The sequence below is a fragment of the Protobothrops mucrosquamatus genome, unplaced genomic scaffold, assembly GCF_001527695.2.
Source record: "Protobothrops mucrosquamatus isolate PMUCROS unplaced genomic scaffold, P.Mucros_1.0 scaffold1394, whole genome shotgun sequence".
In the NCBI taxonomy this organism is placed as follows: domain Eukaryota; kingdom Metazoa; phylum Chordata; class Lepidosauria; order Squamata; family Viperidae; genus Protobothrops; species Protobothrops mucrosquamatus.
Window position 1 is genome coordinate 327,672 of NW_015387580.1, and position 71,227 is coordinate 398,898.

At 37.6% G+C, this 71,227-nt stretch overlaps 1 protein-coding gene across 1 annotated transcript; it reads right to left on the minus strand.

The window, feature by feature from the left end:
- Positions 1-24,573: 24,573 nt before the first annotated feature.
- On the minus strand, positions 24,574-60,430 carry MEI4 (meiotic double-stranded break formation protein 4). The gene is made up of 5 exons (XM_029285184.1): positions 60,376-60,430; positions 59,282-59,527; positions 57,776-58,311; positions 47,201-47,332; positions 24,574-24,834 (listed from the first exon to the last, which is right to left on the minus strand). Exons 1-5 carry the CDS (start codon positions 60,428-60,430, stop codon positions 24,574-24,576), a joined length of 1,230 nt encoding a protein of 409 aa, XP_029141017.1.
- Positions 60,431-71,227: the final 10,797 nt, after the last annotated feature.

Sequence of the window (71,227 nt, forward strand, 5' to 3'; positions counted from 1 at the left end):
ATCACTTGTTCCATATGCCATACTCAATAAATTCATAGTTCTTCAAGCAGTGATTGTAGGGGCATGGAGCTAAGCCCATAGGATGAAAAGTTGGAGGTCTTCACCTGCCTTCTCAGATGTCTTCTGAAAACTGTCTACCATTCCACCCTGCCTTCCTGTTGTGTTGCATCTAGTTGGTAGTTAAGGATAAGACAGGGAAATAATAATGATAACAATGGTGATAGTAATGGTGATAATTCTAAGTTCTGGCACTTAGGAAGATAAGGCCTCTCCCTCCCTCCCTCCCCCCCCCTCTCTCTCCCCCTCCCCCCCTCCCCGTCCCTCTCTTTCTCTCTTGGAATAAAATCAATCATACAAAGGATAAACAAACTGTTCTGAGGAATCAAAAAGAGATATAAGGCATAGAATTATAGAGGTGTTTAAGTATAATCAACAGAGAATCTAGTCCCCATTCCAGAAAAACAGACAGGGGAGATTAAATTAAGAATAAAGAGCAAAATATGAGATATTAAGGAAAGCTCTGTCAAGGACAGAAAATTCCTCTAAGCACTGGATTTGCACAGGTAGCAAAAATATCACAGGGCAATGAAAGTATCCAAGTTGATAAAGCAGACCGAGCATTCACAGCTATATCAATGCACAACACTGAACATAGATGTCTAGCCAAAATGTTTACCTAGTCTTTAGAGGCAAGAGAGTTCTTAAAGCAAATGACCCACTTTTCTTCTGTGGAACTTCCAGAGGGTTTCTAACCTTTTTCTTCAGATGCTTCTGTTCTTTGTTTTAATCTTACAGCTTTCAGGGGCCTGGATTAAAACAGAACACTCTTTTGTACTCCAGAAAAAGTAGAGATTGAAGATATCTCCATGGCCTACCTGCACATAAGCATTAACTCTCCAGCTTTTGATCAAGGATGCCACTTCTGTGCTTGGAGAAAGTTGACTGACGTCATGAAAAAGATTCAAAGGTGCATAATTCAAAATCCACGTATGCCTTTGAACCATATAACATTTCCTAAAACCATGTTAATAAGCCTAGAGGCATTGATGTTTCATGGTTAAGCTCATGTCCAAGCTATGACATTCACTAGAAAAGAGACTGGATATTCCCACAAACCTTTACATACTTATTTATTCTACCTGTACAATTAAATGTTATTTTCTGTCCATTCTTGTCTAAGATAATTTAAAGGATTTCAGAGAGAAATTAAAGAAATAACAATATACTATATTATAATTTGTTCTTAGCTAGTTATGCTGGTGTCATTGAGCCAAGTTTGAATTCGATGATTGTGAAGACAAATGCTTATCACCTTGACTTTCATTTCATAATAACATATAGTTATTTTTGTATTATTTTACTGTTGTAATATTAAAAGGGGAATAGCTTGCACATTATTATTGTTTATATTCCAAATTAATAAATCTATGATTAGGGGTCTTAACAACCGTTAATTATGTTTCTTAAGATGTTAACATTTGATTAATTCAGCATTTTTTCATGTGTATTTAAGACTTCGAGGAAGATTTTAGAAGGTTAGGATGTCAACATCTGTATGCTGGAAATGTAAAATGAAAGAGGGAACACAATATTGTTTCATGTCAACTTCTACAGCCTTCTCTGCTCTGGTGCTACATATAACCAGGGTTTGTAATAAAGTTGGATAAAAGAACCAATCGGGGGAAAAAGAGATTTAGAAGCAAGGAAATAACTTGGATGTTAGGAATCTGAGACCCCAGAGTTTAGCAGGAGATAGGAAAGTAGACCAAAGTAAATAGGAGGAAATAAGGGTAAGAGATCATGGAATGCAATAAAGACATTCTTATCAAATAGAATGGATCTAACAAGGAAATCAGATTTGGGGAGAGGAAGGCCAAAGAACTGAGAGGAAGAAATGAAGTTAGGGTTTGGGAAAAAGCTACAAAGCCTGTGGGAACAATGGGAGAAAAATTTAAAATGAGAGAAAGAATACTCATGAGTCAGGCAGGTTAAGAAGACACAAAAGAAACAAGAGATTCCAATTAGGAGGGCAGCAGAAACAGAATAATTACTTTGTGGTGTGAAGAGACAACCTGGCAAGCCCCACCCTGCCCCCTGCCAGCATTGGGCCACTCCTGGATGCTTGCCCGCAACTTGGGTGCAAGGGAGTTGGATTGGTGGGACAGTTCAACCTGTGAACAGAATCATGGCTCAACCAGAGTGAGGACAACGAGCACCCCATCAGATTCAGTTGGGAATAGATTGGGACTCGCAGAGTCAAGGAACCTACAAGCAGTCAATCTGGATTTGGACAGTGGGCAGAAGGAAGAACTGCAAAGAACCCAGGCAGAGCAAAAAAAAAAAAAAAAAGGAGTGGAAATAACTCCATGAGATTTTTGTAAGGCAACTGTTAGTGCTAATGAAATAGGCAGAGTCCTTGAAGCTGTAAGTTCAGCTCCTTTCTTTTAAATCTATGTTCTCCTGGTTAGTCGAGGCCTCCTGGGAGATGGCTCGTGGTTAACACTTCTTTGCAGGAGGGATGGTTTTGTTTGGTTTGAAAGAGATACTTGTTCACTGATTTGGTGATTTCAACTGAGATAGACAAGTTTTAGGCCACAGGCAAATTTACTTCAATCTTCCCCTTTTTCTTACAGCTTTTTCAATCATGTTCTGGAGTGGGACTAGGATGAGCGTGGTGCATCCATTCTGGCCCTCCTTGATCTCTCGGTAGCTTTCAATACCTTTAATTATGATATTCTTCTCCACCAGCTTAGTGGGTTAGGAATGGGAGGCATATTTTATGGTGTTTCTTGTCCCTTTTCAGGGCTGGGGGTGTGGTTGGGGATGGACAAGATTCAGCCCAGGTTTAAGGACTCTGCTCCGAAGAGTGCCTCAGTGCTTTACTCTATCCCCTGCCCCTACGTAATCTCTATATGAAGCCATTAGTGAGGTATCATCACTGGTAACATCTTTCTGTCTGTCTATCTCAGTGGTGGCGAACCTATGGCACGAGTGCCAGAGGTGGCACTCGGAGCCCTCTATGTGGGCATATGTGCCGTTGCCCCAGCCGTGACTCTGCCCACGACCCCCTCACCAGCAGCCTCCCTGGAGGAGAGTTGCCCCTGAGCATGGCCCACATGGAGCAGCGCAGCCAAGGACATGGCAGCCAGGCAGCATAGATAAGACTCTGCCCTCACGCCCCAACGCGCACAGTTGATGCTGTGGGGTACGGGCAGAGGGCATGGCTGCCATGGCGCCTCTGGGCTGCCTGGGCGATCTGCAGCGGGCCTTGGAGGCGGTGAGTGGCCCTGCAGGCAGGCAGGGTGGGGTGGAGTGGGGGCAGGGCAGGGGGTGGAGCAGGGGCGGGGCCAGTTTTTGGGCACTTGGTCTCTAAAAGGTTCGCCATCACTGGTCTATCTGTCTGTCTGCCTGCCTGCCTGTCTTGGCAAGACTGAACGGCTATGGGTTTTGAGATCTCCTGGATCGGATTTCTGTCCTTAACTCTGAATCAGGTTGCAACTTGATGAGCAATTTTGAGCTTCTCATAGACTCATGGCTCCTGCTCCAGGAACAGCTGGCAGCTGTGGCTAGGAGGGATTAATCTTTTGCCCCAATTGCATCCGTTTCTGGATTGAGAGAATCATAGTAGCTCTTGCTTGTCATGTATACTGTCTGTGGCTGTCCTTGGAGAACATTTGGAAGGGTAACTGGTCCAGAATGTGGCTGTGTGGGCAGTTCTCTACTTTTCATAATGATTGATTATATTCTGTGAACTATACTGGCTTCTGGGTGCAATTCAAGATGCTAATTGATAATAATGCTGCACATGGCACAGAATCAAGTTATTTGTAGGACCACCTGCTTCCTATTGTTTCTGTTGACTCCCACCAAATGACAGGATGAACATGCCCTGCATTTTTTACGTTAAGCAAAACCATTTTGTAGAAGCCAGGAGATGTGCCTTTTTGCTTGTGATGCCTCTGTTGTGATGTTAAAGGGCATCTCCCTGGAGATTTGGCTGGCCCAACTGAGTTGGTCTTTCATAGGGCCCTAAAGAACTGCTTGTTCACTCAAGCATTAATGCTAGGGTCTTCGGTGTGCCCTGTTTGTTTTTTTGTTTATTAAATTTACATGCCGCCCATCTCCCTGATAGGGTGACTCTGGGCAGTTCCGTGGCTTGATTTTTTTGTTATATTGATTGTAAGATAGAATGATCTGTTTGGACCTGTTGGCATATGGTACATTGACGATTGTTGTAATTTCTTTTTTTAATTTGAGTTTTGTTTTCTGAGCTCTCCAGAGAGATGGGCAGCCGTATGAATGTATATATAAACAGTTAAACAAATGTATAAACAGAATGTATAAATAGACAAACAATACCGAATCTTTTAAAAAGCCCTCCTGGCTGTTGTAAGAGACAGACAGAGAAAGAGGTGATGAGGGAGGGGGAGAGAGAGAATGAGAGAGAGAGAGATAGGCAGGGGAGAGAGATTACATTCTACAAGCAAGTGGTGATTCATTTTCATCGGGTTCAGTAGCTACTGAATTTGTCGCGCTAGTCTAAGTGGTGTTGTGTGTAGATCCGTTATTGGAAGCAATAAAAAGGGAGAGAAATGAAAGAAAACAACCAAGCTACTTGGAAATATTTGTCAAGAAAGGTCATAAAGGCTGATCTCAGTTGAGCAGAGGAAATCTTCCCCATCATAAAAAAGTAGAGAGAATAAAACAAATCCCTAAGACTGCCCCACCCAGACAGGCAAGACACCAGAATATAAACCGACAGCAAACAGCACTCCTTACTAGCACTGATGATGTTACCTAGTTAGGGTAATGAAACATCTGCAAGAAAACAAGCAAGCTCAGAGAGCACCAAGGACCCCTCATTTCAACCCTGAGCTACAAATATTCTCCTTCATTGATAAAACAAACAACCACAACTAGTTAGCAATAGCAATAGCCCTTAGAGTTATATACTGCTCCACAGTGCTTTACAACAGTGGTTTAGTAATGTCAGCATATTGCCCCAAACATTCTCGTTCCTCATTTTACCGACTTCAGAAAGATGGAAGGCTGAGTCAACCTTGAGCCGGTCAGAATCGAACTCCTGGCTTGGAATGCAGAGTTAGCCTGCAGTACTAAATTCTAACCAATGCACCACCACAGTTGCTAGTTAGGAATCTGAAACTTTAGAGCAGGGGTAGGCAACCCTGGCTCTTTTATGACTTGTGGACTTCAACTCCCAGCATTCCTGAGCTATCATGGCTGGCTCAGGAATTCTGGGAGTTGAAGTCCACGAGTCATAAAAGAGCCAGGGTTGCCTACCCCTGCTTTAGAGGAATACACCACATATCCAGGACTTTTAGTTCATACCTCTGGAGCAGGCCAGTCTTCTCACTGGAACCAGCTCCTTCAATGGGCTGCAGAATATCTTTGAATGTGTTATTTTTTCTGTCACATTGCAGACCCATCAAAAAAATCCTGAGTTTCAGCAGCCAGAAAAACAACTGCTAACACAAGTGCCTGTAGAGAATTGCTACAGTACTACAGTTCAAAACATGGCACTTAAAACAAAATATGTAGGAAAACAATGTAGTGCTCTACTGAGGTGCCATGTCAAGTTTGAACAGATACATGTACAAAAGAGGCAAAGCAAAGAAAAACAAACAAAAAACAAAAAAACAAAATAAAATTCCCCAGTCCCCACAAAAAAAGATATATGGATAATCAATCACTAACCTAGAGGGCTGGCTTCTTTTGTTGACAAAGCAGTCAGCTCCAGGAACATTCTTGTTTTAACACAATTCTTCTAACAATGGGTTGGCTCCAAAGCAGTGATTAACAGAAATTCATTTGCATTGGCAAAAGAAGCTAGGAAGTCATTTTGTGATTATTTTTTTTTGCTCCTGCGTGACTTTTCAGTTTTTAAATTTAGAGAAAAGATGTCTCTGCACCTGCCACTGTCATAGTTAAGGCCACTAAAAGCTAGCACTCAACTTCCGTGGGACTTGAAGCAGAGCATGATTTTCTATCATAACGAAGTTCTGCTACTTTACTTAGTATCCAATTTCATTAACAATCTGAATGAGAACAAGTGCGCAGGAATTGCGTCTGACAAGTCAATATCACATTTCTTAACTAGCTGCATACTGCTCCTCATTTGTTGCGGGATTGATGGCTGCAGGCATAAAATATAGAAATTACTTTATTCAGCCTGCAAATGTACGTTTTATCTGAGAAACTATTATGTCTTATGTTGTAAAAACATGTTCACTTTGAGTTGGACCTCTGGAGTTGGTACGTGAGCTCACAAAAGTCAGTATATTTCTATAATGGCACATGTCAGTTTTGAAATTCCTGAGATATATCCCACATGCAAATACCTTGCATGTTGTTGTCCTCGTCCATATTCCCCAAGAGAATCATCTCTGCACCTCAGGATATCTGTGAAGTGGAAACAGATGGGTTTGAGAGCCTCGTGGCATGCTGACCATCCTTTTACAGGCCACTTGCAGCATAATTTTGAAAGCGTACACTGCCTACGCAAGAAGAGTAAATTCTATTGATACTATGTGCAAAGAATGGTAATGATGTTCTAACAACTCTGATGAAGTTTGACGTGTTCAGTCCATGAAACACAACTCTGAATTAATGTGCAGTAAATCACCTGGGTGAGCTCATCTTTCAATATTGGGCACTGCGTTCATAATCACAGAGGAAAATGGAAAGTTCTTTCTTTTTTGATATCCTTCCTTCAAGAGTTAGACGCTGGGACTCAGGAGCTATATTGTTTCATCCTTATTCTTAACAACTTTATCAGCATAAGATCATATTTTGCAAGAAGGTTGAAAATCAAGAAGAAATCTCCACAGGTTCACCTGTGCACATCCTAGACTCCCTGTGATCTCAAAAAAAGTAGGTTAGAGAGAGTCAAGGCCAAGGCACCCTTGATAAGTCAGTCTGGCACTTGCCTCCAAAAGCTTGCTTGTCTCTGGACAACCTCTTCTAAATTCTCGGTCAGTGTGTTCTGTGAGCACCATTGCTCAAGAGTAGAAGGTCCTGGAGGTGGCCATCTGAAGCTTTGCTTCTTAAATGAGGTCATCTACAAGTATCGGTCACTCAACCACTCCTTCTGTACCTGGCAATAGATGTGGTCTAAAATTGGAGGGTAGCAGAGCAAGCCTTGTTGTTTCCAAGGCGCCTGAAGGCAGGACAAGAAGCAACGGATGGAAACTAATCAAGGAGAGAAGCAACCTAGAACTAAGGAGAAACTTCCTGACAGTTAGAAAAATTAACCAGTGGAACAACCTGCCTGCAGAAGCGGTGAATGCTCCAACACTGGAAGTTTTTAAGAAAAGACTGGACAGCCATCTGTCTGAAATGGTGTAGGATTTCCTGCCTGAGCAGGGGGTTGGACTAGATGACCTCCAAGGTCCCTACCAACTTTTTATTATTATTATTATTATTATTATTATTATTATTATTATTATTATTATTATTATTATTATTATTATTATTATTATTATTATTATTAATTTATTTGTTTGTTAAGATTCTTGGAAAGCAGTTGGTACCACTGTTCTTTGGAAATGGATTTGGCGCTAGACCCAGCCCACTGAAAACAATGGAACACTTTGTATAACATGCAGGGATTCACTAAAGTGAATTTAGTCTATAGGAAATGCCTGTCAAGTCAAGGTAATATGAGAAATACTGTGACTTGCTCACCTGGCCCCATCAGAGAGGCAAGTGCACCCCATGGCCAAAGGGAAAGTTGCTGTCTTTTGGCGCAAACTTACTTTTGCTCCTGGAAGGGGATGCTGGATCCATTTGCACAGAAGCAGATTTCCTCAACTCTTTCCATCATGAGTGAAGGCTTAAAGCAGTGGTTCTCAATCTTTTTAATGCCGCGACCCGAACCGGTCGTAAGTCGAGGACTAAACCGGTTGTAAGTCGAGGACTACCCAACCGGTCGTAAGTCGAGGACTTTCCCTGCCTGGGAGCGCCGCGCATGCGTGGTTCCGCCCCCTGCGCCGGCCGAGGCGTAGCTGGCAAGCGGCAGAGACGGAGCAGGCCGACCACCAGCTGGTCCAGCTCAAGGGAGATAAGGCACCTGCCAGAAAAGGGGAAAAATGGTGGACAGCCTTGCTTGGCGACCCCTGTGAAATGGTCGATTGACCCCAAATGGAGTCCCGACCCACAGGTTGAGAACCACTGGCTTAAAGCTTTTCCTACTGTACTTCACCATATGGGATACTTCCATAGCTCCCCCCTGATATCCTGCTGTGTAGTGAATCAAGAATTCAGAAAGTCTCCATGTTCCCACCAAGTAATATTGCTTTTCCTTGACAATGGCTTTATTTGAAGCTTGTTTAACTGGCGCTTAGAGTGAACCATGGGATTTCTCTCAAAGCTATTGCTAACAATGTGATTCTGTACTCAGGTTATTATTTTTTCTTCAGCGTTTCAACTACTTGTTAGTATAATTATCTAAGTGGATAATAATAGCTAGTACAAGTAACATATATTAAACCCACAGTTATTCACTAAAATAGACTAATATTCATATCAGTTATAGCTGGGTCTACATTTTGACTACTGTATTTAGAGAATTTTGGGAAGTTTCAAGTAGCCTTTGGAAAAAATAAACCTAATTAAATCCATAATGATCATTTTTAGTAGGGTTGTACAAAGCATTCAAGAAAGGCACTTTATAATGTGCATTGATAAAAATGTAGCACCTCTCTTCTCAAAGTATTGAGGCAGCCACTTCTGGAAAATTCAACAAAAAGACCTGTGTTCAAATTTGTTTTTTCTTTAGCTATGAAAATTACTATGTATTAATCTTCTCAGTAAACCAACTATTCTTTGTTTGTTCTAAATAGCAATTTTCAGTGTTATGCATTTCATTAACTTTAATGATTATGATTAATAATAATACATGAACACTGTACAATTTATAAAGCACATCATTATATTAATACTGCAAAAGCAGGAACCGTAGAGAATGCTTGCAGCTTTAAAAATATTTTTGTAATATTTACAATATCTCTTTCAAAGTAAGATCTTCTGACTTCAATTAAATTTATAACACAAGTAATATACACAACTGTAGTCTAGAAAAAAGAAACCTTTCCTTTGTTTACTCAGTTTTAATAAAGGATACTTTTAATAAAGAAGGTAACGCCTACTGGTGTTCTTACTGGAGGAAGGAATGAAAGGACTTGAGGTAAGAGTTTCTATACTGCAATATACCAGAGAAAGTGAGAACCTCTTAGATAAGATAGGTGATGCTCCTTAAGAAGGGTAGAGAAGGGGAGTGAATACAAATGAACAGAAAGAATAGGAATGTAAAGAATATGACGTAGAGAGGCAAGCAAGATGTTTAGGAGGTAAGCTGTCCAGATGAACTTATCAAACAGTATCAAACATAGATGATTCACAGCCATCTGAGCAAATCTCTCCAATCCCAGCCTCACAACTCAGAGTGGACAACACGCACACCTCCATGGGTTGAAAAAGCTCATGAACCATATTGAGATAGAAGAGCCTTGATGCTAGAGGTAAGTTATTCCATGTTGAGAGGAACCTCGGCCATGATATACAAATCTGATATGAAGTCAAGGGAAGTGACTTCAGATTATGGTGAGAAGCTACCAAGACTACTTCAAACATATTGACAATTCCCTTTTCCTATGGATTCTTATGGGGACAAATGATACTTCCATAGGTTGGCTTGTCTCCCCTATCCTCATATATCCCATTTGGGCATGTCCCAAGTTTAAGAATATAAAATAAAAATTGGGACTAACAATATAACCCCAGAGACAAAAGACTTGTGATTGGCAGGAGACCAAAAAAATAAATTATTCACATAAAGTAGGATTATTGAAATTGATTAGCTCCTAGACAACTACCTCAGTGGAAAAGAATGGCTGAAAGGAAACATAAATAAGCAAAAAAAAAAAGCCACCTTGACATCCTTTTTTATTTTCTAGATCCAGTGAGGAAAAGTGGTACTATTTTAGAATACAGTGAAAGCAACGCACATTAGTGCAAAGGAAAAAAGAAAAAAAGAAGAGGCAGCAGCCCATTTTCTTCCCCAGATAGATAGTGGAGATTTCAGGATACTATTAAGTCCTCTTCTCCAACTCTTCTTCTCCACCAAGACAAAGCTTTGCTTTTTGGAAGCTCGCATTGAACTGGTGTCAACTATCAGAAACTAGGAGGTGATGGCCCTGAAAAGGCACTTGGGAAAGAAAATGCCCATAGAAAGGATAAATACTGGAAGATAAATTGCTGCCTCAGAGACTAGCAAAGTGATCATTGGGCAAGTTGTGCCAATCCTCAAACTCACCTCTACTCACACTCACAACAGGTTATCTGACATCTACTCAAAGATTAGAGCAAGAAAGCATTATAGATTTTTCATGCCATGAAACTTTGATGGGACAGTGTTGGCCTAAGGGACAAAATGTTATTTTAAAATTGGTTGCACCAAATAGCCATTCTACTTGTTAGGGACAAAATGAGTTCCAAGGAGAAGGATTGGTATTGTTCTGGTATAATTATTGATGTTGACAATTACATATATTTTACCCTTAAAGAACAAGGTACATACGCCAGAAGAGTGCAAGTCCATATACCTTGACAAAATTCACACTGTCCTCAAATCTTGCTGTTAACTTCCTCATGTTTCTTCCTATAAAAGTTTTATGTTGAAAATTAATCACTGCAGATGATGGGAATGAAAGAGAAAGTCTAAGCACATGGACAGATCTGTCTTTCAATATTAAAGTTATAAACCACAAATAAATCTCAGGAACGGTTGATGTTAAGTTTGAACATTTTAATATGATCTGGTAGACAAAATCTGTCTGAAAACTTAAAATGGGAATTCACTACCAGTTGTTTTCATAAAAGTGAGCTGTTTGGAATTTTTTTAATACCTTTGCCATCTCACTTTTCAGTTCCAATATCCAGAAATTCCCACTGATCAGTTTTTTAAGTATTGCAAGTTTCAGAATCTGCACTAGCACCATTTATTAACTTGAGAAAAAGACTTTTTACCACCACAGAATATTTCAAATTCTTGTGTTAAGTGATGAAGGGCAATAATAATAATAATAATAATAATAATAATTTAATTTATATACCGCCCTTCTCCCATAGGACTCGTGAGCCCACTGCAAAGCAAAGCATTCGGATCAATCTGGATTTAGCAACCTTGTGTAAAAGTGCTGGCAATCCCACTGATGCCTCAATCCCACTGGTGCCTCTCTAACGTGTTACTGCTGCCCAATTTCTGATCCATTGCTGGTTGGTTGATTTGCGATTTGGAGGAACTTTATGCAGCAAAACAAATAGTTTATTTTTTACTCCCTTACTTTAAAAGTCCCTGCCTTCTTCCCTCTCGTCAATGAAGGCTTTCCAAAATGAGAAACCAGGTCTCTTGTCTGCCTGGGCAATACCACCCAGGCAGCAAAAAAGAAAAAGAAAAAAAGGGGTGGGTGGGTGACTTTGTTCAGGCCTGATAAGGCAAAATCAGCAGGTGTTTTCTCTGCAGGCTTTTGTCTTCCTCTAATATCCACCATCTCCTTCAACCTGCCACACCTGCCTTTTTTCAGAACAGCCTTTATGCTGAGCAGACATTGCAGGCACTTATCACGGTCTGGAACTAAGGCTCACTCATAAAGAGGTTGGTGGTTTTTCCTTTACCCACACTCTCATTTTTGATGATATGAATTTACCTTATCAGGATGATGTGTTTCATATTTCCTACTGACACTGACTGCCAAGCAACTCATTCCTTTTCAAGCTTTTCTCCTAATAATATGGCAAATTACCTCGTCCATTCATTTAGATACATTCATAGAAAGTCCTATTCATATGATAAGGTCATAGAAATAATTGTATGGTGTCCATTAGGCAGCAAACAGAAATGTAGAATTGTGACTTCAATGATACGAAAGGGCAGCTGAATGAGTACTGGAAACCCCTCAGTCATTTCATCAGACCATTTTCACACTATCCTAGGAATTCTTTAGTATCCTAAAAGAAAACTCGGAAAAGATTTTGAATGCCACTGATAGGTTATTAGCGGCCTACCAAAGTTGCATCTGCCATCTCTTCTCTTTCTCTACGTCCAGCCCTCTGTTAACTCTCATTTATGGTCTTGACATGATGAATATTTTCCTAACTGGAGTTGATTATGCACCCGTGAATTTGCTGCTGAAGTATCAGTTTATATTTGAGGCATTCTCCTTGTGTTGAACATGTTGTAATGTTATGAAATTCTTGTTGACATAGTCAAGGCCATCTGTAGGTAGGAGGATGACTGATGCACAATGAAGAGTTACAGCACTAGTCTTCAAGATGTGCATGTTTTATAACAATATGGTTTTATTTATTTTATTAGAGGCATAGGTAAAGTAGAACAACACAAAGAAAAATCTTGGACATATAACTCAAACATTTGTATAGGCTATGGGGCTATCTAGGAGCTGGAGGTTAAACCCTTTTATCTCAGGTGTCTGAAAAATAATAACACAGTAAGCCCTTGAATTTATTTTTTAAAAAAAGAGAGAGGAAAAACTAGCTACTCAAGAAAATAATGTAATTGAAAGAAACACAAAATATTTTTGCGAGGATTCAGACTGGCAATCTTCTCCATGCCCTATGAAGATCTCAACCACTGTGCTATTTCACCAAGTCTGATAAAGGAAAGTATAAAAACTCTTAGAATGCATCATAAGCATTGACTGAGGTGGAGAAGCCATTCTTCCTCTGCAGAGTAGCTAGTGAGTTACCTGTAACCAACCTGAAGTGCTATAACCCAAATGAGTAGGAAAATTTGAGCTTCCATAACAGAGAAAAGTGTGTTGTAGTTCAGATAGAGCAAACAAACACACCCTCAAATCAGGTAAATGGAGAATTAATAGAGGGAGGAGACATCATACCTTTTTGTATTTTAGAAATTGTTACCTGCTTCTGTTGGTAATGTAACAACAGGGCAGTTTAGATAAGCCCTAAGGATTTTCCCTAAGATTACCTCAGCTCATTTATTTGGCTCATATTCTCCTAGTAGGTGTTATGCACCATTTCAAAAGGAGCCTTATTCCAAATAATCAACCTCTCTGGAGAATTAAAATCAATTTTTTTTTAACCTAATAGTGCCATATGTGTCTAAGTGCCTTAAGTGCTGGAAATATCACCAAGTTCCTACTATAGTCTGAATCAAGTGTTTGCCAAGATTTGAAAGATACCCGATAGTATAATTGAGTATTGCATTTTAATAAATACTAAAATCAATATAATTTTCAATATTTTATAATTTACACTAAATTGCTGATATTTGAAATTTGGGAGATTAAATTTTCCCTCTTCATACGAAAGGCATAGCTTTAAAACAGCAATCCTTACTGTATTTGACTATTCATTAGGACTTTTGCTTTGGAAATCTCTCTTTCCCAGTTAAAGGTGCAGCCAAATCCCTAATATGGGCTTCTGAAAGCTTTGGTAGATTTATCCTGTGTAAAAATCCATCCATCTGCTTGGTAGTGTCACTTCATTTATGGAAAGCAAATCTGAATAAAACTCCACCAACTGAGAATTTGCTTTGTAATTTCTATGAATTACTCTTGTGGAATCTTTTATCATAGATATTATTTTTTTGTTTTGGATGTTTCAAACATGAAGCCAACAGTTTTTCTCCTTGTTCCCAATAGAACTGCTCAATACACTTTAATGAATATTCAATACTCAGAGCAGATAATTGGTCTAACTCCAGTTTTACAGCTCAGAAGGCACAGTTATGATTCCAATGTGTGATTTCTACCATAAATATTCAAAGCTTTCTTTACATGCTTTTCTAACTTTTTAAGATACAGTTCATGTTTTTCTATTAATATGACTGTGTGTGTCTGTGTATGTGTTATTGGTTAACAAAATGAGGCTTATCTGATAATAAAGCATTAGTATATCTGTTCTCTATAATTTGATTTTTTTCTATCTAAAATGTCTGATATTTTTATCAAAGCATTATCCAAAATTATAACTGAAAAGCTCTGGTTTTGAACTAGATTAATCATTGATTGATTTATTAGAAACTCCAATCCAGCCCTATTAAAGCAAGTTCCTCCTTCATGGTGTCAACTATAGATGATCTTCTAATTCTTTATTGTATGCAATAAGCCTTTTAGCATCTTTTAAAATTCTGCACCACCATAATTAAAAGACTATCTGAATCATATTCTAAAACTTCAGGTATCTATTAATCTCACAATAATCTAGAGTTTGATATATTAAAATGAGAATACGTATTTTACGTAAAGCAGACTTTGTGCTAGAAATTTTATGAAGACTATTGCAATTTATTTGCATTGTATTTTTTTTTAAAAGAAAATATTTGGATATGCCCGTCCCACCTCATTGACCAGTTCCTTCTTTCTTTTCTTTTTCCATACGCCTTTCTCCAAACGAAACGAAATACAAATGCTACCTTTAGGTTTGGTTCCTTGATAAAGGTAAGGGGCATCAAAGCCTGATAAACTATGAAGGCTGTACACTTATGGATAAAATTAGTGAAATGCCATTTATATTCACAGAGCAAAGGATGAAATAAATACCAGAATATTAAATAGTCTGAAGAGTTCTGGGTTCACATAGTGTGCACAGTTCACTGCTCCAGGGAGGACTTTAGATGCGGCAAAAGAGCCTGGTTAAAATGCATTCAGGCAGCAGCACACAAATCAATTTTGCTAGAGTTGATTGCAAAATAGGACAAAAAAAAGAGAGAAGTATACAACAACCCTGAATTAGCTGGATGATGGAATGACCTCTTAGAATGGATTGCATGGAATTTCTGTAGAATTGTTTTATGCCAGATATTGCTGAGGCATAACTCTATAATTTCACTTTTGGTCTCCCCAAAGCATATTCTAGTTGTGCTTTAGTTGAAGGACAGAATAAGTGCATATAAAATGGCCCAGGCTTTATCCAGTAAACCATTTCAGGAACTTTTCTTCTCTGATCAAGACTGATCCTGGAAATGTATGAACTCCTACCAAATCTTTCCTAGTCTATTTTTTTTTAAAAATCAATGTACTGACTTTAGTCTCAGCAACAGGGTCAATACAAGTAATGAAAGTTCAAAACAGCAATTCTAAAATTAGCCATCCCATGAGATACACATACTGTACGATTGAAAGACCAAATATAGAAGAATACAAAGAACTTAACCAAAGCTGAAAAAATGTTCTTCATGCCAGAACGATCCATTTATTTGCAAACAGGACCAATGAAAGAAATCACGCCAGAACGAACAGGAACATAAGCTATTCCATTCCATACCAATGACTGTTCATCAAAAGTGGACATGGAATGGCTGGGAAAACATTAGAAATGACAGTGATCCATGGCCAAATTGATCATGGGGTTTTTTTAATATAAAAATGTAGCAGAAAAAGAAATAAAACAGTGGTTGCAGAGATTTAGCAAGATTCTTGCTTTGGAAAAGCTTTTTTTCTTGTGTGAACCTTCTTTAGTAAAACTTGGGTAGATTGATGTTTTCTTTTTCTTAGGAAACGCCACTGAGATCTCCCCTGTCTAGATGCATGCAAAGTATTTTATAGTAACATGTAGGAATTGAACAATAGCATTATTTAAGCCAATCTCAATAACAACCTTCACATAATGAGCATTTTGTTCACATGTTCAGTTTCATTTAAGAATCAGTGGACAGAGAATTCCCCCCCCCCTAAATTCTATTAAAATGAGTTTGATTAGGAATATTCACAATGCCAATCAGTTTTATTCTGTGTAGTTGAGATTCCAAAAGAATAATTTAATTATTGAAAATACTGTGATTAGCATTCATTGTTGTCTTCTAAGCTTTCATTTGATCCTCCAGGTTAGAGACTTTCTTTTAGATCCATTTAAGAGAAATATTAGTCTCTGTAGTGACTGGGTAAGGAAGATACTGTTAGATTTCCTTCCAATTAATTGGCAAAGAATCTCTTTGTTGCTATGTAAATTACTAGTGGGATCATTTATGAGGCTTGACCTTGACCTATAACTGAGTTTGCTTTTTAATGATTCCAACCCTCCATTCAGCTGTCACAATTTTAAGCCATCTATCACTACTACTTGCACCTGCTGTCAAATACTTCTCTCTCCCTTATTCCAAAAGTCTAGTATTGTTATTGATAATGATATTGCTTTTCAGGAAATTCAGACTGCTCAGCATTGCCTTAAAACAGGGGTAGTCAACCTTGGCTCTTTTATGACTCGCGGACTTCAACTCCCAGAATTCCTGAGCCAGCCAAGCTGGCTCAGGAATTCTGGGAATTGAAGTCCACAAGTCATAAAAGAGCCAAGGTTGACTACCCCTGCCTTAAAAGATCAACTAAAATTCTCCGAGTCCTAACATTCTGCAGACCATCTTAATACTGCTACATTCTATTCGGAACACACCTACCAAGGCACTTCCGTGTTGAAAGGATTAGCCGGTGACATCACCATTGCCCAGGGAATGCCCAAGGGGCTTCCTTTCAATCCTTGTTATTTTTCCCCCACTGAAGTGGTACCTATTTGTCTACCATACTTGCATCTGCATGCTTTCAAATTGTTAGGTGGGCAGGAGCTGGGACAAATTGATGGGGGCTCATTCCATTATGCAGCTCACAGTCTCAGGTTTTGAACTGCCGAGCTATCGACCTCTCAATGGTCTTCAGACTTAGCATCCTAGCCACATGAGCTACTGCGGCCCACTGATCCTTAATCACTGATGGAGGTGTAGCTTTCTATCCCATAGGTATCTATGAAGTTGGAAGTCAAGTTTATTAAATTATTAGACCTATGTTAACCCAGGTCAGTCCTGTGATTTTTTTCATGTATACATTCCACACATGCTGAAAATATCTCAATTTTCCACCCTACTTTCTTAGCCTATGAGGCCCCTCTCATGCACTTCTGCCTCACACCCACATCTCAATGGAGGGGAAAAAAATCAACGTTCTATTATCGATTCTTGGTGCAGGAAGGGTAGACCAAATTATTGATTCAATGGAGAGGATATGTGGTGGTGGGATGTGTAGGATAGTTGGAAAGGAGGAAAGAGAGAGGTGTGGGTAGGAGGGGAAGGAAGAAAGAGGGAAGTAGGTAGGAAGGTTGAGGGAGAGAGGGTGGATGCAGGGGGGGGGACTGCCGATCATCTCTGAAAATATGATATTTAACAGGTTTTTTTTTCTAATGAAGTACACCATATTTGTATTATTTGTTTAGTTGAAAATTAATAAAAATTTGTAAAATCAATGGAGAGGATATGTGGATGGTGAGTAATCTTGAAAGGTGGCAAATGAGATACAAGTACCTCCACAGTTTAGGTTGTCATACTTGCCCAATTGCTGGCACAAAAGCAATTCTGGCAGATGCAAGGCACTTTTTTTCTATTTTTGTTGATAATTACACATACTTCACAGGGCAGAGGACTGAGGTAAACAGACTGAGCTTGCAAAATTTTTCCCATCCCTCCTATTGGCACGGATATATCTGCAATACTTATAATGTGTATTTAGTAAGCAAAAATTTCCCTCTTGCCTGCAGGTTTTGTAATAACGCTTTTAAAATATAACTCCAATATTAAACTGTTTAGCAATTGAACCATAACTTGCTTTATCATTTCTTAAGTTTCAATCCTAGTACATGTTTTACAAAGATCCGCTAAAAATTAGTAATCCTGTCATAGATGTACAGTGCAACATTGGATTGTAGTCATTTAACAGTCCTTCTTCCTGAGTTATTCCTTATGCTAATTTAATGCAAGGGGGCAGATCTGGGTGTTCTGAACCTGACCCCTAACATTTCTAACACCATAACTTCCAATATGTAGAAGATTTTAAAAGTATGATCAGTAAACCTGGATGATTATAGTTTGTAATCACATGGAATATCCTGTCTATATGTGTGCAGTATAGCTTCTCCCTTCAAATATTCTGAATTTTGTCATGAAAAGAGTGGAACCTTTTGTGACAGGGACATTATGAGGCAAGGGCCATGCACAGAGTCCTACACATTTTGACCACATGGAGAAGTAACTTTGAAGGTTAGTAAGAAACAAGAGATACAGCTGACATGCATGCTCTTAAATGCCAGATTTATTTCCTTAGTGTTTTCACTACAGAAGTTTGCTATTTGTTTTCCCTGAAAATAGATCTTCACGTATGATTTATTCTGAACGGACTACCCAGAAAAAAAACAACTCATGAAACAGCAAATGGACAGTGTGAGTTTTCTGCTTGATTATATCTCAAGTTTCTTTCAGGACATTTTTTAAAAATTGTCCTTTGTCCTTCTTAGCCTGTTGAAATAGCAACATTGAAGACAGGCAACCTATTTGTCATAATGTGACTGACATATAAGTCTACCACATATCAAAATAAATGACGTTCACAAGTCAAACCTTTCAATTATCTTTATTCTGTTGCACAAAGTCTTCAGTAACAGTCTTTTCCAGCTGTACCAGATCACATGCTCATTGCCACCAAGAATAAAAGCTAGAAACCCATGAAAAAAAAATACTTGGCTAAAATGAATTTACATATCCATGAGCTTAGCAAATTTGGTGGCTATTGGAGATAAGAAAACACCTATGACACTATCTAGAAAATGATGTCCAGGATGTTAAGTATGGACCATGTATGTTGTTGGAAAAATAAAGGAGAGGCTGATTTGATGTATGCTGTTTTCCATCCCTCCCTGACAAACTGATCAGCAAGGTAGTCAGCTTGTGAGAAGTCTTTACCTATAGGAATCTCTGGATCTGGAAGTTTAAAAAAAGTCCTAGAAGGTGATGATGGCAAAGAACCTCTATAATGCGGAAACTATAAGGATGTCCCTGTGAAGTTAGCAAGAATCAAGTTTAATTCTCAGGCTTTGCATTAATGATCAGACTGTAGATATAATAAAAGGATGGCCATATTAATCTATGCTAGCCAAAATCAGATGATGTGTAGCACCTTACTAACACATTTTATTAATAGGCATAAGCTTTTGTGAGTTGCAGCTCACATCACCAGACTAATCAAGCTTATGCCTTTTAAACAAAATGCATTTTTGGAAAAATGCTTCCAGACTCCTTTGAATTCTTAACTGTGACATTACTGATATAGAGGAAATACATGAAAATCAGAGGAAGCTCAGAATTCAGAAGAAGTGACAGCAGAAACAGAATTAGGTATGAGCTACATTGGAAACTAGTAACCTGATTCTATTAATCAGTATTGCCATCAGGGATCCATATATCTATTACAGGGATATGTAGAGATATATATGAGAGAAATCCTGTTTAGAATAAAAGAGAACTATTCATCTATTGCTTCTTCTCTATGTAGGATGGAGTGAACTGATACCCACCCACTGATCTCTAGGTTGAGTAGTATAGAGTACAGCTTAGAAGCGATCCAGGCTATCTATATTCAGTTGTGTCACCTGAGACCTGCTGAATGCATATAGAATTGTACCTTCTCTAAAATCTTTTATGAAAGCTACTTATGTGCTAAGAAAGCTTCCATACTTTCATACAGCAACTGATGAAATGAACTCCCTCATGTACAAGGGTTCCCATTTGGTCCCAGTATCGTATGTACATGTTGGGAAGTATAAGAGCCTTCGGGTTGGTACACATATAGTCTTGCACATAAAAAAGGATCTTAAGATTCTTAAAATCCTCCCTCGGTAGAGAAGGCTCTCTAAATGTAATTGGTAAACCTATAGATTCCATTCTCATAATTCTGGCCTGTTCAATAAATGTGTAGTTAGGCAGTGAACAAGCTCGGCACTTGGCTGGGTTGAGTCAGAACATGATAACCAGTAAGTGGAACCCTATGTGTGAAGAGCGTTTGAACATCTGTGATGTTATGATGTTCTTTTCTTTGGCATATCTGATGGCATCATTTCTATGAATCGGATTCAGTAGGATTCACTCAATAGAACAAAAACAAGCATAAAAGATCTTTATTAGGAGTCCTAAGAAATATATCTGTTAATGTAATAAATGTGATATACTCTTCATGCATGGTTTTCTTTGAAAAGAAAAATTGTTGTTCAGCTAGAAGTTACAAGGCTCCGTAGCTTTCTCCTAATTAGCTATATCAGGGGTAGGCAACCTTGGCTCTTTTATGACTCGTGGACTTCAACTCCCAGAATTCCTGAGCCAGCTTGCCTACCCCTGAGCTATATTGAACACGGAATACAGAATAAGCGTTGGAAGAGACCTTTGAGGTCTTCTAATCCAAGCCCCTATTGTCAGAGCCCAAACTGCTTATCCTTGTTCTAGTTGCTTCCTGCAATAAATGGGGGAGATGTAAGATAAATTACTTTAGAAGTGACTACCCTATCAAAAGCAGGTATTTGTCACCCTTTGAATACCACAATGAAAAACCGTATCACAGAATCAGATGATATAAATCTTGCTTCTCCATTCCACTTTAGACTGAACATGACAATAGATGTCACGAATTTGAAAGTTCTTCAAAATATAATTTTCTATCCTGCTCTTCGATTACAGATAGTCGTTGTTTAGCAACTGTCCTCGGACAGCAAACCTTCACAGTTATGATGGTGATGAAAAAAACAACTTTGGAACCTTTTATAAAGCAAAGGGACCCTGAAGTATGACGGTAAGCACAGCTGCAGTTTCACTTAATGACCATTTCACTTACTGATTTCCTTGCGGATCCCAGTTGTAGGAGCTAAACAAGGACTGCCGGTAAATAATTTCTTTTTCTCGTAGAATTAAAGTTTCCCATTATTGGTTATGAATCATTTAAATAACTGTGTTAATTAGAACTAAGATCACATAAAGGTATCATAACTTTTTAAAAATTGTGAGATACAAACAAACAAAAGTAAAGACAGAAAATAGATTATGGTGAGATACAAGACTGACGCTGAATGTTACAAAGTGAAATCTTTTTCTTCTAGCATAAAACAATCAAAAGAATGAAAGGTAAGAAAAATAATTATCTCTGCAAAATGATGTGCTGACATATCTGAATATTTAGAACGTCTGCTATCTTTCTCAGGTTTGTTGAAGACTTATAAGGGAGTAAACAATTGTCAAAAACACTTACTGTGATATACTTGACTGACATATACTTCTTTATACTGCTTGCTGCAATGACTGCTTAAGTGACTCTTACGCTATGATGTAAATTTGTTTAGGAAGATTTCCCTGCCTATTTTGAACAAAATTAAAAGTGCCAAAACAAAATATTCAGGATTATATGTAAATAATTTCACTTCTGAATACTATCATCTATAATATCATTTCTGACAGAATCCTTTGGTGGGAGATGGGAGGAAGAAAGTAATCTGAGGCTATCCGGAATATATAACAGATTGGGGGTCCTCTGTGGGAAAATATTTCTTCACACCATGGTTGCAATAGTCCAATTTCTTAAATTCAATATATAAGTCAAAACTATCTTCCATTGTAAGTCTAGAATTTGACAGTGGGGCACTGTTTTGCTCCTTCGAGTGCCAAGTTACTGTCTGGGAGTTACAGTATTTACCATCATCATTATAATCATCATAATGTCAGTTTAAAAAGAAAAGAGCCAAGAGAAGAAAGGGAGGAGCTGGAATGTTTCATTTCATGTCTTTGCAGCTTCTACTTTCCCACAAGTGGATATCTGAGTAGAAAAAGATATACTGTAAACCTCTGGTGCAGTTTCCAGGTTTTGTTTGATTTCATCTTCTATTGTATTTGAAGGAATGCAAGTGAAACTGAAAAGCACATGATTTATAAACCGACAGGAAGCATCCTTTTTATTTATTCTACTTCTCCATTATGTCTGTCGATTGAGCAGCAGACTCCTATGTCTGCCTAATGAGCAACATTAGCTTGATAGGAAGCATGTTGTGAGGAGCTCAGAATCAAGAGTAATTTTTCAAAACTAGCATGCAAAGAGAAAGCTAAATCTACCAAAGTAGCTGTTTTGTCTGGCACTGAACACAGGCTATCTTCTCTGATATAAGTGGTTCTAGAGCCTTACTGGGTAAAACATTTAATTGCTGGCAAAATGTTTAATTTGATGATTTCATCTTACTTGTTTTATCCTAGCTCAGTGAAAGAATAATTCGGCTAATTATTGCCGTCGGCTATAAGTATTGAAGGGTTATCAAAATATGCTACTACTTTGGTTGAGTAATTAGACTCCACTCCATTTTTGTGTTAATGATTCTCTCATTAACTAAAGAAGTTTAATGATAAAAACGATTAACAGCGAGCACAAAAAGAAACGTGAGCAACTGCCTAACTGAATTATTGAACTGAATATAGTAAATTCATGTTGGTAAAAAAATGAAAATTAAAGCTACAAGGATCCCTCAAATCAAGGAATTTCCTATGGCTCGCCAGATGTTTGGATGCAATTTCCATCCACACCTAAAGCTGCCATAATAAACTTTTGCGGATGTCTAATGGTTATCAGCTCAGGTGAAACAATTCTCCACTCACCTCTTTTCATATTGGGCATGATTGATGGGAAATATAATTCATCATAAGACACAGGTAATTTGAAATAGAACAAAAGAAATCTGAAGAGCAAAGAAGAAATGAGGTTATGACAGACAGAATAATAGATTCTTTGATGATGAAGGCAAATATTGGAAATTTCCCCTGATCAAAACAATGAATGGTCAAGAGTTTTGTATAAACAAAAATCTATAATAGTTGAGAGACCATATATAGATTCTAGAGGAAAACCTTTTGCATGCAACAATAAAAATACCATTAACTTCATATTTTCAATGCAAATAGTTGCATTATTTTTAAAAGCTATTCACATAATTGCTTAGGGTGAGGATAGTGTTGCTTCTCTCCTGTGTTTTTTTCTCTGTTGCAGTTTAGTTACGCTCTTATAATCTTAGACAGCTACTTTTGGTAGAACAATGCTTTCCATTCTATTTTTTTCTCATTAATCTTGATTAATTGTTGAAATGGCTAATGGCCAAGGTACACATTATGTACGTAAATTGCCTGAAAGATCTTTTTAAAAACAGCAAAATTCTCAGATATTCAGAAACTTATTATATATTGCAAAAAATGGATGAAGCATTGGAATTTTTCACCTAATGGTGAAATCTATGTAATATGCTTCTATTAATTACAGGGGATGTCCGGAGTACTAGAGGGTTTTTATTAAGTACTTGTAAATGGTAGATCTTTCCTAATTATGGATGTGCCAATCATTTATTTCTTGAAGAAAGAAGGGAAAACTTTTATCCTTTTGACCTTGTGTTGCGATTTCAATTTAAAAAGTCCTCGACCTGTACATCTCTGCTAAGAGTTAATATTCTCCAGAGATCTGTTTTGAAAAGGAAGTAAATTGATAACTATGGAGAATCAGTCAGAAATTGAATCTGCATCAAAAGCCAAACTGTGGCATAATTAATTATGGTTCCATTCTGAGAAAATTAAAAACAAAATATTTGATAGAAAAAAAATCAATTTTGAATCCACATTGATATTGCTCATTGCAAGATGTTTTAGGAAACAATCCCCTATTCAGTAATTAAAGTTGAAGAGGGAGGCCAGCGTGTTTATTCATCATTCCCCCTTCTCCACTGTAGAATAATTATGACTCAATATTAATTATATTGGAATAAATTGCAATTTATATACCTATTATATATACACACAAACATACATACATATATACATACATACATACATATACATATACATACATACACACATATTTTATATATATAATACACACACACACACACACATATATATATTTGTATTCAAAATTATTCATAATACATACCAAAAGAAAAAATAGTAATTTTTTTTCACATCTATCCATCTTGCAATATATAGCTATAAATACGTCTAAACTTCAGCCAGGATTACATACTTGATTTATAAACAATATGATAGTCTAATTATTACACCTTGCAGGTATCTAATAGTCACAATGAAGAATGTGATAAATTCTTCATTGTGGGAATGCATTTAGTGCTTTCCAACAGAAAATAGTTCAGAACCTTTTCCTGAAAGCTGTTGAGTGACAAAACATAACTTATAAATAACAGTTCCTAATCATGAAGACTATTCAGAGAGCTAAAACTTTAATTTCACAGCTAATTTTTAGTATCAGAGCTTGCAGATATCTAATGGTCACAATGAAGAATGTGATAAATTCTTCATTGTGGAAATGCATTTAGTGCTTTCCAACAGAAAATAGTTCAGAACCTTTTCCTGAAAGCTGTTGAGTGAGAAAATATACGGTAACCTATAAATAGCAGCTCCTAATCATGAAGACTATTCAGAAAGCTAAAATTTAATTTCACAGCTAATTTTTAGTATCAGAGCTAATCTGCTTTATTCAAAGGGAAATATTATAAATGTTGCTCAAATTTTAGCCACCCAAAAACTGAACTGGCCATCATGAAACTGCCAAACACCCAAGCAAGCAATATCTGACACCAATAAAATAAAAAATTTATTAACACCTTTGTTTCAGAGCTTCATTCTCATTCAGTGAAGAATTTTTAGTTGCTGCTGGCCTCTTTCTTAGCAAAAGCTGGTCAGTTTCTTCCTTCAATTTCTATTTCTGTTGCATTCAAAAGGGTACCCAGGCGCCATAAATAAATACAGAACAAAGGAAACTCATCAGAGAGATGGAGGAAAGCTTGATCAATGTCCTGCAAAACCTTTTTCCTCTCTTTTACTTCATAACAAAGACTGGTTTTGTTCTTTTGCTGCTCTCTGTGTGTTTCAAGAAGCTGTTCCAAAATGTTACACAGAAAGAAAATATTTTCGTACTGTACATTGTATTTGGCTTGAATCTGGGATGGGAAAAAAGATAAATAACAGCATCAGTATGAAATAATGTACACAGCAGCTTGAAAGAAAAAGATACATGATTATTTTGTACATGCATTATTTTATTTATTTAATTTATATGCTGCCCATCTCACTGTCAAGTAATTCAATGGAGTGGGAAGCGATCTTCTTCCTAGTCCACTAACTATCACAGTGTGGGATGCCCCCATCGGGACCCCAGGCCAATTGGCACAGCCAGGTTTTGAGGCTCTTTCAGAGAGTGGGGAAGGATCTCACCTCAAGGGATATAATGTTCCAGAGAGTTGGAACCAAGACAGAAAAAGGTATTCTCCTGAATCTCGTCAGTTGGAATTATACTGTATTATGTAATACTTGACGATACATTACTAATAGTATGTACAGAATGCGCCGAAAAATCCTATGTGAAGTAATGTTTAGTCTATTGGTGTTTTAATTTATGATGGGTCATTCATCAATGTACTACTAGTTAGTATTAATAGTACATTGTTAGTACTTCTGCAATCAATGATAATAAGCAAATGCAGATTGAAAATAATCCCTAGAAAAATTTATGGTGTAGATACAATGCATTCATTAAAGAAGAAAAAAAATTACTGCTTCACAGGAGACAAGTCACTAGATTTTCTTTGTTTCTAATAGATCAATGAAAATGACTGGCCATATCAACTTAAAGTAGTAGTAATATGAGGAAACCATGAATATCTTGATTAAATTATGTATACATTTTTCAGCCTTCATTTCAACATGCTTTTTTATTAATGTAAATGTGTTGTTTTATTGAATGGTGTCAAAGTTTGCTTCTCTTGAATAGCAATGAAGCAAATACTTTGAATACAGTTTTCACTTTCTATAAAGACAACCTAATGGGCTGAAAATGGAGTGGAATAATATCTGACTTCAACTGACAAATGACCCCCTCCAGAGACCTCATGCCACAGTTAAATAAAAGGTGACGGTGTAGAACCTGGATGCAATCTCTTCCCTAATGCCAAAATTGAATGAATTCAACCACAAAACAAGATAAACCAACAAAATACCAAGTTCCCCAATCATTGCAGGTAATCCCGCAGGATACCATGGTTGATGGTATGGAAAGCCTCTGAGAAATCAAAATAACCAGAATGGTTGCACTACCCATATTTTAGTTCTACCAAAAGCCATAAACAAGAGCAACTGATGCTGTCTCTGTATATGTTTGAGCATGAAAACCTCACTAAAAAGGATGCATATAATCAGCCCAGTCCAAGGCCTCAGTAATAATAGCCCTACCATCTTCTGGATAAAAACCGTCCAATATAGTTAGGTTTAGAGAAATATTCTTTAGGAGGGGCCATAACACCACTCCTTTAAAAAAGCAGGGACCATCCCCTCCTTCTACAAAACCCATATTACAACATGGCCCAACCGCATGCCTTCCCCTGGGCTGACTTCACAAACAGGAAGGACATGGATGCAATAAACAGGTGGCTGGATTAGCAGTCTTGAGGACTCTGCTTATCTTCTTAGGAGTTAGCAGGTTTTAACTTATTTTTATTTATTCATTTGTTAAATTTATTTGCCACTTATCTAAATTTACCTCGCCATGGGGCTACTCTAGGCAGCTTACAATAAAAAGGAGGAAACGAAAAGAGTGCAAACAGAACAGAAGTAAATAATAGAACAATAAAAAAGAACAGTTGTTTCAGCTAATCACATAACACCACTTTGATGTGACTTGAGCAGTTGGAGTCCAGTTCTGATCTATGGCCCTGTAGATATTCTTAAGACTCATCTTTCTCTAGCAGAATACCATAGGAGTCATTTTAAAAGGTCTACTGGACAGCTACCTGCAGATGTGATTTTAAGCAGAAAAAAAACTAATTTTTGCCATTCTTATCACCGCAATATAATCCCTAACATGGGGTCTTATTTGAGACCCTTATAGTCCTTATCTCTGTTATAGAAATTTTATTATTTGAAACAGTTCATTGCCTTCTATTGATACGAAGCTGCGGTTTTTTCCTATACTTATTGCAATTTAATTATCACAGATTAGCAGACATTTTTACTTGAGTCTTTTGTCCTTGAAGCGGGGTGGCTCTTGGTTATTGATATACCCGACATCTCTGCCCTGAAACTATGGCTTTCAATTTTAACTCTTACATCTTGAACCTCTGGTAGAGAAAGGCATGGCTACCCACTTTTCCATAACAAAGAAGATTGAATAAATAAGTATAAAAGATGATAGTGTGAAGTAAACTGATATGGAATTTACTCCAAATAGGATAATAGGATAACCTATTATAGGTTATATAGGATAACCAAATAGGATAACCAGAATAATTTGTAGTTCCTTAAGAAAAAAATCTGCTATAAGGTTTACCAGCCTATATTAATTATTGTTTCATAATAAAACATGGAAACTATAAAACAAATATAATTTAAAAACAAAAAAATACACATTAGTAAATTTTCTTTATTTATAACTAGCTGTACCCGGCCACACATTGCTGTGGCTCAGTCTGGTTAAATGGAAAAGAAAGAAAAGAGAAAGTGCACGTTTGTAATATGTTTACGTCCAACAGATGGCGCTGTTTTTTTAAAAAAAGCATGTTTTTACCTGTCACAGGTGTGACATCTATATAATATAAAAACACACGCGTATTCAAATGCAACGTTGTGTCAAAATTTCAAAGCAATCGGTGAAGAACTTTTGGAGATTTAAGATTTTGAACAAACGAACATTTACATTTTTATTTATATAGAATTACATTGCCAGGCACTATTTCTTTGTTAAAATTTGCTGGTTTAAATAAAGTATTAAAAACCATTTTAAAATGAAACAAAGTTCATGCAATTTTACATGTATTATCCATTTGTGGAGAACAATTAACCTACTTTTTGACACAAGAGTTTGAATTACACAGCAATAATATTACAGGAAAGGCATATATAGCAGACCCATATATTTGTAGTTGAACGTTTGGAGTGTATTCAAGAATGCTGAAAGGAAGGTATGATTAATCAGCCCATTGAACAGATAGAAATGAAAACAGTCCTGTGAAAATTAATATTTAAGCTTCCTGTCCTCCTGATATTTTCTTTATTAAAAGATTCCAGGTGGTTGAAAGTAGATTACAGTTCTAATTCCAATTGTTACTGAACAAAAAAGCCTGACACAAAGTTTCTGCTAGTCATGCAAAATGTCTGCTGACTTGAAAAACTACTTATGCATATATATGAAAACATTCCCAAGGTAGCTATTTTAGGAATAGGTAAAGCTTTTCAAAAGCCATTTTGTGAGTGCACCCATAACTTATTCTCAAAATTCCAAATATGCCTATCAGTCTAAAAAGGTGGTGACTCCTTTTATGAAATTTTATAATTAATTGGTTGCTGTTGAAAGATTACATTAACTATATGCCCTTTTTTTGAACTAGTACAGCATTTCAAATATTTTGTTATTTGTTATGACTGTCAAAAATACTTGATTTTTCCACTTTAAGAAGACTGTTATTTATAGCAAAACAAAATTTGCAAATTTCATCTTTCTCAATCAAATTCTTATGTAATCTTCCCCACCCCAAAAGAGGAACTTATTGTATATGCATCTCTCAGTAAGAATTGCATTAAATAATGCAATTTAGTAAGAATGGTAGTTCAAGGTTGGATGGTGATGATATGCCAAATCCTTAGGAAGGAACTCATAGGTGGACAAAAAAACCAAATCCAATCTAAATGTCTGGCTGTGTGGCCAACCATAATAATAATACTCCAAGAATCATATATCTAACCACCTAAGCCTATTTTTTGATTACCTGGGATTTCTTTAAGTATCAGTTTTTTCTCCAACACTTTGTGCTTCACATTGTTTATCTAAAACATTTAAAGCCTAACTTCATTTTTAGCACTTCCACCATTATTCAATATTAATCTAATATCAAGTAACTTGTTTTTCTTGTGATTGAAGGTATTGAACCACAATATTCCTTAGCACCATGGTTCAAAGGCATCGGTATTTCTTCAGCCTTACTGGTGGTTCAGCTTTCACAGCATATACTGTATTACAACTGGAAAGACCATAGCCTTGACAATATAAACCTTTGAAGAAAGGGATGATACTCTTTTCTTCCATTACAGAGCACGCTGCCAATTCTCCAGGATTTTCTCAAAGAAAATGCATTAAAATTTGATCAGAGCTTGCTTGTTCCTTCAGTACTCTATCTTGCATTTTATGTAGCCAGGAAGATTTCAACTCATTCAATGAAACAGGTATATTGCATATATGTCAAATTTTCATTCTGGAACCTGTGAAGAGCATTGTTGCTATTTATAATTTTCTGATAGACCATAAACTATGATGTTGAAGAAGACCGAGGCAAAGTAGAGGTTAGGTAGATTTGCCTTTTCTTTGTTAGTATTTTTCTCTCTTAGCTGAGGAGCTAATATATTTTCTTCTTGCTCCATTTATTCTGAACTTATCTAAAGAAGTTTTAGCTTTCCTTCATTACCCTCACATCATTTGGAACATTAACTTTCTAGACCTGCTCTCTACAGTTTCAGGCTACTTCTTTCGTGACTTGACGTTCTTTTCATCTTCTATATATGTCTACTTTTGTTTTCAGATCTTCAAGAAACATTTTGTGCATGTACACTGGCTTCTTCTGCTGTCCTCCATTTTTTCTCATTTAGATACCTGCAATTATGCTTTTATTGTATCTTTTTTAAGGAACTCTAATTAGTCTTAAGCTTCTTTTTTCATTAGTTTCTTCCCAATTTCTACTTATCATTTCTCTTAGTTTATTAAAATCTACTTTTCTGAAGTCCAATATCTGCATTTAACTAGAGTCAACTTTAGTTTCCTTTAAAATTTCTAATTCAAACTGTTGAACATCACATTTACAGTACAGCACTGGGATACATCAACTAACAACTTGTTAAAATTAAACCATTTAGTTCCAATACACTTGAGATTGCCTGCTATGGTTCTCTCTTGCTAGTAGCCTTCATTTTATGCAACATTTTCCCCTTGGAAGTAAAGAGAATCCCCTACTGTACAGGTACATGGTTCTAAAAACAAATTAAATCAGCACTATCCCAGTGGCCATTTGATCCTGAAGGACACATATGGTATAGTCATTTTTATTATTTTTTATTATCCATACTTTTTAAACTTATTTTAATTTTGTTGTACTTAGAGTCCTTATGGATTTGGGCAGGCTATACATACAGCAAAAGATATATTAGAGATAGTTGTTGACTTATGTCCGATCGCTTAACAACCATTCAAAATTATGACAGACTCCTCAGAGCTACTTATGACCCATCTGCAGAGTTACAATGGCTGCACATATATCCTATAGTCATGTGATTGCATTTTGGTTTCTTGGTAATTGGTTCACTTTATGGCCATTTTCAGTGTCACATGGTTACATGACTGCGATTAGGAACATTTTTCCAGGTTACTAGCATTTATAGTACTTCTGGTTTCTTTTTTTAAAAAAACATTTTATTAATTTTCTAATTTTACAATCATAAATAATTAATAAACAAGGTGTTGTCTGGGTCCATTGGTAATTCAGTGGTGCATATTAACTTTCTCAGCTTAGTTCCAATACTACACCATCCAGTGCTTCTTTGGTCCTCTCTTCTTCTGGTAGTATGCATTTGTACTTAAAATCCATTTGTTCCATCAGTATCCTGTTTTTCCCGCTTTTCTTTTTAAATTTTAATTTCCCATCAATGTTCAAAATATCTCTATCGCTTATAATTTTCTTATAATATATTATATTTGAATAACCAAAAGCTTCCTTTATTGAAATCCTTTTAGAATTTTCATATTTCCCATCTCATAACAAAATATAATATTCTAGTTAGAAATCCTATCCTTCTAGTTATAATAATACTTTTATTTCTAACAGTTATCTATTTTCTTAACCATATTCAAACATCTGTTTAATAATATAATATCCCGTCTCTATCGCTTATAGTTTTCTCATAGTAAATTATATTTGGGTAGCCAAAAGTTTCCCTTATTCAGACCCTCTTGGCATTTTCATATTTCCCTTCTCATACCAAAATATAGTATTCTAGTTGCATATCCTATCTTTCTAGTTATAGTAATACTTTTATTTCTAACAATTATCTATTGTCTTAGCCATGTTCAAACATTTATTTAATAATATAATGTCCCATCTAATGAGTCAAAACCTCTATTTTATTCAGTCTTACTCTGGCTTTCTTCCTTTGCCAACTAACTTTCCAAGTCAATGCATTTCAGTCCTCAAGTAGTTCTTCCCCTATTTTTGTGTATATTGTTTGAAGTAAGAAAGAAAATTTGATTAAAGTATTTTTGGAAGAATACTCAGCCCATTTATATTCATTAAACAGCCTCCCTCCTTCTCCAATTTTCCACAATTCTCCTGACAGCTTTATCCTCCATTCAATCAGCTCTTCTTCCTTATCCTCAATTGTGTTCTGAGATCTTGGCAAGTAAGATATCTTTTCCATTTCCGGTATTATCACTGCATCTTCTAATTCTTCCTTTGTTTGAGTCTGTCTGTTAATTCCTTCCTTTAGGTCCTCCATCTTTGGATCTGGTTCCTCTAATTTTCCTTCTATTTTGTATGTTACTGGTTCCTTCTTTGTAATCATTTTCTGAATTTGTAAGTTTAGATTAGAAAGTTGTTCTTTTATCTTCTTTGCATTATTTTTAGTCTCATTATGAGCTAAGACAATTGTCTCTTGTATTGATTTCAACATAGAAAGAATTTCTTCCTGAGATTTATCATCATTTTCTTGTTGGTATGTGAAGCTGGGGGTTTTGGAGACAAATGTTAGAGATGCTTTTTTACCATTTAAGACGAACATCCATTTTGGTTTTGTATGTGGCCTTTATAGTCCAATCTATTTTGAGATTTAAAAAGTTTCAGTCAATTGTCATTTGAACTCCAAATTATCCAGCCAGCCTATCAGTCCATCCTTAGGCCTCCCCTAAACAATTATAAGCAAAGTCCAGGTTTTTCTGTCCAATGAAAAACATATCCTTTCTGTCCAGTAAGAAAAGAAATAATTAAAAGTTATTCATCAATCAAAAGTTTATAATCCAAAGTGTTCCATCATCTCGATCAGTCATGCCTGTTTCTTCTACAGGGAATTGTTCCACGACACAGCTCTAAAAGTCAGTTAGTATTTATATTCATAATCCAAGCAGGCCAATTTCAAAATAGTTTATTGTCTCTGCCACACAAATAAGCAGCCCAAGAGGGGTTTTTTTCCTTCTCCAGCTGCAGTCTTCAAAAATGAAAGTTTCCAAGGACACCCAAAGTCTTATCTGAGTCTGGGCTTCAGGCCGAATTTCCTTTTAGCATAATAAATTGTAGTGCCGTGTTTTGCCACTAGATGTCGTTAACACCTTCTTCCAGCTTCAAACTTATATTGCAAGTTTTTCAAAAAAGTCTTTTCTAAAAAAAGTCTCAAAAGCAATTTTAGTCCCCAAATTTCAAGGCTACATTGATTCCAAATTAGTCTTATAATTTTCTCTGTTTTCCCCCAAGCAGTTAGTTCACCACTTTTTTCCATAGGGAATGGGGTGGAAATTCCTTTTCCCTGTCTCATTGGGGAGGATTCTTTGCTTTCGACGTTTTTTTTCCAGGAAAAAGTCTTAAAGTTATAAAGAGAGGATAGAGTCTCACCCAGTTTCATCCACATTGCTCAAAAGTTGCTTGTTAGTGCTTATTTCCTTTGGTTGTCAGCAGCTTCTGACTAGCTACATGAATGTAGCCAGGCTTTCCCCCGCCAGTTTGGAGGGCTTCCTCGGATCAAACGGAAGGGCCACCACCCTTCCATGACCAACGAGGGTCCCCTCCTTTTTCATCACCTTTTTTTCGCCAGCGGGGTGAAATTGAACGTGGAAGACGGAGCCCCATCTTCCTGCATCCGTTATGCCGCGATGTCAAACCGGAAGTCTTAGTATTTCTGGTTTCTTACTTATTCACCTTTTCTTCATTGAAGTTTAACTAGAATTATTTGATAGCTCTTAAAATACAGATATAACAGCTATATTTGCCTGATAAATCTTATATGAACTTATAATTTGTAAAGCCAAACAGCATAGTTTTAGACTGTGGTCTATAACCAATCCTAAACCATGTTTAGATCTATACAGACTATAAAGGACCATTTATGTCCATTCTTGCATCCTCTTGTTTCTCTGGGACTTGTTCATAAGGTGTTTTTAATGAACAGTGTCTACCTAATTTTGAATGAAGCAAAAGAGTATTAAAAATAATTTGATACTTTTATTTAAGTCGAGATTTAGAATTTATAATAGATTTATAATTTAAAATTACCAATACAAGCAAATTTAAAAAATATAAAAAGAATATACACAAAGTTAAGATCTAACAAATAAGCATTTGGTGAAATACAAGTCATTAAAATCCAAAACCAAATGTTAACAACCAAATATAGTAAGGTATTCATAACGCAAGCTCACATTACAGAGTGAATTAGATTTATTGCATAATCCTACCATGTGTACTTAGCAATATTTCACAGAATATTGTTCGAAGTTCAAAGATACACTGACAGTCTAAATCTGATTTTTGTTAGAACAGTAAGCAATTCACTTATTATTTGATTCTATCAATTGTTCAGCATGTTATTCTTTAAAGGTAATTTGCATTATCATACCCAATTTTCTAACAAACAAAATCTTCCACTTAGTTATTCCTAATATGAGCTATGTTTAATATATTATGTTCCCTGTATGAATAGTTTCTCTCCAAATGTTGTGTTGTTTGAATTGTTAAATAAATGACTATGCTAGAGAACTCATTGCATGAGAACTGTATTACTTCCATCTCCACTGTGACAAAGTCAGCAGTGACTGTTCACACCATTTCAGTCTAGTGAACTGTGCAATAGATTTTTTTTTTATATTTCCCAGTTAAATGTGTGCACAATTTCATTTACTAGATTCAGATTCATATAAAATATATTTGTATATTGCCTTTTTAAACACAAGACTTTCAAAGAAATTCACAATTATATACATGCAAAACACAATCTCTAGCAATATATTATCAAAGCAATTGCCTAACAAATGTACGTTAAAAAAAATCACTGCAAAAATAATTCCTTATGGACAGAACAAGCTTTGATCTAGGAGGCATTCCAAGAAGAATAACTTTTTAAACAGCTGCTGATCAAGGCAGGTCTTCAGTTCCAAGTTCTTGTACAAATTATGAGAGTACAGGAAGTTCTTACTTACTAGTTTAGCAACCGTTCAAAGACAATGCTGAAAAAAATAANAAACAATTATATATATATATATATATATATATATATATATATATATATATATATATATATATATATATATATGTTTTCTGAGGTTTTCGTGGGTGTTTGTATGTAGGTCTTTTGGTCACCTCCACCCAATCAGAACACAGCCAAGCTCCCACCCAATCAGCTCAAACCCCACTGGCAGTTAAAAGGAAGAAACAGCTGTGATTGCACACTACTCCCAGAAGCACGAAGCTGAAGACACCAGCCTGAAGATGACGAATGTGACTTCGTCGAAACGTCACCAGGACACTTCCAATTTTACGCGGGAGAGAACCCGAATGACCAAAGACATATATATATATATATTCTATATAAAAGAATATACACAAAGTTAAGATTATTTGCTTGCTAAAACTCATAGGTATGAAAGAGTTTTTTATTTTAACATCATTATTTCTTCTATCAAGACCTTAGTATTTGAGCTGCATTTTTTTATTGAGATGGTGAAGTATAAATGTCAAACCAAGTCAAATTTAATTTAGTTGTTCAACCATAAGCCATAACATTCAGGGCGGAAGAACAGAGGATCAATAGTTTATCACACATGCAGCATTCCACTTAAACTTTAAAATACCATTTATACTGACCACACACTGGATTCTAATGTAAACATACACATTTCCCAAAGTTGCTTAAACCATAATTATACAAAATTTAAACATTATGCATATTAATTCAGATTTCCATAAAATAACTAATTATCTATTTAGATATACTGTACATTCAGAATGTTTTATTAAATGTACGTATATTCATAAGTTCTGTTCAGAGAAAATGTAATTACATATATTAATTTGACATAGACTTTGAGACAAAGTTTATTATTTTGGGATGCCCATTTTCTTTTGAATTACACACTTATTCCATGAAAAATGACAGGGAAGGACTAAAGAAATGGATTATCTTTGGTGTTCTTATTGCTGAGAGATAGTCTTTCAACACTGGAAATACAATTTTACTCAAGTGTTTTGAAGACCTGATGCTACTTGTAATTCAGGAACAATTTGCTTATAGACATAGATCTTTGTATGGACAAAACACGCATACATACAATAATCCCTCAAAAGCTACGCGGGTTTAGATGGAGAAGGGAACTATGTCCAACTCAAAGTGGCTATGGATATTAGACCACCAAAGTCTGGGAATAGTCCATCTTTAACCTTGTTCAGGGAATGAAAAAAAATGTGCTTTAGATTATTGTGTCATACTTATGTTTATCATTGTGAATCAGTAGAGCAACAGTATCCCCAATACTACTGCAAGAGAAAATCCAGCTCCCACTAATACTAATTTTTGTCTTTATGTGGCATTTTAAAGAGGAAAAAAATCTGGAGAAAATAAGAATTTGCCAGAGAAAGGCTACCTGAACTGATGCATGGAAAAATATCAAATTATCATTTTCTTTAGTGAGTACTCACAAATAAGAATTTGGTGAAATACAAGTCATTAAAATCCAAAACCAAATGTTAACAACCAAATATAGTAAGGTATTCATAACACAAGCTCACATTACAGAGTGAATTAGATTTATTGCATAATCCTACCATGTGTACTTAGCAATATTTCACAGAATATTGTTCGAAGTTCAAAGATACACTGACAGTCTAAATCTGATTTTTGTTAGAACAGTAAGCAATTCACTTATTATTTGATTCTATCAATTTTTCAGCATGTTATTCTTTAAAGGTAATTTGCATTATCATACCCAATTTTCTAACAAACAAAATCTTCTACTTAGTTATTCCTAATATGAGCTATGTTTAATATATTATGTTCCCTGTATGAATAGTTTCTCTCCAAATGTTGTGTTGTTTGAATTGTTAAATAAATGACTATGCTAGAGAACTCATTGCATGAGAACTGCATTACTTCCATCTCCACTGTGACAAAGTCAGCAGTGACTGTTCACACCATTTCAGTCTAGTGAACTGTGCAATAGATTTTTTTTATATTTCCCAGTTAAATGTGTGCACAATTTCATTTACTAGATTCAGATTCATATAAAATATATTTGTATATTGCCTTTTTAAACACATGACTTTCAAAGAAATTCACAATTATATACATGCAAAACACAATATCTAGCAATATATTATCAAAGCAATTGCCTAACAAATGCACGTTAAAAAAAAATCACTGCAAAAATAATTCCTTATGGACAGAACAAGCTTTGATCTAGGAGGCATTCCAAGAAGAATAACTTTTTAAACAGCTGCTGATCAAGGCAGGTCTTCAGTTCCAAGTTCTTGTACAAATTATGAGAGTACAGGAAGTTCTTACTTACTAGTTTAGCAACCGTTCAAAGACAATGCTGAAAAAAATAACTTTATGGCCAATTTATACTCATTTACAACCTTCAGAGTGTCCCTTAGTTACATGATTGCCATTACAGTCAGTACATACTGTGTTTTCCCCAAAATAATATCCACCTAGAAAATAAGACCTAGCCAGATTTTTTGGGGTGGGCCTAATATAAGGCCTACCCCAAAAATAAGCCTGGGCGGGTGGGCATGGCCAGCACAAGAGGTAGTGAGTGCATGGGGGCCGATGGTACCTGGCATCAGCTGCAACCCGCTGGTCCCTTGCCACAGTGCATGTAAGTCCAAATGTGAAGGCGGGGGGGGGGGGGAGGCAGGCAATCCAGATGCGTCATTCACTTTTTGCCCAGAGGGAGACTAGAAGCTTTGTCTTGCTTGCAAATGGGGCACTTGGAAATGGAGTGAGTCACTCCGTTTCCAAGCACCCCATGTGCAAGCAGACAAAGCTTCCAGTCTCTGTCATTTCTCTGTTCAGGCGAAAAATGTTTGGGCACCTAAGAAGTGCTGGAAAATGGAGTAAATCACTCAGTTTCCAAGCGCCCCATAGGTGCCAAACACTTTTTGCTCAGAGGGAGACTGGAAGCTTTGTCTGTTCACAAACGGGGCACCGCTGCCTCCCAAGCTCCACCCTTGTCCATCCCAGGATTTTCATGCGCGTTGGCTGGCTTAGGAGGCAGCACTGGGATACAGCCCAGGCTGGCCCAGCAACAGCAGCAACAGCAGAATCCCCCCAGGACAGCCCCGCTGGCACCAGGTGTGTGCTATTTAACCCTAAGCGCCCAGACCAGAGCCTTGGGCTGGTAAGGAGGCGGAGGCTCCAGGCGGGGATGGTGGCCGCTAAAGCAGGCTAGGCAATGAGTGGAGCGCTCCATCACACCGCTGCTTCCCCCAGAGCTACAAGCATGAGGCAGCTCTGAGGCAGTGCCTGTCTCTGAAGCTCCGGTGTAGGCACTAAGGATTAAATAGCATACAGCTGGCACCGGCCAGGCTGTCCTGGGGAGGTTCTAGTTGCTCGTGGCAGCGGCAGCGGCGCACCTCGTGGCCTCCTGCCCTGTTGCGGCCATTAGGAACCAGACAGTGGGACGGAGTTGGTGGGCGTCTGCAAAATAAGACAATCCCGATATATATAACTGAGTCTTATTTGTGGGGAAATGCGGTATTGTCTTGTACCTGACCTGTTTTTTTCCTCCTCCTTTTCTCCCCCTAACAAGAGATTTCAAAAGAGTAAGCTATTTGCTCTTCCCCACACATTGAAAAAAAAACCACAATTGGGCTGGCCATGAAAAACATCTGGCATATGAGATTACCTACAAGAATCACTTTTTTTCTCTCCCACCTTGCAGAGCAGAGAGATTGGAGAAAAAGATTTCAAGAGAGTAAGCTGTTCTGTAGTATGCCCATGGCTCCCAGGCCTGGGCTGCTGATGCAATCACATTGTTTTCAATGTGTACAAAATAGTAAGCAGGTATCTGAGTCTTCCAAAGGGAGGGGGAGTGGTTAGGTTTCAACAAAAGTTGAAAGTATGAAACTCAATATTCTTGTCTCTTTCCAACTGGAAAGCATTATCATGTGATTTTCCATTTAGCAACCACTCTGCTTTGTGATGGAGATGCCTGGTCCAATTGAGGTCATCAAGCATTGCTATACCTGTAGCCTATTTCTGAATAAAATAAAAAATGACAACTTTGTCACAGATCAGAGTCAGTGACCAATTCATATAAGGTTGCAGAGTTTCTGCAAAGAAACTGTTGAAAATTTGTTATAGCTGACAGGTTCCATTATCAGAGAAACTACATAGTCTATAAGTAAGCCTTTCTCAATTTATCTGAACCTCTATATTTTTTTAAAAAATATGAAAACCTCACAATATAATTCATTTCTAAGTTACACAATCCACGTTTTACAATGTTTTCAATGGCAAAGCAGAAGGCGACAGCCAAGTTTGAGTATGTAAAAATTCAGGCTTCCATCAAACATGCTTCTCTGAATATTACTGTATCAGTTTTACTTCAAAGCTGAAGAGTTAACAATGAACAAAGGTATGTAAACAGAGCAGAAGCTTGGTCACAGAGTTTTCTTTGAAATAGAGCAAACAGAAGAATCATCCAATGCCAATCCAGGGTTGTTAGCCAGCCCAGAGATCAGAAGTTCAAGGTTTCTTTCACAAATAGGAACATCACACAAAAGCCAGAGGTCAGACATTGATCAGCAAAACCATGGTCATAATTGCTTTGGCAGCTAAGACTACAGCCAGCTGTCATTAATCAAGAGATTTACTTCCTTGACGAGACCCCCACTCCTCTACTCTACTCATCAGGGGAACAGGATGGGAGGCTTTACATCAGGGGTGTCAAACTAGCAGACCATGGGCCGGATGCATCACGTGCAGGCCACGCGCACCCTGGCTCCGCAAAGGCAAAAAAAGGTCATGATACATCATGATATATCACATGACGCAATCAAGTTTGACACCCGTGCCTTACATCATTCTCATCTGACTTCTCCTCCAGCTGCTAAAGTGCCTATGGTTAATTAGCTTCATGTGATTCCTGGCCTTGTCTCTTCTGAAGCTGACATTTCACAGGCTCAGCTATTGCAGCTTCTTCAGGCTCATATTCTGAATCTGAGTCCTGAGCCTGGGCCACGACACCCACCACTGCAAGAGCTAGTAGTGAATGGTACATGAAGTCCAAAAATAATTGTTTTTTAATCACAATTTCTCATGGAACTCTAGATTCTGTGGAGCCCCGGTTAAGAAAGAATGATGTAGATAGAAACATATTTCATTGAGGATACCAAATATTTAGCACATATCAAAATCAGAACTACGGTTGAAGACTATAAAGTTTTATTTCTCTCTGTAACCTGATATAGGACAATGGCCTGTGCTCTCTGATAATTACTTGCAACCTTTCCATCTCATGTGACTAGGGTAGGCAGACAGCTATTTAATTCAATTTTATTCCAGGAAAAAAGGAGGGTAATTAAATCAGTTTTCTAAAAACAATACATGGATAGATTTGACCAGCATGCTATTCTAGAGAGGGCTGTTAAATATATATTTTCCTTTCATAATTTAATATTTAAAACATTATTGGTCCTTTTTCAGGCTCACACCTGCGTCCAAGATGTTTTGTTGGGAAGAAGGAAACAGAAGCACTATAATTATTTAGCTGACCCAAATTAATGCTCTCTTATTGACTATTAGATCCAAATATGGAAACCTCAACAGTTTCTTTTATACCCTCACACCTGGGAAAGTGTCAGTGCATTCTAGCTTGTTAACTAAATTGTGCTGCATCCATGCTGGCACTTTAACTCTTGAATGGTTCCCTTCAGATCCATGAACTGGTCAGCAAATTTGAACCTGTTAATGCACATGGTCTTTGTTTTTAGATCATTTCTTGTATTTGAGAAATGTATAATGTCTGAGACCCATCTTTGCTATGAGACCCATCTTTGCTATGAGACTATCTTTTTAAAAACACATTTGTCCATTCCATGTGGCTGACTAATAAATGCACAATAAATGTTTCTCAGATGCTCCAAACATCCTATTTCTAGCAATGTTTTATTATTTTATGCCTACCTCTTCATAATTGGTTCTTTATTGTAGTCTTGATTTAGTTTTGGTTACATTATTCAGGATCTTCCTTGAGGTACTTCCAGCATTCGATATAGTGAAACACCTGCTTATACTTCAGTGCTACGTCAACCTTTATATGCATAAACTGCCCCAAGTTTCTTAGATTCATAATACTTTAAATCAGGGGTCCCCAACCTGTGGGCCGCAGCCTAGGCCGTGGGACAGGCTGGCCAGTGCGCGCACATGTGCGCACACACACTCCCACTTGTGCTAGCGCCATGGCCACAGGGCACAAAAACGACACCACCCAGCACGGTGCAAAATGGGCCACTGCCGCGCTTCGGGGCACAAAAACGGGATGCCGCCACACCTCAGGGCGCAAAAACGCCGACGCCAGTATAATGAAATAATTCAAAAATGAAAGACAAACATTCCAAGCCCGAACCTATACATTTTTTTATTCCTCAGTTGATTAGAATATTGCCAAAGACTACAAAGGAAACTTGCCTTAACGTAAAAAAAAATGTATCATATAGTTTAGCACTTCATCTTTTGTTTTCCAAGCAGGCGAGCCAGTTGATAATACCATGTGACCTTTATTTCCCGTAAATCAAACATATCTGAAATGCAATCCATTTATCCAAAGCAAAGAAATGTTCTGTTGAATTTCTGAGATGTGATTTAGTTAGAAATTATTTTCTGTAGCATTCCTGGCAATTACCTTTACAATGTAAAGTAAAAACCAAGTATGAAAAAGAAATTGATTTTTGTGTTACTATAACTCTAGATCTCCAGGGACAAAACGAAAACGACATCAACAAAACCTTACTCTTCAGCAACTGATTTATTAATCCTCACTTTGCTACTTGTTTGTTTGTAGAAGTTAACATCGTATTCCAGAATAATTAGTAAATTCTGCATCTCTAGAAGAATAATTCAGTGATAGATATATTGTTAAATTGTGGATATTCAATTGTGGTATAATTTTTCCCCACTGATTTGAATTGGGAAAATCTAGAAATACATTTACTGTTTCTAGTCAACTCACCCCTCTCCAACTCTTATTTTCCTTAAACATGTTGATGTGATGATGAATTGAAAATACTGATTTCTGAACAAGATCCTTTTAAAATTGTTTCAACTGTAAAACATGCTGTGCAAATTATAAAATTGTTTTAATCCATATACTTACAAAGATTGATTTTACTAAGAATATGACAGATAAGTCTTAGCTCCAGAAAATTAGTGTTTGCTCTGATTCTTATGAATGTAATAAACTACACTGTAGTCTATAGAATTTCATGTAGGAACTCACTTTATTACTTAAAATATTTACAATCTACTTTATTTTTGTGGATTTCTGGGCAAGGAACAAGAATAAGCCAAAATAAACCTGCAACAATTACAAATGCTTTGGATTCTATATTGCAATATACAAAAGTAAGAATTAACTATGGTTCCTAATGACAGAAAAATTTGGATAAATAGCCAAGTCTTCATTTGGCTCTGGAAAGAAACTGACAACTAGCCTTAGCATAGAGCATTATATTACTATTATGAACAGTGTGTGCAGACATATTCTAAAAAGTAGCACTCCAAGGGGAAATACAGAAATATATACCGGAAGTCCTTGTTTAGTAACAATTGGAACTGGCACCTCAGTGATTAAGTGAGGCAATTGCTAAGTGAAAACTACGTGACTTGCAATTTTATTTCAGCCTTTCTTTGCTTTATAGTGTTAGAAGGATAAGCAAGATTTCAGCTTGATTGGATGAAAGCATGGAGGCCAATAACCATGAGTTCAAAGGAGGAAATAGGCCACATTTGAATTGTAAGGCAATACTAACCAGTCACAATACTGCCCGTGGGTTTTTCTGCTATCTTGCTAGTTATAGCTAGGACTGAATTAACCCAATAGCAATCCAACCCCAGCTCTGATGTAACTCAGGTTTCTGCAGGAAAAGAATATAATAAAGTGATACTCAAAAAAAGCATTAATATTTGATGGAACTGACTAACCTGCCATAAACTCCTTTGAATTATCCCAGAGGAGTTCCTCTCTAAACTGATTTTGCTTTTTATCTTCAAATTTATTTTCCATATCCCTGAGGTTGATGGTTGGATTGTTTAATTGCAATGATCATATACAATGGGTCCCTGAATAATGGAAGCCAGTTGGAAGCCAGTTCGAGGGAAGGAGGAAGATGAGCTGGAACTGGAACCCTCAGATGGGGTTGACATGACTCCCCAGGAACATCCACAGAGCCCAGGGGCTGAGGAAAATGTAGTCCTAGATCTATCTGGTATCAGGGGGAATTGTCGACTGGATGGTCAGCCGCCTGCACTAGAAGAAGCAAGGGAGGATCAGCTGCTGATGATTAGCATTGATGAGCAGCAACAGACCACCTCTAAAGAGGAACAGTTGCTACTCCCACCCAATCCATGGACACAAAGAGTGGAGTGTAGAGAAGCACAGAGAAGGTTGGTGAGACTACTTGCAAGGAAGCAGCCTCACCCTTCCTAACGGAAAAACACTGGACTTGAGAGATTTAGCCAGATATAGGAGAAGGTGAGTTTGTTGGAGACAACCATTTACTTCTGCAGTGCACTCTCTTTGACTTCATGAACTTTGGACCTTGCTTTGTAGATGTTGGACTTTGTTCTTGCCTTTTGGATTGCAGACCCTGCTGTGGACTTTGGGCTCTGCTGTCGCCTTGTGGAATTGCAGACCTTGCTCTTGTGGCTATCGGATCTTGTCCTTGGGATTGTGCTCTCGTGGATTGTAGGAGGTTGTCCTTGGGGAAATTGGGGCCAAACTTTACCAGCCTGACTACAGAAAGGTTGGGGGCTGTCAGGTTGCTTTGAGAAACAGCTTGACACAATACAGTTGTGCAATAAACATACCATACTAGCACCTGCTCCTATTTGTGTGACTCCGGTCAGAATACCCTGTAAGGGAATCCTGGCTTCTCTCTAACTCACAGGTGTCAAACTCGCCGCGACACGTGACATGTTGTGATGTATTGTGACTTTTTTTGCATTGCCAGAGCTGGGGTGGGTGTGACCTCCATATGATGCAACCGGCCCACGGGCCAGCAGTTTAACACCCCTGCTAACTCATCCCTGACTAATAAAGCTCTAACAGCTATATTTTTCCCCAGTTGTGTTTGCAAATCCCATTCTAAAACTTCGAATTTGTTGGAAATAAGAGGGAGGTTTGTTTTATTTAGAACCTTTTCATGTAAAAAGTTATCCTATATTTGGTTGATAAGCTGACTTCCATGGGGAGAAAGATCTAGGGCAAGTACTGTGCTGTTTCTTTTTTACATATCATATAAGCCGGCAGAAAATCTTGCTCTTGGCCTTTGTCTCGCTCAGAGTAGCGTAACTTATGTTTAAAAAGAGTCCTAAAATATGTTAATATAATTAGTGATGGGAGGCTTGTGAAATGTGTATTACTAGGCTGATGTCTCAAGCTCCTCCTACACATTGAAAGGAATATGCTAGCACTTGCTGTTTGCCTAGCTGGCAGTGATTAGCGTCTTCTCAATATTAGGCAGCAGATAGTAGTAGGCTAATTAAGGTCACAGAGCTAAGGTTGTTAATTTGAGGTTAGCATTTTTTAGAGAGGAGCTCTCCTGCCAGAAGAAGCTCAGGAAGATATAGTTTAAGCAATCCCTCGACTCTGGAAAAATGGGTCAAGCACAGGACAATGCATACTAACTGCTAAACATGTAATTCAGAGATGCTGCAAAGATCATAAATACATGCATTGGTCACAAAGTTAATTTTTCACCATCATAACGACAAATTGAGACAGTCCCTAAGCAAGGATGGCCTGTAGATGAATTTTTAATATAAAGGATATGAATTTATCATACATAAATAGGGCTTAGATGAACTAATGACTGCCATTCTATTGAATACAAAACACTTAGGATCATATTTTAATACTCTAGGTTGCTTTTTGGATGACAGAGGAGTGATCAGCTGTGTCTGAAATGTATATTGGCATTTCTAAAACACATTCTTATCCATTCCATAGGTACCAGTTTCTCACAATCTGGAATAATAATACCTTGTTGTTTTCATTCCATTTAGTTACCTCCATCTAAATAAAATTCTTTTCCAGAGAATTTTCTATGATTTTTGCATATCAAAATATCCCATGTTTCAACTAAAAAGACTGTCAGCCTGATTGGCCTTCAGCATTTCAACTTTGAATAAAGGTAGTCCTTAACCTAAAATCATTTGCTTAGTGACTGTTCAAAATTATAACGGCATTGAAAAAATAATTTATGGCTGGTTCTCACACAACTGTTGCAGCATCCCCATGGTCACATTATCAAAATTCAGATACTTGACAACTGACACAGATTTATGGACAGTTGCACTGTCCCGAGATTATGTGATCACCATTTGTAATCTTCCCCGCCAGCTACCCACAAGCAAAGTCAAGATTCACTTAATGAATGTGGATTCACTTAATGACTAAATGATCCACTTAACAACTGCAGTATTTCAGTTAACTGTGGCAAGAAAGGTCACAGAATAGGGTAAAATTCACTCTTGCTTAGCAGTGAAAATTTTGGACTTAAATTGTGGTCGTAAGTCGAGGACTACCTGCAATGTATTTCGTAGACAAGCTTCCCGGTGTTTTGCTATTTCATGCCAAAAATCTTATAAAATTAAGTTGCATCTTCCAAATAAGAATGGGATTATCAAAACTGTAAAGCAACTAGAGAACTTGCGTTTGTTAAAAACATTTTTTACTCAGAGCAAGAGTGGAATAGTGAATGCAACTGCTTTAACAATAGTTATCCATAGGATATAATTACCTGATTTTATCTGATAGAAGTGGTGACTCATAGTGACCACACATTATAAATGAAGTTTACTTCAATTTGTTGTTTTTTTTTTGTTTTTTTGTAGCATGAGAGGTATATAGCTACACAGTGGAACAACTCTAAAACAAATGAGTCCTACAATCAATATACGAAGGGAGGCTCAGCCAATCTCATTGTACACATGTTGTACTTTGACAATAATTTATGGTGAGGATATGTTTGAGTGTTTTTAGCACAGCTTCAGGGAATTTTCAGGACTCACTCAAACCTTCTGCAGCCACCTGTTATTTGACAGCCCAGAGGAAAATGTGAAGCAAGGGCTACCACCAGTCTTTCTGCTGACAAGTACCTATCTCAGCATGTTTCTCCACAGGTTAAATCATCTTCAGCAGAGCATATCAGATCTGATTTTCTCTATTAATGTTTTTCTGTTTGTTTTACAGTTCTGTGCTGATTTTTAATATGATAATCTATATCTGCTGTCAATAATATATTGGCAGACATCTTATTCTGAATGCCACCATTTCTGTGCTTGGCATTGGATTCAGAATTCTTTATCTAAGTTCCTGGCTTTCCATAAGCATCCCTAAAACTGATCTGAGTAGCTCAGATTATCTTCCGCGTTAGCACAGGTCTCTAGGTCAGGTGTGTCCAACCTTTTGGCTTGCCTGAACCGCACTGAGTGAAGAGGAATTGTCTTGGGCCACATATAAAATATATAGTTAATGTATATAAACAACAAACTTCCTTTATTTTGGGGGGCCTTGTGTGCCCACATGATTAGCTGTTCAAGGCTGCATGCCGGCCACGGGTTGGGCATGCTTGCTCTAGGTTGTAGATTTCTTCCCAGAACCCTGCTACTACAATATTTTGGGTACAGAATCGATAGACTCGTGCTGGCTAAGTCACAATTACAATCGTACAGCATGTATTTTCTTAAGAGCACCAACTTGTTAACTAATGGCGTCACTTCCCAAAATGTTTGGAGGCTCTTTTTCTTCTTCCAGAATGCACAGAAGATTAAGGAGATTCAAAAAATAATCCAGGGTATCTCTCGCCATCTTTCATCAGACAATGGACTGTCATGCAATTGTTACTGCAGGGACTTGCCAATTATTTTTACAGAAAGACAAATGGGGCCTCTCTCAACATGCAGATAAAGATGCTCTAAATGCATTTTATCTTAAACCTTCTTATAATAAATCATTTCATGTTCATGAAAACAATGTCATTGCTTATTCAGCTGAAGAAAAAAATAGACTTTTGTTTTCTGATTGTCACACTCAGTTTTGTTGTGCAATAAAAGAAAACAGCAAGCACCTACTCCTAATCTGCAAAGCCCTGGTTCTTTTTTTTTTTTTTTAATCATTCTCCAGGTTGACTGGCAGGTCACATTTTTTTTAATATTTTCTTGCCATTTCTAGAGTTGACTTACAGCCAATGTAGGTCCTGGTCAGCAAGGAACTATTATGCCTCAACTGAGACAAAATACAAGGAACGTCATAGAATTCAGCTGACAGCCCAGATTCCAGTGCATAGGAACATCTCTAGTACCCCTAGTATATTTCTGTGGGTGACAATTCATGCTTTCTTCTGCATTATTTATATGTCATCTGTGTGCAGAACATTTTACAAAGAGCATGTTATGACAGCGCTCTATTCCCACAAGCTACAGGAGCACAACAAAGGAATGGGAGACGGAGGTATGCTAACAAGAATGGATAAAAAAATTAACTATATTTTGACTTATTTACAATAAGATAAAGGAACTATCTTTTCATCTCTTATACCATCTGCCAACTGTGGTAAAAGACTCTAAGAAACTCTAAGAAACAGTTTAGTGAACTTGCTCCATTTTCTGGGAACCAATCATTCTTAACAATACCTAATCATTTCATTTCGTTTTGTTTATCTTTTATCTTCTTTTATCTTTGTAGCTTTTAATTTCCTCATCTTAAAAGCACTGAGCTACATGATCTGATTATCTAAACACTATAGGAAAACCTGTATAAAGCATTCAAATCAGCTTTCCCCAGTTGTTTCTGGATGCACGTGCATACATGGCTACTTCCCCAAGGTTCATTAGTGAGAACGTTTTAGATGAATTTCACCACTGGCTGTATTAATCATCCCTACATATATTGAAATCTGGTTAATAAGCTATAAATGAAAGTCAGAACACTTATAAAAAAAGAAACCTTCAGGAATAATAGTATTAAGGTAAAATCTATAAAATTTATAACAGCATAAAATCACAGAATTGTACCTTATTCGCATGCTGCAATTTATTAGCAAATTGACTGATTTCTCTGAAAAGCAGGGATATTGTAGAGCGCCTCAATATGCTACATTGCCCAAACAGAACAAGGGTACGGGACATGGAATCCTGAATCTGAAACTGAATAAAAATATCAGTAAGTTTCATCTCATTTAAAAAAAATATTTTAATTAAATTAAAATATGCAGATATATTTAGAATATTTTCAGGGCATCCAAAGGACTAGCAGAGACTAAACAAGCAAGTCAAGCACATTTTATTGAAATGTACCATGCATCAATATAAAACTATTTTGTATACTTCACAATCATTAAAAATATGACTAGATCTAGTCAGAAGTTTATTTGATCATAAACAGCATGCTAAATTACTGCCTTTCAGGCCAATGAACCAATTTTAGAACATTCTCTGGCAAAAACACCCATTAGATATGCTGGATTTGATTCATGACCACCTGGTTTGCTTTATGACTATTGTAAAAATGGTTGTAAAATTGTATCTGGGCACATAGTGACCCGTTAAACAACCGCAATAACTTTTGACCAAAGTTCCAGACTCAATTGTGATTAGTTGGGGACGACCTGTGAGCACCTGCAAAACCCAGAACCAAAGCACACAGAAGTGCAATTTTTTTTCTCTCCCCACCCACGATAAAAAACAAATCAAACTGATACTTTCAACTTGTCTACGTCCAAGTGCTCCTAACAAAATAAGTCCAAAGGATATTGTGAGAGTCGCAAGCTTAGTACGTTCTGAGTAATCACAGACCACTTATATGTATAATGAGAAGAACTGAAATTTTCTTCACTGAAGTAGAATTACCAAATTATAGGATATTCACTTTCAGGGGTCATCATAACCCTTTCACAGCTCAGTCCAACAAATTGCTGAACAATCAAGCCATACATTCTGATACAAGGATTGCAGAGCTATACAAATAAGAAAGTTCAGTTCCTGCCTTCAAAAGTACTTTATCCTCTCCCTTTTTCCTAGCACAGGATTGTGTGGCATTTCTGTTCATTTCTGGAATTCCCAAAACAATGTTATATAAAACTGGAGGCATAAGCCTACACAAATTTGAGGTAATGAATTGCCAATATCTGATGGTTTGTCAACATCAGAATATTTTTCCTTGTTTCTTTTAATTTCAGTTTATGTATGAACAGTTACTATTATACTATTATATTATACTATATATTATATGGTATATTATTATACTATTACTATTACTAATTTAAATGACGTGGATTACCAATATTTGTAACAGTAACAATGACAAATTCTCAATACATGTTATTTGTACCATATTGTTTATTAATTTAAGAAAGTACCAATTTTAAAGCCATCTTCATATTCTCTGCTAAACCTCTGTTGATGACAACAAACTTGTGTTTTACTCTTAAGAAATATACTATGACTATGCATTAATTTTCAATAAGTAGCAAAAATGGAACACAGTGTGAGAGTCCTGTTGCTTCGTTCATCTCCAAGTTGATTTTCAGAATTTCAAAATCTCACTCATCTTGCTATCATTCATTTATTTTTAATGGCTATGTATTAAAATATTATGAGGGATTCTAACCTTCCATTGTTTAAACTGGCCAGGTTTTACATTTTTCTATGCATATAAAGAGAAGATATATAAAATTGATAAACTCAGAACAGAAATATCAATAATTCAAATGCCTCTTTTCATTGAATGTATTGACAGAATGGGAACTTTGTTCAAATTTAATCTGCTGTTTAATTCAGAAGTATAATTATTGTGCACTTCATTTTTATTATTGTCTAAAGCTGTTATGGTTGTTTAGTACCTCCAAACCATTTTTCCCAAATTAGTTTCATTTTAAAACCACGTAAGTAGCACAGCTATCTAAATCAATGGTATTGTTCTAGATTTATTCCTATGCGGGCAACTGACCTACGGTATATAATTAGATTATTCTTAAGTTGCTGAGAATCAGGCACTGTACCAATATTTTTATCTATATTATTCATATCTGCTTATTTCAGTGGGATTTACTCCCACCTATAAATACAACTATGAGAATAATTTAGACATAACAACTGCAACAGCATTCAGACACTTGTTGTGTTGGGGTGCTATGCTTCTGGTGAGGTTTTCTCTCCCTGTTCCATCCACCAGAGCATAGAAAGAGACAGTAACATTAGTATTCATTTCCTATTCCATTTTTTCCTTTAAATATTTTGCCTTAACGAGTCTAGATTATTTGAAACCCTGCCATTTATGCATTTTAATAATTTATTAATGCTGTGAATTTTGAGTTGGACTATTAATCCTATATATCTTTGTAGACTAAACAAAGAAAGAGTTATATACAAAAAAAATTTCTCTTGGAAATCCTTCCCTGGGCTTATTTACCTATAAAGAACAGCAGAACATTAAAGAAAAATCTCAACCCAAAGCATATTAGATATAGAAGCAATTTAGCATTCCAGCATAGCTGAGCACTTACTCAGGGATACGGAGGAAGAATAAGACAATGCAGTGTTAGAAATGGTTAGATCTTTGAATGTACAGGTAATCAATTTATGATTGATACAATCAGGGCTTTTTTTGTCATAGAACGCCCGGAACGGAGTTCCGGCACTTTTTTTGGATGGAACCTTGTAGGGTAGGCAAGGCGGGTTGTATGACGTGTGTGAGTTCCGGCACCTTTTTTTTTTTAGAAAAAAAGCACTGAATACAATTATCTCTGGAATCTTCTTTTGTCGAGTGAAATGGTAATTAAACAAGGCATCATATGATTGCTTTGTTCAATGAATGCAATACTGGCTCCCCCATTGTGGTCATTATCTGATAGCATGGATTGTTAGGCAGAGTGCAGAGATGCCTCAGGGTGGTGAAGAGAGCAACAGCTATAGCGCCCACTGGTATGCGGAAAGCAGCTGTGAGCTGGGAGGCCCGGTCTGACTATTACACAGGGTCTACCATTGTGCATAACACTGCTGAGGGTGCCCAGGCCTTTTCCCTGTGCCAACATACCTGGGAGGCTGCTCCCCGCCGTATCGTACCCGGGAGGCCTGCATAAATTGCAGCAGTATGCATAGAAGTCTCAACTTACTTTGCATTTTTCTGCAACTGCTGTCAGGTATACTCAGCTAACGGGCGGTGCATCCTTTCTACGGAGGCCTACATGCCCAGCTGATGTGCGGTGCATCCTTCCTCATGCCTTTCTGCAATGGGCGCCATTCTCACGACTGGAAAGCTCCTATTTCAAACTGTGTGATTTGGAGAATGAACCTTCCAAATGATTGAGAGACTGGCGCCAGCCTTTGTGATCATTTGGAAGGTTAGAAAGTTTATATGGGTGGCTGTAGAGTAAGCTAGATCAGTTAAATATACTTTTCCCTGCATTTGTATTAACAAATAAGTAGGTTACTTATTGAAAACTCTATTTGTTGATTCAGGAGACGTCGTAAATTTAATAAGGCTTACTCCTGATTAAGCTTGCGTAAATTGGTAACCATATAAATAATACAGCAGCAGTTACTTTTTTTCCCTTTTCTGAACAATACAAAATCATACACAGAAAACTTTTATCCTTTTTTTAGTCTGGGATAGGTAATATACTGCTAATCCAAAATATCCATAGACAAGAATGGACCAAAAACTTCACAAATGGTATTTAGACTTTTACAAACAATAATGTTTAATAAAATGCCACTTGCCAGAAGTTAAACATTCTAATGATAAATCATGGTTAAATTTTTACCAATAAATCCTTTCAGTGATGCTTATAATTAATAAATGAAAAAGATCAATGAAATGCAGAAGGAAGAGATTAGTTGGGGGTACAAAATATAAAAGTTAATACCCAAATAATGAAATGAGGCATGAAGAGGATTTGAGTGATTAATTCAATAAATCCCGAGACCATGATATATTGCCTTTTTTATATCAGTAAGCTAACTAGCAAAGGACTACTTACAACTGCATACATTCTTCCATCTGGATTAATGTTCACTCACTTATCTGGACTGATTATGTTAATATATTTACATTCAATCTCTTGGGCATTTTAAAAAAATATGCTTAGAAGGTTACAAGCATTACTGTTTCCAGGACAGAGGTTTTCTATTATATGAAATATGTTATCTAAATAACATCCTGAGTAAATTGTTTAATGTTGAATTTGTTCTATTTTTAAAAACAACTTTAGGTCTTTCAATATAATCACACCATGTTGGATCAAGATATCTGACTGTTTGAGGCAACCGATAAAGTGGCATTATAATCTCAATTTCACATTTCTGATAGTTGAAATTTCAATACTGATGAAGGCAAACTTTCTTTCAGCTGAGGGCAACAATGATAGCTTAAGCATTTGGAACATTATCAAAAGTTATTTGACCCTCCCAATATTGCTGGGAAAATATTCCTTTTCCTAGGCCAGACATGTCAAACACAAGGCCCGGGGGCCGGATGCGGCCCGCGAAGTGGTTTCATGTGGCCCGCGAAGCCATCCTGGAAACACTGAGGGAACGGCCCCCTCTGCCTTGGCCCAGGCCCAGGCCAGCCGCAAGCCAATGTACAATTTTGTGGTGGCCATTCAGTCTTAGCTCCACAAGGCTGTCTGGAAACAGCGAGGAACCAAGAGAACCTTGAGCAGCAGTCTTGAGGAAGTGGGGCTGGGTTTGGTGCCACAGGTGCTCAAGGGCCAGGCTGGGCATTTGATCTCTGCTGCCCAGGGCTCCGGGCAGCCCACACCACCATCCAGCCTCCCTGCATGGCCTGAGAGGAACAGTGAGGCTCCTCCAGTGGACCATGCCTTGGCACTTGCCCCGGTCCCACCCTGTTCTGCCAGAGACCCTCACATCTGTCCCACTCCTGCCCAGGCCCCCACAGGCACCCTTGACGCGAACGATGTAGAGCTGGCCACACCCACTCAGTAGGCCACACCCACTCCATCCACGCCCACCCAGCAGGCCGCACCCACCCTGGCCACACCCACCCGGCCCCCTGAGGGCAATCATAATGCTGATGCAGCCCTCAATGAAATTGAGTTTGACACCCCTGTCCTAGGCAACAAGAACCAATGTTAGAGGAGAGAGACTGACTGTTCACAATCATGAATTATAATCTGTCAAGTGCTTGCAAATGAATTTGGTTGGCCACATTGTATAAGATAAATCATGGTTTAACTTTCTAATTTCCAGACATACAGTATTTCCTTTTAGTGGACATACGATCTACAAAATAATGGAGAGGATTCCAACTTGAATAAGAGAGCCACAGACACAGAGACTGTAAAAAAAAATGTTTAGTTTTATATTACTTTCCTTCTTGTTTCATGATTTTCATGAGATTGAAACAGAATGGTTGGGCAAATGCTGACAGCAGAGTCCAGGGTAGATTCTATTTGCATGCCACTGCAGCCTGTTTAAAACCTCACATCTGGCACATGCTACTTGGCTTTCATACAAAGAACACAGCATGTAGCAACTGCACCTGGAAATCAGCACAAATTGAAAGCCAGAGAAAATGTTACAAGGATTGCAAGAAACAAGGATTCCCCTTGCATACTTTTAGAGTGGGCCAGTTTACTTCACAGATGTTTGCTTTTACAGCTAAGACAAACAATGCCGCCAGGTGCATTAAATTATAGAAATACCTTCCTAGTATTCCTTTTTGTAACTTCAACATGTAAACAAATATTTTAGATTTATGTACGCCAGAAATGCTACCCCTTTGAGATACCAAATTGTTTTCCAACAAAAGATGATAAATAGAATATGATTCTACTGGCTATAATCAAGGAACTCTCCCTGGTTTAACCATGAGACTCTGAAGGCACTCAGCAATGCAACCTGTAGACGCCAAAGTGTCTCTGGTACTAGAGCGAGGAGAAAATCTCCGATCTCTCCTAATCTGGAACTCGAAGGAAATGCTTAGCCCAAGAACTATAATAAATCTTGGAAATATATTTAGCATCTTGCCTTATGTAAGACTACTTTTTCTTCTGATTTAGCCAATCAAAATTTATGGTGCAAATGAGTTTTAAGAGGGAATAGACACTCTATCTTTTGTTCTATCAAGGTATGTCATGAGGAGCTGATATCTGCTATTAAAAAAAAACAAGTATTTCAAACATTGTTCCAAAAAGTGATGCTCCTAACATTTAAAAACAGTATTATCTCCTGGAACAACCTCATTTACTTTTTCAATAACAACATGAGGTCGAGAAATAGTCAGTGTCTAAAGGTCACGAAGGGTCTGGCCAACGAAGGGTGTGAACCATGATTTCACCATATATTTTGCTTACATTATATATAATCTAAAAAAGGGTTAATCACATACTCCTATTTCTGTGCTGTTGGCTTACAATTTCTATGATTCCAGATATTGGCCATATTGATAAGGTGGTGATAACTGAAGGAGAACTTCCAACCACTTCTCCTAAAAATATGATAAAGTTATTCTTTGTTTCTGCAATACAAAGATGTAAAAGGCTGTATAGTCTTAATTAGAATGAATATGATTAATAATTATATGGAGAGAAACTGCCTGTTAACACAAGTAGGATGAATTTGATTAAATTAACATATTTTCTAGATTAAATCAGCAAAGCCTAAAAGCACAACTAGAAATATTCCCCTGGTTTGCATTTTTTATACAGGGTCAACAGTCAAAGACACTTCCTTGTTAACTACATTGAGCATTAGGTTTTCTTTGCAGAAATATTGTTCTCAAGGTTGTCACTCTTCAGTACAAGGAGCCATATTCTTTTAAATAGATACTGAAACAAGATCTTCAAAATTAATAAAGTTAAATCATTTTTAGCTTCTAATGTTCTATAAATCATTGAAATTAAATCGAAGAAGAATAACTTTAACTACTTTCCAATTTCATGAAATACAGGAAGAAAGAATCACCATGCCCTTTTTTAAAAACTGGGAAGAAAATGAACTGTATCTTTTAAATGTTAAGCACTAGACTAGATCGTGACAGAGATGAAAAATATAATGAAAAAACATGGAGCAGAGTATACAGTAATCATTTCAAAGTTTACTGGTGTAAATATGTTATTTTTATTTACTATATTTATTTAGTGAATGTACTCCTAAATAAATAATCCTAAACCTATTTACATTTAAATTCCAAGAATCATGATCCTAATCAAACAAGATTTCTCTGGTTTCTTTTCTCTAGCTCAAATGAAGTAAGAATAAAGAATAAAAGAATAAAAGGTTAATGCAACTTTCAGCAACCCCAGTGCCCCCCATCAAATTCTGATGTTTTATTGCTTTTATCCCCAGCCAACAGATTAAAGGAAATCTAGCCTGCGCTAGTGGCTCCCAAAAAGTTAAAGAACTTTATTGGCTTTCAAAAATACTCAAGAGGTATGTTTACCATGACTTACCAGATACAATTCAGCCATATTTTGTTTTTAAATCTTGCAAGTTATTGTTAGCATATGATTCCAAGGGAATACGTAACACCTGGGGCTTTTAATTTCAGAGCTTTAACAAGGAGGCAAATTCCTTCATACTCAGCTTAGTATTAAACAATTTGCTTTACTAACCACTACAACATATTCATGTCATTTATAAACATAATGCAGAAACTGATTGCAAACCAGATTAAAAAGATATATACTTGAAGTATAAATGACCTCTTCATTGAACAAGTTCTATTATATTCAAATTTTATTGAGAAACTACTGATCTGCAACTTCAGACTGAAAGACTGAAAATCCAGTGGCACTATTGGAATCATCCAACTCATTGGTGATTATCTTTATTTTCATAAACTGAAACATATATGGGTGTCTCTAACTACATATTTACAAGAAAAAAAGACCTTAACACATACTCATCAATATTTTCATTTATATAATATTTCATAGGTCTCAGCCTGGTGCTCAGAATATAAACGACTCCAAACATCAATGGCCATCAGGTGCTTTCCTTGGCATTAAGTATCCAGCCCACCAGGCATAAACACACACTCACACCCAGAGGAGTGTGAAAAGATGGGAAATCTTTAGGAAGCCTCTTTACTTCAAAGAATACTCTAGGCCCCAAAATGGCCTCTATAAGCTTTCTTAGGGGAAAAAAAGGATGGAATGGTTACAATCCTATGGTTGTTTGGAACTGTATTCACTGGCCCAGAAAATTGGCAAAAGTAAACAGACCTAGGAGTGTTCTGCAGCAGGAAGAACTAAGATGATGATGATGATGATGATGATGATGATGATGATGATGATAGGCACCTTGGGTGCAATCCTAAAACAACTGGAACACTATTTGAACATCATTGACATTGACAAATTCACCATCAGTCAATTGCAAAAGGTGGTAAGGACTCCATAGGTAGACAAAAATACCAAACCCAGTCTGAAAATCTGGCTGACTGCGATGAACAACAATAATTTTCAATTATTTTAAAATTGCATATCAAAATCAAATAGCTGTCTGGATCATCAGTCCTTTGTACCTGGATATGTTCTCTGGGGCAGTCATTTTATGAATAGGTAAATCTCTTCAGAAGTGATTTTGCAAGTTTACCCATAATCTTTGAAACATTTGATAACAAATATTGTTGCAACCCAACTGCTTAAAAATAATTATTTTAAATACACCTAGGAAGCAGATTCCAAGCTATATCAAATCTAAATTCTTCACAAAATAAACAGTTTGACTCTAAGAAGGTAGTTATCAGAAAGAAAGAGTGATTGAAAGGATACTCTTAATAAATCAATTTTACAGCGACAATCTGTGTTTGTTTTTAAATTATACTCCTAGGATAAATTACATATTCCTGGCCATATTTGCCACTAAAAACAAGTGCTATTTATAAATAACTGATTTAACAATTTGTTATTCTGAATATATTAAGAGGTCTCTCTTGATAGAAGTGATCTTAAATTGAAAATATAAATCAAACAAAGACTTTTGAAGAAGGCAATTTAAGAGTACTACTATGTCCATATTTTTACTATTCACCAGTCCAGAAAAATGTTCTGTATAGTTATGCAACTTGTTTCTCCATTTCCTTTATTTAAGGTGCCACAAGAGGAATGACAGGTATCTAATCTATAATTTTTTGAATCAAAAATACTTTTCTATCATTTCACAATCAAGGACAAAAGTGGCTCTTTAAAGTCTCATTATCTAAAATTAGCTGGTATGTCCTGCTATTGTGATTTGAAGTTTAGATATTATATTTTGATCACCGACTTTTAGTACTCCAAACAAAGCAAAGCCAAGATCTAATTAAAATCTTGTAAAACTTTTATGTTCAGGTAATTTTACATTTGAGATTAATAAATGTCATATAAATGTTCTATAAAATACTTTTTCAAAGTTTCTTAAACACTATTAGTATGATCTCATTTAATAGGGTTTTCAATTATTATAGCTGAAAATCATAATATTAACTATTATGTAAATAGTTAATCTGTAAATATTTAACATCAAAAAGAGCTATCACTTAAATATGAGCCAGCAGTGTGCTGCAGCTGCCAAAAAGCCAGCACAGTTCTATGCTGCATTAATGATCACATGAAGTGTTGATACCACTTTATAATGCCTTGGTAAGGCCACACTTGGAATATTGCATCCAGTTTTGGTCACCACGATGTCAGAAAAACATTGAGACTCTAGAAAGAGTGCAGAGAAGAGCAACAAAGATGATCAGGGGACTGGAGGCTAAAACATATAAAGAACGGTTGCTGGAATTGGGTATGTCTAATTTAATGAAAAGAAGGACTAGGGGTGACATGATAGCAGTGTTCCAATATCTCAGGGATTGCCACAAAGAAGAAGGAGACAAGCTATTCTCCAAAGCACCTGAAGGCAGGACAAGAAGCAATGGATGGAAACTAATCAAGGAGAGAAGCAGTCTTGAACTAAGAAGAAATTTCCTGACGGTTAGAACAATTAACTAGTGGAACAGCTTGCCTTCAGAAATCATGGGCGCTCCATCACTGGAGGTTTTTAAGAAGAGACTAGGCAGTCACTTGTCTGCAATGGTATATGTTCTCCTGCTTGAGCAGGGGGTTGGACTAGAAGACCTCCAAGGTCCCTTCCAGATTCTATTCTATTCTATTCTGTTCTGTTGTTCTGTTCTGTTCTGTTCGATTCTCTATATTTCAGATTTCCACTATGTTCCAAAACATCCCTTAAATTATAAAGTATTTTCAAATGCTGACATTCTTTGAAATTCTGTCCTTATTAGAAAGCCAAACCACCTGGATATATTATCACCCCTTGAGCTCATTTAGTAGGAAAGAGCTGGATTCTCTTGCACTATGAAATGTTTGAATTTAGATGACACAGGCTAATCTTCAAAATGCATGCATAATATTTATGGAGTACTTCTTGAGCACTGATTGCCTGATTCAGACATACAGTATATGGGTTGTACATTATTCACAAACTCATTGCCTTCCGTGCTCTCATTCATGCAAAAAGTTAGCTCAGAATTTCCAGCAATGTAAAATGCTTAACATTGCATAAAGAAGTATCATACAACTGAATGGTCATTATGCTTACAACCTTAGAAATACAGTAATTCCTGGAATGTATTTTACTTACTCTGTTGAGATAGCTGCTGTTTAAAATAATTTGTACAAGTCTTTCCATAGAGTCTTCCAACTTTTTTAAACACCTTCCCAATATCCGACAAGAAAAATCAGCATCATTTAATAATTTAGCTATGATAAAAACAGCCTGAGTCATAAAATCTGGAAAGGGTTGTTCAGGAAGGTTATATGATGTAACCAGACCATCGAGCAACTGGAAAAAAGAATTGGACACCACGGAGCAATCCCTTCCAAGTTTCATCAAATCCATTTTCATACTATTGGACTCTGCCAGATTTCTTATTTCAATGAAATGTTGTAGGAACTGCATGTGCAGCATCACAGATTGATTCTTGCTGGAAGTCAATGTGGGAAGTACATTTGACAAAATGGGAGGGGGAAAACTGTTGAAATCATGTCCCCTGAGGCTTAAGCTAGGCAGGTTTTCTGTACAATCACTTGAGATATCACACCCAGAGTCTTCAAAAAGGTCACTGCAGTCTGTTGTATTAGAAGCTGCCACAGACTGGCCTGTAAGTGGCATAATCCCTGAAAGACAAGAAGAAAACTATAGACACCCGTATATTATAATGGATGGAGAACTGGATTCTAAATCAAGAGACCTGAGGGGGAGTCAAAATTTCTAAACATATTACATTAAGCTTCAAAAGCTCCTAATGCTTCCATTGTTTTCAATCAATGCCACTGAACAATTACAAAATCATATTAAAAGTTTTATCTAGTTTTCTTAGTCATAGTGTAATTTACTTAGAGGAAATGACTGCTTTTTCTGCAAGTGTCATCTACGTCTAACAAAGATATGACCATTTTCTGTATTTCTCCATTAATGGAGTAACATGTAAGCCTCTCTATTATTGAAAAGAATGGTGAAGTCAACAAATAGGCTCTTAAGGAATATGGCCCCAGCATCTTAGACCCTGTTCTTAACCCTATCTCTCAGTCAACAGATCTCCAGAGTGCAGGCTTTTGGGTGTTGCTATTGAAGCTATCCTTATTTGTGATCAGACCACAAACAAGAGGAGCGACGTGGTGTGTATTACCAAAACCTGGCTGGCTTTTAGGGCAGTTGTGTGAATTCAAAGATGCAGATAAGGACAGGGAAAAACTTGACCAGTTTAATTTAATTTAATTGATATAATCATATGTTTAATAGTAACCCTCCTCTATTACATAAAAAATAAAATTATGTGGCCACTTTTTGGAAAACCTCTGGAGAGCACATTCAAGGCTTCACGGGTCTACACACAGCAAAAACAAAAATAGGTTGTGATCCCAAAACCTAGAGGAGTTTGCAGGCTGTTACTGCTCAAAGAGGCAGTGAAGTCAGCAAGAGATTTGGGCAACTCATCAGTCTTCCATGCTGTCTAGCTGTATCTATTCCGCTTTACTTCATTTTAAGCTCAAATACTAATGGCAAGGCGATTCATAATTTCCCACATATATGAATAACACAGTTACTGTTAAAGAGATAATTACTAGAAATATATTTGAAACTTACTGTTTTTTACACTGACTCCAGAAAAACATTTATTCAAAAGGAGCTGTTGCCTTAAATGAAGAACTTCCATTTCTAATGCTTTAACTCTCATTTTCCATTTGGAATCCTGTTCAGATACTCTATTGGCCAGGTGCACTGCATATTCTTTGCTGCTTTTATCTGGTGGCTTGGAGCGGATAATTGCTAAAGCCAGTGCCAACTGCAACGTTTTGAAATACCATGTTGCATCTTCTTTATCTTTTATGTCTGTTAGAATGAAAAAAAAGCCATATTAGATACTTCTCTCCAATTAAAAAGTTGCTTTATATTTTATTTATTCAATGATCTAAAGGAAGTATTTTAGCTCCGGCAAGGCTTATATTAATCCAAAGATTCAGCCAAGACAAGAAAAATTAAAAATTGCAATGACACGTTGTCAAAAATAAATTATGAATCAAAGGGCTCTCATACTATGCTAGCATATAAGGACCCGATTTTATGAAACTTTAGATGGTGTCTATGTATACTTGTAAGTGTACAAATGCATTCTATTAAATTAAAATTCAGAAGCTATGTCCTAGTCCCGTGGTGGCGAACCTATGGTACGCGTGCCACAGGCGGCACACAGAGCCCTCTCTGTGGGCACGCACGCCATCGCCCCAGTCCTAGGCCTTCAGTCCTGTCCATGAGCAACCTGCATCAAAATCTCCCCAGGCAAGCTGAGTTTTATAAAACCTTTTCGCTTTAGGCCTCTGCCACCATGTGCAAAAAAAAAGTTCAATCAATCAATTTCAACTTCTCGCAGGGAAAAAAAAGATCTTGCAAAGTTAGAATTGATTGATTGAACTTTATTTTTAGTCCCACACAGCGGCGGAGGAAGTGACGCATTGGAGCTGGAAAGGTGCCACGTAGGGGTGGGGGGAGCGGCATTAGCAGGGCACTCCATGCGGGGGTGGGGCGGGGCCTGTGGAGAAGCAACGCTGCAGCGCTAGCATGGTGGTAGACCAGTTGCTTCCCTCCCCCTGCCAGACATCTGCCAAAGCCGAGCAGGGTAAGGTTGCCGCACCAGCCCCCGCCCAGATGCCCTCGTCTCCCCCAAGCGTGTTTTTTTTTACTAATCTGCCTTTCAGTTGCATTCCGTTTCTCCAATCGCTTCTCATCCTTCACCATGTGTTTATGGGACTATCGGTAAAAAAAAAAGTTTCATCAGACTTTCTAACTTCTCATGAGATCTCAAGAAGTTAGAAAGTCTGATGGAAATTTCTTTTTTTTTTACCGATAGTCCCACAAACACGTGGTGAAGGATGAGAAGTGAACGGTGAAACGGAATGTAGCTGAAAGGCAGGTTAGTAAAAAAAACGCTTGGGGGAGGCGAGGGCATCTGGGCAGGGGTGGGCGCAGCAACCTTACCCTGCCTGGTGGCGGGAGGGTGGGGCGCATGCCCTTCCCTTGCCAGGCCAGCCCCTGCAGTCCCGGGGTGGCTGTGCTGGGCAGCAATGGGCAGGGTGTTCAGGTGGAGGCCAGCAGGCCAACCAAAGCAGCAGGTGGAGCCCTGGAGGCTTGGGGAGGGAAGGTGCTGAAGTGGGCGGTCGGGCCATTGTCAAGAGCAACGCGGTTGAGCGGAAAGCGGCCTCAGAACAACTGGGGCAGGTAAGGAAAGAAATTCTCGCTCCCCCCAGAAATTGCCTTTCTTTCCTTACCTGACTTCCAGCCCCGTGCCGATCTGCCGCTGCCGCATGCAAGAAAACAAAGGAAGGTTTTTTTAGGGGGGGAAAGGGTCAATCAATCAATTCCAACTTCTTATGAAAGATCGTGAAGTTGGAATTGATTTGATTGACCTTTTTTCCCAAAAAACCCTTCCTTTGTTTCCTTGCACACAGCGGCGGATCGCAAAGGAGAAACAGCACAAGGGAGTCAGGTAAGGAAAGAAAGGCAGTTTCTGTGGGGAGTGAGGATTTCTTTCCTTACCTGCCCCGCTTTCTGCTCAACCGCGTTGCTCTTGCCAATGGCCCGACTGCCCACTTCAGCACCCTCCCTCCCTGAGCTTCCAGCACTCCACCTGCTGCTTTGGTGGCTCTGTAGGCAGAGCTGCGAAGTTCTCTGTTCTGTCAGAGAAGAGAACTTTGCAGCTCTGCCTACAGAGCCACCAAAGCTGTAGCTGAATGGGCAGGTGAGGGGGGAACCTGTTCCACTTGTTCCACGGCTGCTTTCGGCCAAGCCACATTGCAGCAGCATTGGGTGCGACACGCAAGGCGGCAAATGGCCACGGCCGGTGGCAAACAGCCACGTTGCGCAGGTCCACTAGGCTGCTGCCCAGAGCTCCAGGTCCACCTAGTACAAAGGAGGTGAAGCGGTAAGCTAGGAAGCCCCGCTTAGAAGTGGTAGAGCACGCCCAGGGCCAGCAGGCAAAAGGCCACCCTGAGCGGGGAAAGCCAGATCCCCACTGGCATCATGGCTGCCCAGGCCCAGAAGAGATGGGGGGAGGCACGCAAGCCTAGCTGGGACTGGGGGCCCATGGCGCCGATGGAGATCTGGCTTTCCCTGCTTGGGGTGGCCTTTGGCTTGCTGGACGTTGGCGTGCTCTACCACCTCTAAGTGGGGCTTCCTAGCCGGCCATTTTACCTCCTTTGTGCTGGGCGGGCCAGGTGTTCCAGGTAGCGGTGGTAGCCTAATGGACCTGCATGAGCTGCTGGTGGCGGGGGCCCGAGACAGGGCTAAGGTGTGTCAGGTGTGCGAGGGGAACAGGCTCCACGTGCGGGCAAGGGCAAGATCTGTGAGGGGGGCCAAGGAGATGACCAGCAGCAACCTGCTCTCCAACCGCAAGCAAAAACAGATGGGATAGAATAGGTGCATCCGACGGTCTGCATCACATGCTTCCTCTCTCCCCTACTCCACCTGCTGCTGGAGAGCTGGCCCGGTATTCACAGCGGGCTGCAGAGCCCCAGATTGTGCCGGTTGAGGGGCTGGCAGGCTATGGCTGCTGACGGACACAGTTGGCCCCCATGTGCTCGCTGTGTGTGGGGGGGCGATGGTGTCAGGCAGCAGCCATCCCAGCCCCTGCCTCACCTTGCCTTGCCCTGCGGCAATGGAACCCCTGCTTTGCCCCCTCCCTCACCTCACCTCACCCCGCAGGACGAGCCTCCTGCCCACCGTCCCACCTGCCAGAGACCCCTGGATCTCCTCCAACCCTGCCTGGCCCCACAGGCGTCCCTCCCCACGAGCAACATCAAGGTGGCCATGCCCACTCTAGGCATGCCCACCCAGTCTGCCATGACCATTGTAGCCACGCCCACCCAGTGGCCACGCCCACCCGGCACCCAATGATAAATAAGTGGGTTTGGGCACTCAGTCTCTAAAAGGTTCGCCATCACTGTCCTAGTCCTTTTACACAGTGGCTGGAATGCAAAATGGCCTTATAAATAATTTGGGGTAGAACTTCTATCTATGTTAAACTCTTCTGAGGCTTAATCTGAAGAAGACCAATCTAGAAGTTACTGTAAAGGTTGACTTTCAACTCTGTCTCAAGCACTGGAGATTCAAATTCTTCAAATGCTGATCTTGTATTCACAACTTTGCCTTTTTACCAACCACCCATAGTGGCTATTTTTTAAAAAATTCTCAGATGGCTGAGTCGAGGCCATGTATAAGGAAGTTTCCTGACATGCATCCACAGCTAATTCTTGAACCAAGAAATTCCAAATGTGTAAGTAGATTGAGAAGCTTAAAAACACTGAACTGTCAAGCCTAACAAGAGAATATTTATGCTTTATCTGATGTGAAGCCACTGATTCAGGCAGTGGCTGTGAAAACAGCTGAGTCCATGGTCATTCTAGATTCTCGATCTTTAAATATTCAGTTGAAAGATGAAGTACAGACACTAATCCTGATTAATAATCAGTGAGCAAAAGTTGCCTTTTATGAGAGTTCTTCCATATCCATTCCAACACCTAATTCTGTGTTGCTAATGTTTCTCTTTAAAGGCCTTTAATTCAGGGGGAATCCAATCAAATTTGGATTTCAACTATCTCTATAAATAAACAGCATTATGAGAAAATAGTACATAATATGTACAAATAGTACATATGCATGTTATGAAGATGATTTGGACAAAGTGTTTTGGATCTCATGTGAACATAGAATTTCTCATTTATTTACTATTTTCCCAAGTTTGAAAGCAGATCCCTTTGCTTTCAGAGCTTTATTAAAGATTACTTTAATGATTCTATTCATTAGAAGAGTACCAACTCTTCTCAGGGTCAAGTAGAAGCTTGAAAAAAGCTTTGAGTGCTTTAATTTACAGGGGAATTCTAATGTATTCACATGAGATTCAAACCACTTCTTCTGAATAATTTTCAAAACACAAAGCTTTATTAGCTACTATACATTAGAAAAAAGTACTTTATAAACAATTGCTTGAAATAAACTATTGCATAATTAATAGTTTATGTATATTTATAATTGCTTGAGTTATGTTGGCTTTTAACAAATAAACTACAACATTTGCTTGAAAAGATGTTATTTAATCTCTAAAATAATTACCTTTGTACTGGAGTATGTTTAATGCACATCAGTAAATTTGCAAGCAACCACACTCATTGAGGAGAGGACCCTTTTAATTCTGTTCACAAAGTGAGTACTAGAGACGAATTAATTGCCTGAATCAGGCTTTTATTTAAAAGATGATGAAATGTCTGAAAGGGGGATATTAATTCTTTCTTAATGAAAAAAAGAACTCTACGAAAATGAGACAAAGTAAAAAAAGCTTGGCATTAGACCAGATAGGATTTGTGTTTCGGTTTATCACTGTTATCCCTGTCTGCTCTTCTGTTTTGGGGGGTTGATTTAAATGCAGGATTGTCTTCCTTTTGGGTAAACACAATAATTTTACAAGCAGTGCTAATTTTTATATTCTCCTATCAAAAGGTAAAGATTTCTCCTGTCCAGTTATGTCCGACTCTAGGGGGCAGTGCTCATCTCCGTTTCCTAGCCGAGGGAGCCAGCATGTCCGAAGACACTTCCATGGTCACGTGGCCAGCATGACTATACGCTGAGGCACACGGAACGCTGTTACATTCTCACCAAAGTGGTACCTATTTATCTACTTGCATTTGCATGCTTGCAAACTGCTAGGTTGGCTAGAACATAGCAATCTATTAATTTAGATGCTTTTAGTGCTTTCCAGTGTTGTACAGTTAACTAAAGGGAAAAAAAACTAGCCATCTATTACAGCTGAAAAAAAATTAATTCACCTATTTGTATGAATTTTCTAGACCAAAAAAGAAAAGAACTTTAGCCAAGCCAGAACATGATGAAGAGTTGGAAAACTTAAGAAATAATCTTTGATATTTTTTTTCTACAAACTCAAAATTCCTCTCTCAAAATATTTCACTTCATATTAAAGGATTAGAACATTAAGGATTCTGAAACCACAAAAGAAGAAAATGTGCTTACAACTCTGAAGCCAACCCACACTTTTTGTGAAATCCTATCTCTTACCTATAGGGACCACAAAAAAGAATGAGTCCCAAAATGTACAAACATCTTTTTTTAATCCTATCTTGAAATATAAAGGCACATTCAGATTGCCAGTTTAACAGACTTTCCTCCAGCCATGAGACTGCATGTTAGTAAGTCTGTATAAATCTCCATCAACCACTATTTCTCCTGTGCTTTGGTAAACTGGGAGGTAGATGGTGCTGGCCTAACAGCTTTCTGAGAGGAAGTTAATATGCAGTGTTTTGTGGATTTCATGCAGGAAATAAGGACATCTGCCAATCACTCTCTTTCACATGAGACGTGGGGTTGGGAGAAGAGGTAAGGTCTGATTTATGGCTAGACTAGTGTCTATCTAGAGTTTAACCATTAGTTGATCCAGGGGGTGAATGGGAGCTTTCCATCTATCCTGTTTTACTCAAAAAATCCTCCTGTATCCCATGGGTGATCTGTGGATTATCCTTCTTACTTTTCAGTCTAACTCATCTGTCTCTTATTTGCTTGTCTGTCTCTCAAGTTGTTTCTTGCTCAAGTGCTCATTTTATCACTTGCACACTCTCTCTATTCATTCATCTTTCTCCATCACGTCTTTCTTATTATTCACCAGTTCTCATGCTTGCTGTATTGGTTATTCATGCACTTCTGTCACTTACTCTCATTCATTTGCCTTTTTTTTGCTTTCACTTGACTGTCTTGTGCAACTGTCTATCGTTTTTGCTTGTCATTCTTGCTCATTTTTTACTTGCTCATCTTTCTTGTTTTTGTTTGTCTATTTGTATTCTCTTTTGTTGTCTCTAGGAACTGCCGATAGGGATGGCTGATAGGTGCTAGAAAATAGTTCCCCATTTTATCCAAGACCAGGTAAGTTTTGGCATTTTTTTTTATGTGTCTAGTAGTCACACATGACAAAAGAGCCATATAATGTCTGACCTGTACTTGGTAAAGCACCACTCAGGCATCATGCAGACAGATGCCTGATGTCTGAATATTCCAATCCAAAATAGGCTCTTCCTTGACTTAAGAGGAGAGCGCTTCCCACAGCAACAGAAAACAGTCAACAGGAGTTGGGCTAACCTGAAGCTTTACTTCATCCCCACGATATTACACACTGTGTATATAGCAAGTCCTATGGTGGGAGAAGCTAATAAACACAATTATTAACAATTATGGATTGGATAAATGAAAAGTTTAGCAGCTCTAGGATGCTGGTAAAGAGAAGGTTCAGTTATGAGGACATTTCATTCAAGAATGAATTATTGAATTATTAGCCCCTATTATGGAGACGTGTGGATGTGCACTGGAGTACACAATGCAAGAATTTAAGTGATTTTTGTCCATATCAGAATCAGCACTAAAAGGACCTACTTACTAGAGTATTATGTTAGACACTGTTTCGGGGTATCGGAAAGAACAGACCAAGAACAAATACTATCTTAAAAATTATAGTATTTTAGTTATATTTACCACATCTACAATGGATGCAGAGTATTTAAAGCATAATCCATAATGTATTAAATCAGGACATTAATCAGTTTGTCAATGTTAGGCTGTAGAAGCTTGAACCTTTTAAACCTTTCTTAATAACTTCTGAACTGAAAAGATAGGTGTCAGCTTTGCTAATTTGGGTTATTTTATTAATTAAACATTTTCCTCAGATTTAGGAGAAGATATATAACAATTCTTAGTAATAAAACAAAAGGATTAATGATGTATCTTTTTAGCTACAAGGATTAAATTGTGTTTGCATCAATGGTTAAGTCATTAAAAAAATGAATCTTTTTCCTAACACATATGCTTTTTTAATATTCTCTTTTGAGACCTCATTTGTTATTTCTTATTCTTTTCATTTTTTGCATCTTTATAAACTTAGACATATACAACACAATTTCAAGAATGTAGAAGATATTACTATTTTGATAGCTACTGGAGAATGTGGGGAAAACAAGTGACTGGGAAGAATATAAATTTCAACAGAGATGCAAACAATGAGAGGATGAGAAATGAGATAGATATATTAAAAGAGGAAGAATGTGTATCAAAATCCTATTGCACTCTTAACGTGCAATTTTATTTGTACTTAATGAAGCATCACTGAAATTAGTGAGATTTCTTACAAGACATTAAAACAATACATTAATTTTGTACAAAAGCAATAAACGAACAAGATCACTAAAAATAGCATGGTCTAAAGGAGAATATTTAGATTAAATTAGGAAGTTTTACTTATAGACCACTTTAACAAAATGTTTAGGAAGCTCCTATATATAAAACTTTTAGTCTTCATTGTGTTCTACATAACATTCCCCCCCCCCCTGAATTAAAGCAATGACAGCATCTATATTAATGGTTCTTACTGTTTGATCCAATCACCCCTTTTCCCAGACTCCAATAATATTGTCACCCTGCCTCTCCAGAAAAGCCAGACCCTGTTGTTTTATACAACCATCCTGTCCATGGCAGTCCCAAACTGGATCTTGGATTCATAAACAAGCAATTACAAACTGCTCCATTATCTTTAGAATATGCCCACATCACCACCAATTTAAGAACCACTAACTATGTTATGCCACAGCTGTATAGAAATGACTAGCTGATCTTACTATTTTATTTCAGCTAAGGTTAATTTTAAATAAAAAATTAGAATAGATGCCAGTTTTCATGTATTGCTTCCAACAATATAGTTGAAGCTACTTATGCACATGCCAGGATCTAAGAATTTAATCTTGGCACATGGCAGGTAACCTAATGCCATTTCAGCCAAGAATTGTTATATTACATTTACCCACATAATCTTAGGCTCAAGAGGAAAGGACTTCACAGAGCAGCTTTCAAATGGCTTTTCAAATCTTACCCTTCTGCTTATCTGGATGATTAGCCTTCATCTCCCTGGAAAGATAACCTATATCCAATTTTTATGTAAAGTGGAGGAATGAGGGGCCCAATTAGTCTCATGAAAATGTAGTACATTTACTATAGATCTAAATGTATAAAAGATAATGAAAGCACATAAAGTTCAAGGAACACAATAAAAGAAAAAGAAAATGATAAATTCCTGTGAGTTGTATGTCTGTGTGGAAAGATGGAGGGGAGTGGGAGGAAAAAGAATGGCCCTTCTTTTCTAAAGGCTCAGTAAGCACACCAGAATGTCAGTGGTGAATTAGTAGAATGATAGAAAGGCACAGCCTATATGTTATTAAACATATTACTAAGTTACAAGTTACTAAGTGTCACAAAAGGTAATGAGGGAAAGGGAATTTAGGTCTCTTGTCAGCATTCATGACACAAGCAATACCCAACCACATTATGTACAACGACGTACACAGACTGTAGAGATAGCTACAAATCCACTGCTGGAACTGGGGAAATGTAACATTTTGCACAACTGAAACATAATCTTGACAGAAAAATAAAGTGCACTTATGACACTAATGCGTAGTACTTGAAACATAACTGTCCTTTATTCTAGACTGGCAAATATTGGAAATGTTCATGATTAGAACTACCTGAAGAAGAAGAAGAAGGAAGAGTGATATGAGGAATTGTGACTAAAAACATATATTTTCCTTTCCCTTCTAGTTTTCTTTGTGGGAAAATAAGGTTTATGCTACATGCTATGATAGGTGGTGACCAACTTTTATTAGCTTAAAATCAGGCTTTGTGTGGCAAAGAAGGACCATATACCAAAAGTTAAGTAGTTCCAATTTTGCACAGGGAATTTGAGATCCATCAAAAGATGAAACAGGTGTCTTGAGTCTCTGCTAACCTAATGGTGTAATTTTGTTCCTTAAAATGTGCAACCTCTGGGGACTGGAAAATATTAATCTTATTAAATTGTTAAGAGAGCAAGAATTTTAAGACATAAGCATATATTCTGAACTTTCAGTGATAACAGGAAGCAAAGAATATAAGCAATAGCAATAGCACCTAGACTTATATACTGCTTCACAGTACTTTACAGTCCTCTCTAAGCGGTTTACAGAGTCAGCATATTGCCCCCAACAATCTGCGTCCTCATTTTACTGATCTCGGAAGGATGGAAGGCTCAATAAAGAAAAACCTGCCATCAGTGGAAAATTATAACTGATTCATAGCTGGACACAAAATGATTCTAGATCAGGGGTGTCAAACTGCTGGCCTGCGGGCCGGTTTCATCATACCGAAGCTGCATCCACCCCATTGCCGGCAATGCAAAAAGAGTCGTGATACGTCACGACACGTCACGTGACATGGCGAGTTTGACACCCGTGTTCTAGATGCTTAAAGTTAGGTCAGCAAAATTCAGGATCTCACTTGACAGGAATTATATCTGCAGTGTGAAATAGATGTCATTTATCCTTGAATACCTAATATGTTAGATGTCTATGTATTCTCCCTTTATATGTACAGGAGGGAGATACTGTACTGAATAGTGGGTGGTATAAAATACTAATCTATGATATGTGATTTCCCTATCCATGAAGAATTGTAGCCTTGCTATATTTTTCTCTCTTTCAAACAGAATGCTGTAAGTTGCTGACATAAATATGGCAAGGGAAAAATCACTCCCACTCATTAGGGCTCCATGGCCAAAATAATCAGTAGTGCTTTCTTTGGCAAGAGAAGAAAAACTCACATAATCCACTAACTTATGCTGTTTATTTATTAAAAACCAGTCTTCTGGTTTCAAGAGAAATTATAGTATTTTTAGGCACTGCAGCAGAAAAGACAAGATAGATAAAACATGCAGAGATTTTTTTTTCTCAGAAATTACAATTTAGAGCCATGTTGCCACAGTGAGTAAGGCATCAAGCTAGAAACTGGAAGATTGTGAATTCTAGTCCTGCCTTAAGCCCAAAGGCAGCTGGGTGATCTTGGGTCAGTCAGTCTCTCCCAGCCCTAGAAACAAGAGAATGGCAAGCCACTTCTGAAATCTTTCCAAGAAAACTGCAGGAACTTGTCTAGGCCATCACTAGAAGTTAACATTATCCAGAAGGTACCAAAAAGATTACAATTCAGCAAATAATTTTAAGGCTTTAATTGATAAGCTTCATGACAATGTACTTAAAATGTGTAAGGTTACTATACTATATATTTCTTCTTGAACTTTCAATCCATTAACCTCATCTCCCAATCTTATTTCCTTGTTAGAAAAATAAGCCTCTTCAGTGCTGTCTCATGAGAATATTTAAGAGAATCTAGATTTAGTGAACAATAACTCTGAACTTCAGTGAAAAAGCAGCTGGTAAATTAATAAGAGCACAGGGAGTCTATTTCATCATAACCTTACAAGGATGAAAATATGTTTCCTACATCCAGGTTTGATTTCCAAACACAAATCAATATTAAAATGTTAGCGTAAATGTGAGCTTATTTATAAACTAGAAGTCATTTATATTATCTGAAAACCAGCTATTGTACTTTTACCTACATCAAGTTTCTAGTAGGGACTTTTTAATTATGAAAATTTCAGAGATAACACACAGGGCAAAGCTCTGAAAATCATACTTCTATCCCAGGATTCTGAACAAAATGAGACATCATTCAGACTAATAGGAAAAGGTGTCTTGCACTCAAGAGCAATAAGAAATAATTTTGTATATTTTGGTCTTTGGAGAAACACCATTCCTTTGGCTAAGAAAAAGGAAATTGCCTCATTTAAACGTGTGTTTATCATTTTATAAGCATGAAGTAAATATAAATATGCATCTAAAAATGTTCCACCAATTAATAGTGAGTTTTTTTTTCAGTCGATTAATTTTATTGTGTAATCTGACAAATCAATTGGATGTCACCATCGTTGAAATTGTGTTTTTTGGCGCCATAAGCTTGCTGCACTTCCTAACATATTGCCAAACGTTAAAAAAAACAAAGCTAGGAGTCTCTTCAGAAACAGCCTCGCTGTCAAATGACAGTACAGGTAATCCTTGATTTACAACAGTTCGTTTAGTGATTGTTTGAAGTTATAATGGCACAGAAACAAGTGACCTATGACCATGTTTCACACTTACGACTGTTGCAGCATCCCCATGGTCACGTGATTTACATTTGGATACTTGACAAGTGGTTCTATTTATGACAGTTGTCAAGTCCCGGAGTCAAGTGATCCCCTTTTGCGACCTTCTGACAAGCAAAGTCAGTGGGGATTCACTTCACAACCATATTGCTAATTTAACTGCAGCGGTTCACTTAACTGTGGCAAGAAAAGTCGTAAAATGGGGCAAAACTCACTTATATTTCTCACTTAGCAACATACATTTTGGGCTCAACAGGACTACCTGTACAGTAAATCGAGGACTACCTGCAGGGCTTTTTTTCAGCCGGAACGCGGCGGAACCGCGTTCCGGCACCTTTTTCCGGGCCGGCCGCACCGGAAATAGCCCCTCCCACACCGGAAATAGCCCCTCCCAAATTTTACTTGCATTCCTGTTCTCTAAAGGGGCGGTCCTAGGGTTTGATGAGGGCGTGGCCAGGTTTGAGTTCCGCCACCTTTTCTCC

Coding starts and splice junctions, on each gene's coding strand:
- MEI4 (XM_029285184.1), bottom strand. CDS start 60,430: ATGGTGAAGGATGAGAAGCGATTGGAGAAACGGAATGCAACTGAAAGG. Junction 59,528..60,375: donor TGCAACTGAAAGGCAGATTA/GTAAAAAAAAAC, acceptor TCATTCTAACAG/ACATAAAAGATAAAGAAGAT. Junction 47,333..57,775: donor ACAGCAGCTATCTCAACAGA/GTAAGTAAAATA, acceptor ATTTTTATTCAG/TTTCAGATTCAGGATTCCAT.